The sequence below is a fragment of the Rana temporaria genome, chromosome 12, assembly GCF_905171775.1.
Source record: "Rana temporaria chromosome 12, aRanTem1.1, whole genome shotgun sequence".
Taxonomy (NCBI): Eukaryota; Metazoa; Chordata; class Amphibia; order Anura; family Ranidae; genus Rana; species Rana temporaria.
The window spans coordinates 145113012-145185100 of record NC_053500.1 but is presented as its reverse complement, the minus strand read 5'-3'; the positions used below and the strand labels follow the sequence as shown (position 1 = coordinate 145185100).

General features: G+C 49.9%; 1 protein-coding gene across 6 annotated transcripts; it reads left to right on the top strand.

Annotated features, from left to right (window-relative positions):
• The first annotated feature begins 34132 nt into the window (after nt 1–34132).
• On the top strand, nt 34133–61544 carry TEKT3 (tektin 3). Of its 6 annotated transcripts, none has more exons than XM_040331098.1 (9): nt 34133–34256; nt 34754–34832; nt 41572–42186; nt 49456–49539; nt 52239–52309; nt 53050–53193; nt 55249–55471; nt 57193–57347; nt 61119–61544. In XM_040331098.1, the coding sequence occupies exons 3-9, from the start codon at nt 41608–41610 to the stop codon at nt 61333–61335; spliced, it is 1473 nt and encodes a 490-aa protein (XP_040187032.1). In that variant the 5' UTR covers nt 34133–34256; nt 34754–34832; nt 41572–41607; the 3' UTR covers nt 61336–61544. The 6 variants fall into 6 exon arrangements, with proteins under 6 accessions (XP_040187032.1, XP_040187033.1, XP_040187030.1 ...); XM_040331099.1 differs by having other exon boundaries at nt 34751–34832; XM_040331096.1 differs by lacking the exon at nt 34754–34832.
• The last annotated feature ends 10545 nt before the right edge of the window (nt 61545–72089 follow it).

The following is a 72089-nucleotide window of genomic DNA, read 5'->3' as shown; positions in this document are numbered from 1 at the left end:
ACACCCTTTGATGGAGCCACACCCTGTGATGGAGCCACACCCTGTGATGAAGCCACACCCTGTGATGGAGCCACGCCCTGTGATGAAGCCACACCCTGTTATGGAGCCACGCCCTGTGATTGAGCCGCACTCTATGATTGAACCACACCCTGTGATGATGCCACGCCCTGTGATGGGGCCACGACTTGTGATGGAGCCACACCCTGTGACGGCGTCACGCCCTGTGATGGAGCCACGGCCTGTGATGGAGCCACGCCCTGTGACGGCGTCACGCCCTGTGATGGAGCCAAGCCATGCGATGGAGCCACGCCCTGCGATTGAGCCACGCCCTGTGATGGAGTCACGTCCTGTGATGGAGTCACGTCCTGTGATGGTCACTGTGCCCTCTGAGGAGCAGGGAGACGGCGCGTAAGTTAAAGGGCCGGAGCTGTCAGATTTGGGGTGACCTCTGACCCCTGACACTCAAAAAGTAAGAAAAGTAAAACTTTATTATTGGGGAACTTTAGGACTAAATATTGGGGCCGTGCGACTGCGCATTTCCCGCCGCGATTCTTTATCGTCCATCAGAATAAACGCTTTGAGACCCCCAGGAACGGAAACGGCGCTCGTGTTCACATTCTCGCAGTAGCGCTCGGATCCTCGTTCATTCCCACGTGACGGCTGCTTTGCAATTTTCGCTCGGCGTGAAAATGAAGCCGCGGTTTGATCGCCGGCCGTCACCCCAATCAGGAAACGTCTGTCATCTTCAAGGCTTTATAATTAAGGTCGCCCCCCCCCCCCCCCCCGGGCCGGCTCTCCGCCGCACGTGAATAAACACATCTAGTGATTGCGCCTGATTATAAACAGAAATCAGGGACCTCCCAGGGGGCAGCGCAGGGACCCCCCCCTCCCCCTTCCCTTCCCGCGTCCGACCGCTTTAATGTCTGACCTCTGTGACCGCAGCCAAATGCAACACTGCGCATGCGCTGTCTGAGGAGAGGATAACTACAGTACATAGAAAGATAGATAGATATTGTCAAAAGTATTGGGACGCCGGCCTTTACACTGTATTACCAAAAGTATCGGGACGCTCGCCTTTACACTGTATTACCAAAAGTATTGGGACGCCGGCCTTTACACTGTATTACCAAAAGTATCGGGACGCCGGCCTTTACACTATATTACCAAAAGTATCGGGACGCTCGCCTTTACACTATATTACCAAAAGTATTGGGACGCTCGCCTTTACACTGTGTTACCAAAAGTATTGGGACGCTCGCCTTTACACTGTATTACCAAAAGTATTGGGACGCTCGCCTTTACACTGTATTACCAAAAGTATTGGGACGCTCGCCTTTACACTATATTACCAAAAGTATTGGGACGCTCGCCTTTACACTATATTACCAAAAGTATTGGGACGCTCGCCTTTACACTGTATTACCAAAAGTATTGGGACGCCGGCCTTTACACTATATTACCAAAAGTATTGGGACGCTCGCCTTTACACTATATTACCAAAAGTATTGGGACACCGGCCTTTACACGCACATGAACTATAATGGCATCCCAGTCTTAGTCCGGAGGGTTCAATATTGAGTTGGCCCCGCCCCTTTGCAGCTATAACAGCTTCACCTCTTCTGGGAAGGCCGTCCACAAGGTTTAGGGGTGTGTCTATGGGAAGGCCGCCCACAAGGTTTAGGAGGGTGTCTATGGGAATGTTTGACCATTCTTCCAGAAGAGCATTTGTGAGGTCAGGCACTGATGTTGGATGAGAAGGCCTGGCTCACACTCTCCACTCTAATTCATCCCAATGGTGTTCTATCAGGTTGAGGTCAGGACTCTGTGCAGGCCAGTCAAGTGAGATGTTGATAATTCAGTGACAGGTCCCCTTTAATGTTACATGATGACTGGAGGGGGGAGGGGGGGTGGGAAGCACACTGGGCTCTCTGGATGTGGTCTGTGATCGCTGAGAGCCGCGGCGACATCTGCGGCCCATCCGCCTGGCTGTGCGTCCTCCTGGGCGGGGCTCCTCATCCATCAGGGGATCTGCTTCTCCTAATGCGCTCGCTGAGCCTCTGCCAAACCTTCGCTCTCTCCCGGCCTGAAGCTTATTAGCAACGATTTATGCCGTCCAACGTCTCGCACTAAAGCGGCTCCGAGAACATCTTCTGCTTCTGGGAACAGAAAATAGACGTGACGCCGGGGAAATTTAAAGGGGACCTGTCATTGCAGCCATTATCTGTCCTATCCTGCGGCTGACTATCGGCAGCATGTTCTCTGAGCCCCTCCCCCATTTCCCCCCACAAAACCTGATGGGAACCAGCAGCTGCCGCCTATGACAGGTCCTCTTTAATGTGAGGGCTTCTCTATGCAATGCAGGCAGACCGTGGCTGGTGACTCCACCCATAAGGGGCCCCATGCTGGCACTGGGAGTGATAGGTACACAGGGGGGGCAGTCTGCCGCCTACCTACTTGATGTCTGTTTACCTGCACTGGCCCAGATTCAAGAAGGAATTGCGCCTGTGTAACCATAGGTTACACAGCGCAATTGCTTACTTGCCCCGGCGTAGCGAATGCTCCTGATTCAGGAACATCGCTACGCCGACTGCAGCCTAAAATCTGCGCGGCGTAAGGCTCTTATGCCCGCATATTTAGGCTGCATTCTAGCGATGACCGCTAGGGGGCGCTCCCATTGTGATCTGTGTATAGTATGCAAATTGCATACTAACACCGATTCACAACGTTGCGCGAGCCCTGCGTACGCAAATTACGTATTTTGCGTACGTCGGGTTTCGCGTAACGTTACACATCCTAATAGCAGGCGCAGCCAATGCTATAGGATACCCACGTTCCCGCGACGCGAGATTTAAAATCTACGTCGTTTGCGTAAGTGATTCGTGAATGGCGCTGGACACCATTCACGTTGACTCTGAAGCAAATGACGTCCTTGCGACGTCATTTGCCGCAATGCACGTCGGGAAAGTTTCCCGACGGAGCATGCGCTCTACGCTCGGCGCGGGAGCGCGCCTAATTTAAATGATTCTCGCCCCCAGGCGGGATCATTTACATTGCGCGCGCTTACGCCGGGCAATTTTGCCGGCGCGCCCTCGCAATTTACGGAGCTGCTGCTCCGTGAATCGAGGGCAGCGCAAAATATTTGCGTGGGCGCAGGGCAAAATCGTAATAAAGCGCAATTGTACCTGAATCTGGGCCAATGTCATCATTGTAGGGGCCCCAGATCATTACTTTGCCCAGGGGCCCATGATGCTATTAAGACGGCCCTGCTCTGGTTAACTATTTGGAAGCCGATTAGAGCCAACAGGCTGGAATCAGGAAGCCTATGAGAGCAGCCGGCTCTGATAGACACTTCCACAGCCAACCAGCTGCCGTTATTCAAATCGGGGGGCCGGCCATCTGAATAGTGGGCGGTGACAATACATAGATTCACGCAATGCACGAATCTATCTATTGTTGACTTGAGTGACAGGTGCAGTAGAGAGGGGGCGGCGCTCCTGCGCCCCCTATGGAGGCACCGCCACTGCCTGTATCCATTCTCTGTCCCCTTGCTCTGCTGTGCCCAGGGCAGCTTCCCCTCCTGCCCCCCCCCCCCCTCTTGTCCCAGCCCTGGTTTGGAGTTCCACTTTACTGGTGGACTAAGTGAGAAACAATTATGACGATGGGACTATGTCATGGAAGAAATTCTGTAACCATTTCCATCCTTCTGAAGGATTTCCTCGGATGATTATCCGGATGAGTCCGGTCATGAGAGTCGCAGGAAGTGTGTCACCCAATCCCGGGGATTACTCCGAGATTACTGAAGAAAATCAAACTCGTTAGGTCATAAAGTAATTGTTCTTATCGCTCCTCGGGCGTTAGGGCCGGTCAGAGTACAAGAGACTAATGATGGCTCAGCCAATGGCAGCGCTCGTTACCTGCGACCGCGCCTTCCTCCGCCAAGGACGCGGGGATCCCCTCCTAACCGCCCGAGTGCCGGGATTACACCTCTCGTTATCCGCCCAGGATCAGCGATCTGATAGGGCGGCCATTATTATCTCCTCCTTATCTTCCTGTGTGTCATATAAGGACATCATCATCGATAAGAGACTTCTCCACCCAGACCTGAGATCTGGAATTATGGGGCCCCTGAGATCTGGAATTATGGGCCCCCTGGAGCAGAGAACCGGGGGGGGGGATGGAATTGAGAAGCGGGGGGGCTGCCGCGAATTGAAAAAGAAAGAAGAAGAAATAAAAATATATATATATATAATATAATAAAAAAAGAAATAAAAAAATATACAGTATATATATTTTTTTTTTTTTTAAATGGGGGGTTGCCATCTGGGGCCCTGGGGACCTTTAATAATAATAAAAAAAAAACCTCTGGGCTCTTTAAAAAAATAAACATTTATTAAAAAAAAAAAATGGCCCTTTAATAAAAATATATTAAAAATATATATATTTTTTATAAAAAATTAATAAAAAAAAGGGGGGTTGCCATCCGTAGTTTTTGGCAGGCAGTCTTTAGTGGGTGGAGCTTGCGAGGGGACCTCTGATGTGATGGGGGGGACCTCTGATGTGATGGGGGGACCTCTGATGTGATGGGGGGACCTCTGATGTGATGGAGGACCTCTGATGTGATGGGGGGGTCCTCTGATGTGATGGGGGGGACCTCTGATGTGATGGGGGGGACCTCTGATGTGATGGGGGGACCTCTGATGTGATGGGGGGACCTCTGATGTGATGGAGGGACCTCTGATGTGACCTCTGATGTGATGGGGGGACCTCTGATGTGATGGAGAACCTCTGATGTGATGGGGGGGTCCTCTGATGTGATGGGGGGGACCTCTGATGTGATGGGGGGGTCCTCTGATGTGATGGGGGGACCTCTGATGTGATGGGGGGGCCTCTGGTGGGATGGGAGACCTCTGATGTGATGGAGGACCTCTGATGTGATGGAGGACCTCTGATGTGATGGGGGACCTCTGATGTGATGGGGGGACCTCTGATGTGATGGGGGGACCTCTGATGTGATGGGGGGACCTCTGATGTGATGGGGGGGCCTCTGATGTGATGGGGGGGGACATCTGATGTGATGGGGGACCTCTGATGTGATGGGGGGCCTCTGATGTGATGGGGGGACCTCTGATGTGATGGGGGGGACCTCTGATGTGATGGGAGGACCTCTGATGTGATGGGAGGACCTCTGATGTGATGGAGGATCTCTGATGTGATGGGGACCTTTGATGTAATGGGGGGGACCTCTGATGTAATGGGGGGACCTCTGATGTGGGGGGACCTCTGATGTGATGGGGGGCCTCTGATGTGATGGGGACCTTTGATGTGATGGGGGGACCTCTGATGTGATGGAGGGACCTCTGATGTGATGGGAGGACCTCTGATGTGATGGGGGGACCTCTGATGTGATGGGGGACCTCTGATGTGATGGGGGGACCTCTGATGTGATGGGAGGACCTCTGATGTAATGGGGGGACCTCTGATGTGATGGGGGGACCTCTGATGTGATGGGAGGACCTTTTATGTGATGGGGGACCTCTAATGTGATGGGGGGACCTCTGATGTGATGGGGGGACCTCTGATGTGATGGGAGGACCTCTGATGTGATGGGGGGACCTCTGATGTGATGGGGGGACCTCTGATGCAATGGGGGGACCTCTGATGCGATGGGGGGACCTCTGATGTGATGGGGGGACCTCTGATGTGATGGGAGGACCTCTGATGTGATGGGAGGACCTCTGATGTGATGGGAGGACCTCTGATGTGATGGGAGGACCTCTGATGTGATGGGAGGACCTCTGATGTGATGGGGGGACCTCTGATGTGATGGGAGGGCCTCTGATGTGATGGGAGGACCTCTGATGTGATGGGGGGACCTCTGATGTGATGGGAGGACCTCTGATGTGATGGGAGGACCTCTGATGTGATGGGAGGACCTCTGATGTGATGGGGGGACCTCTGATGTGATGGGGGACCTCTGATGTGATGGAGGACCTCTGATGTGATGGGAGGGCCTCTGATGTGATGGGAGGGCCTCTGATGTGATGGGGGACCTCTGATGTGATGGAGGACCTCTGATGTGATGGGGGGACCTCTGATGTGATGGGGGGCCTCTGATGTGATGGGAGGACCTTTTATGTGATGGGGGGACCTCTGATGTGATGGGGGGACCTCTGATGTGATGGGGGTCCTCTGATGTGATGGGAGGACCTCTGATGTGATGGGAGGACCTCTGATGTGATGGGAGGACCTCTGATGTGATGGGAGGACCTCTGATGTGATGGGAGGACCTCTGATGTGATGGGGGACCTCTGATGTGATGGGAGGACCTCTGATGTGATGGGGGGACCTCTGATGTGATGGAGGGACCTCTGATGTGATGGGGGGAGGACCTCTGATGTGATGGGAGGACCTCTGATGTGATGGAGGACCTCTGATGTGATGGGGGGACCTCTGATGTGATGGGGGGGACCTCTGATGTGATGGAGGCTCCCAGAGCCTACTGTACACCGCTATGGTATGTGTCGGCTGCTCGTTGCTTTCATCTCCCGCGTTTGTTTGAAGAGCTCTGATAGTGTGAAGTGTTTGCCCAGCAGATAAAGCCGCACATTCCACAGATACAGGCCGTCATGTCAGCGCGGCGCGGTATGGACGGCGGCACAAATCGCAGCTGTCCCCGCCCCCCCACCTCGGGTGACATTCCGTATCCACAGACATAAAATTCACACACAAGGGGGACTCCGTGCCGGAACCATCTAATGAAGGGAGAGCTGGTTGTGCCTTCCTGTCCCTGTGACAACACTCCCCTCATTTCCTGTCCTGGTGTCACAGGTACATTAAAGTGAACTAAAATCTCACCAATCGGGTCACAGACAACGTAACATAAATCCAGAATCAGAGAGAATGATCTTCCTGCAAGGCGAGGCGGAGCCACCTACACAGGGAGGTACTAGAGCCAGGCCAGGTAGGAGAGAGTTGCACACTGTACATAGCGCACCCCTATACCCTACACTCTATACACAGCACACCCCAAAACTCTGCGCTTTGTATGTAACGCACTCCTGAACCCTGCACTCTGTACTTAGTGCACCCCTGAACTCTACACTTTGTGCATAGGGAACCCCTGTCACTGCACTCTGTATATAGCGCACCCCTACCCTGCAATCTGTACGTATTGCACTCCTAGACTCTGCACTCTGTATGTAGCACACTCCTAAACTCTGCACTCTGTACATAACACACTCCTAAACGTGACACTCTGTCCATAACGCTTTCATGGACTCTGCATTCTGTACGTAGCGCACTTCTAAACTCTACACTCTGTATGTAGCACACTCCTGAACCCTGTACTCTGTATGTTGCACACTCCTAAACTCTGCACACTGTACAAATCACACTCCTGAACCTTGCAATCTGTACGTAGCACACTCCTGAACCTTGCAATCTGTACATAGCACACTCTTGAACCCTGCACTCTGTACGTAGCACACTCCTAAACTCTACACTCTGTACGTAGCGCATTCCTGAACTCTGCACTCTGTAGCGCACTCCTGGACTCTGTATGTAACACACTCCTTAACCTTGCAATCTGTACCAAGCACACCCCTAAACTCTGCACTTTGTGCATATGGTACCCCTGTCACTGCACTCTGTATACAGTGCACCTCTTACCCTGCACTCTGTACACAGCACACCCCTGAGCTCTGCACTCTGTACGTAGCACATCCCTGAGCTCTGCACTCTGTACACAGCACACCCCTGAGCTCTGCACTCTGTACGTAGCACACCCCTGAGCTCTGCACTCTGTACGTAGCACACCCCTGAGCTTTGCACTCTGTACGTAGCACACCCCTGAGCTCTGCACTCTGTACGTAGCACACCCCTGAGCTCTGCACTCTGTACGTAGCACACCCCTGAGCTCTGCACTCTGTACGTAGCACACCCCTGATACAACCGGCATTTGAGGGCAACCATACTGCTGATGCGGCCCGCAACAAAATTGAGTTTGCCATCCCTGCTACAGAAAGAACTGACTGTTCTCTCCGAGCCCAACACAGAGCAACAGGTCCGATGTCTCGTCTTCTGTATTTGGACTTTGGACTTGTATAATTTTTAGCCGCTCTTGAACTTTTCGCCTCAGTTCTCCTTCATCGGGAAATCCCTTGACGCGCACACTTGTACCTTTTTATGGTTACGGCACTCCTTGGTGACCCAAAGCCTCCTTATATTTTCCAGTGACTCATTCTGAATTTGTAGACCGGCGAAGTCCCCCCTCCCATCCCCCGAATCAGAGGCCCTTTAGACTCGTCCAGCGACAACGAACCTCCCGACACGTTGCGATCCTGTGAGACGTCACCGAAATGGACAAAACTATTAATAGGACCTGGCAGAAGATTCTAAAGGAAGGAAGTTCTCATTTCCTGCTGTGAGAAAGACGTTTCTATGTGTGCGCCTTCCCCACCGTCTTTTTTTACTTTATTTCTGGAAAGAGTCTAAAAATAACGACTATCAAGGTAACGTGTTTGCGTCATCGGTGAGGGAGCGAGAGGGTGTGGCTGGACTTTGACTTTGTCCACAACCATCCCGCTATTATGTTCCCTCCGAGGGGGCCGGACGTCACAGACTCCTCCCACCAAGCCTCATTCCTCCATGGGGAGCTCCTCTTGTGCTTCACCTGGTCTGCCGGAGCTTCCTTCCAAAATGTAAGGGACATTCTTCTCACTGATCACCAATGTAAGGGACATTCTTCCCACTGATCACCAATGTAAGGGACATTCTTCTCACTGATCACCAATGTAAGGGACATTCTTCCCACTGATCACCAATGTAAGGGACATTCTTCTCACTGATCACCAATGTAAGGAACATTCTTCCCACTGATCACCAATGTAAGGAACATTCTTCTCACTGATCACCAATGTAAGGAACATTCTTCTCACTGATCACCAATGTAAGGGACATTCTTCCCACTGATCACCAATGTAAGGGACATTCTTCTCACTGATCACCAATGTAAGGGACATTCTTCTCACTGATCACCAATGTAAGGGACATTCTTCCCACTGATCACCAATGTAAGGGACATTCTTCTCACTGATCACCAATGTAAGGAACATTCTTCTCACTGATCACCAATGTAAGGGACATTCTTCCCACTGATCACCAATGTAAGGGACATTCTTCTCACTGATCACCAATGTAAGGGACATTCTTCTCACTGATCACCAATGTAAGGGACATTCTTCTCACTGACCACCAATGTAAGGAACATTCTTCCCACTGATCACCAATGTAAGGGACATTCTTCTCACTGATCACCAATGTAAGGGACATTCTTCCCACTGATCACCAATGTAAGGAACATTCTTCTCACTGATCACCAATGTAAGGAACATTCTTCTCACTGATCACCAATGTAAGGGACATTCTTCTCACTGATCACCAATGTAAGGGACATTCTTCTCACTGATCACCAATGTAAGGGACATTCTTCTCACTGATCACCAATGTAAGGGACATTCTTCTCACTGACCACCAATGTAAGGAACATTCTTCCCACTGATCACCAATGTAAGGGACATTCTTCCCACTGATCACCAATGTAAGGAACATTCTTCCCACTGATCACCAATGTAAGGGACATTCTTCCCAATTTTGTTTATTAAAAGTCTTGCAAACAAAAAGCATAAAATCACTATAAGATATACATAAATATACACATATTTACATAAATGAAAATAAATATAGCAAATCTGCTCTCAAACAAAAGACTTTACAGCAAAGCAAAAATCATGTAATCACCAGGAAAGTAAATCTTAATACAACTCACACCACTACACCAGACAAACCTGCAAGGTCAAGAAACAAACCCGCACCCATTATGCATGCAGCCCTTCTAAGAAACGTCCAACACCATGCATCCACCTATTTCTACCTCAATTACCCGCCGGCGCGTTACCATATCGGTTTCAAAAAGTACCGCAACTCCGCTGCAGGGCTCAGCCGCAAGAGACCAAAAGGAGGGACCGCCTCTCCACTCCCTTTTTGCCAGGTGGACATCGGCCAAAGTATGGAGCCAGGTCTCTTGCAAAAATAAAATCTCGGCATCAAACTCGCTGAGCAAAAATAAGGCCATATCACGAGCTCTTGCAGATTTAATGCTGGCGACATTAATGGTCGCCACCTTTATCGGAGGGGGAACTGCCATCAGGATGATTGGGGTAGTCGTTTCTTGACCTTCACCACACTCTCATCACCAGAAACCGCTCTCTTCAAACAACGTGACTCATCCATAGATGAAAAAGAAGAAGACAAAGACATCTTTTCACCTGACAACACATTAAAGGTGTTACCAAGGGGAACCCCTCCTGGATCCGACTCTGAGGAAGAGACGACCGGTTTTCTTGTCTTTCTCTTCATTTTTTTCCTCCTCCTAATCTTCTCCCACCCCTCCTCATCCGAATCCCCATCAATGGAATGTGAAACATGGGGTACGGACACCCTTCCATCAGCCCCACCCTCATCCAGCACCCCCACATTCCCCTGACCACGCTTGCGCTGCCGAGGGGCAGGGACTGGAGGCTGAGTGGGAAGATCCGCTAAACCTGCCCCCCCAGCAGCCTCCGCCAGTCTGGAGGATCTACGAATAGATGGATTAGGGACAGGAGGGACAGATTTAGGGACCACATCTCTAGGGGGAACAGAAACAGATGTCACAGACACAGAAGGGACAGACTCAGGGACCACATCACTAAGGGGAACAGAAACAGATGTCACAGACACAGGAGGGACAATCTCAGGGACCACATCACTAGGGGGAACAGAAACAGATGTCACAGACACAGGAGGGACAACAAGAGTTTCAGTGGCCTCATCCTCCTTATCCAGCCTCTGCAGCTCAGCCACCAACCCTGGCAGGTTATGTAATGCCTCCGGGCATTGACTGTACGGGTGACCAAGTTTTTGGCACAAATTGCACCGAATGTCAGTACAGTCTTTAGCCAAATGGCCAAGCTCCTGGCACAAAGAACATTTCTTGCGGGTGCAGGTGGAGGCAAAATGGCCCTTGTCACCACATTTATTGCACACCTTAGGCTGACCCTGGTAAAAAATGGTCAGCCTATCCCTCCCCAGAAAGGCTGAACAGGGCAGATGTTGAACAACATTTCCCTGCACCCCCAATTTTAGTGACACTGTCCAGGCCCCTGTCCATATCCCATGCTGATCAAGGACCTTCCGCAGTGGAGCGAGGACTTCACCATAGCGGCGTAACCATACTACCAAATCAGCCTCTGGGATGGATTCGTTACGCACAAGGATCGTCACTGATTTTATTAGAGGCTGCCTGGAAACCACCTTTGGCATCCAACCATTCCACTGCGGAAGGTCCCTGCGCCCCCTAAAACGTTCCCAAAATAAATCCAGACCCTCAGGCTTTACAAAGGACAAATCAAATTCCCAACTCCCAACGGGACAAATCAAAGCAAAAATGTCTGCGACTTTGAACCCCATTTCCAGGATCAACTCTGCCACCCTCCCCCTTACTGGTGGGGTCCCCTCCCCCTCCCACTTCAACTGGACCACATTTCTCCGCTTATACCCACCAACCATCCCACCACTAAACCCCCCCAAATTGTGACCACCAACATTTGCACCATTCCCCCCACCCTCCCTGGTGCGATTCCCCAAAACCGACGCGTAACTCCCAGCAGATAAACCATTGGTTTGTTTTGAACCATCTGACACATTTGCAGCAGATATCGATTGCACAGATTTGGTCTGAACAATCGGTGAGTCTTTTCTCTGCTGAGCAGGGGGAGGAATGTCATTTTGATTTTTCTCAGCAGTATTAACCCCTTCACCACCCACCACATCCATTGTTTTATCATTACTGTCATTCTTAGTACTTGCTGGAATATTCACAGTTCCTGCAGTCTTCCCAGCAGTGTCAGTTCCCACTGCTGTGCTTGTAGAAGCTTCAGCTGGCCGGTTCTCTTCTGTCAGGACAGGGTTGTCATCAGAGGATAGTGCAGGCTGGTCTGACACTGCAACAGGTGAAACCTCCATTGCTTCTTCCACTGCACATGGTGCAATATGCTGATCCCCTCCCCCACCACAGGGAGGCTCAGGTGAGGCAATCTCATTGCTAGTAACAGGCATACCTTGTACAGAGGAACTACAGGTCCCAGCAGAAACTCCAGGCAGCGCTTTGCACAAGGCCTTCCCTTTCTGCTCCTTAGTCAGGACACCGTCCACCACAGCAGGTTGGGCAGACATGTTGGAAGGCAGTGAGGTGTGCTGACATTTCTCCACCTGTACTGGCTTGGCTTCAGGGACTTCTGTATTAGCAGGCTTGTTTGCTCTCAGGGGTGACTCCATCTCCTGGATACATTTCAGGGTGCCATGCCCACTCTCAACCCCCTGGCTGGTTGCCGTTGGCGATTCCAAGCCCTGACATGGAGGGAGAGGTGCAGAGGCAGATGGACCCGCGTCATCCATTATCTGAGGCTGGTCCCTGGAACTTGCTGTCTGGCTGGCAAATCTCCTCTCATTATCAAACTTTTCTCCACTTTTATCTTTCAGCTTTTCCAATAATAAAGATTGTTCCTTTACCTTTTCCTCCAATTCCTGCAACTCAGGCTTCATGGCCAAACGATTTTTACTCCAGGCCTGGAAGTACTTGATTTTGAAGGATTTGTGTTCAGCCTTCAAAATTTTAAGTTTTTCTTCAGCTCTTCCAATCGCCCTAAAACGATCAATGCTCTTCTGACTGAAGACATTCGCATCCACAGCAGGGCCTGGATCTACAGACAGATCCTCCACCTCCTCCTCACTAGGCCCCGTGTCATCAGGGGGATCCGTCCCGGGGCCTCCCCCAGGATCAGGCATTATTCCTGGGCCAAGCTAGCAGGCAAGGCCCAGGCTTGAAAAGGGTTGGTTCTCTCAGAGAGCTCCTAGGGTGTGTCCTCCTCCTTCTTCCCACTGACCACCAATGTAAGGGACATTCTTCTCACTGATCACCAATGTAAGGGACATTCTTCTCACTGATCACCAATGTAAGGGACATTCTTCTCACTGATCACCAATGTAAGGAACATTCTTCTCACTGATCACCAATGTAAGGGACATTCTTCTCACTGATCACCAATGTAAGGGACATTCTTCTCACTGATCACCAATGTAAGGAACATTCTTCTCACTGATCACCAATGTAAGGGTCATTCTTCTCACTGATCACCAATGTAAGGGACATTCTTCTCACTGATCACCAATGTAAGGGACATTCTTCTCACTGATCACCAATGTAAGGAACATTCTTCCCACTGATCACCAATGTAAGGGACATTCTTCCCACTGATCACCAATGTAAGGGACATTCTTCTCACTGATCACCAATGTAAGGGACATTCTTCCCACTAATCACCAATGTAAGGGACATTCTTCTCACTGATCACCAATGTAAGGGACATTCTTCTCACTGATCACCAATGTAAGGGACATTCTTCCCACTGATCACCAATGTAAGGGACATTCTTCTCACTGATCACCAATGTAAGGAACATTCTTTCCACTGATCACCAATGTAAGGAACATTCTTCTCACTGATCACCAATGTAAGGAACATTCTTCTCACTGATCACCAATGTAAGGAACATTCTTCTCACTGATCACCAATGTAAGGGACATTCTTCTCACTGATCACCAATGTAAGGGACATTCTTCCCACTGATCACCAATGTAAGGGACATTCTTCCCACTGATCACCAATGTAAGGAACATTCTTCCCACTGATCACCAATGTAAGGGACATTCTTCTCACTGATCACCAATGTAAGGAACATTCTTCTCACTGATCACCAATGTAAGGGACATTCTTCTCACTGATCACCAATGTAAGCAACATTCTTCTCACTGATCACCAATGTAAGGAACATTCTTCTCACTGATCACCAATGTAAGGAACATTCTTCCCACTGATCACCAATGTAAGGGACATTCTTCCCACTGATCACCAATGTAAGGGACATTCTTCTCACTGATCACCAATGTAAGGGACATTCTTCTCACTGATCACCAATGTAAGGGACATTCTTCTCACTGATCACCAATGTAAGGAACATTCTTCCCACTGATCACCAATGTAAGGGACATTCTTCCCACTGATCACCAATGTAAGGGACATTCTTCTCACTGATCACCAATGTAAGGGACATTCTTCTCACTGATCACCAATGTAAGGGACATTCTTCCCACTGATCACCAATGTAAGGGACATTTTTCTCACTGATCACCAATGTAAGGAACATTCTTCCCACTGATCACCAATGTAAGGGACATTCTTCTCACTGATCACCAATGTAAGGAACATTCTTCCCACTGATCACCAATGTAAGGGACATTCTTCTCACTGATCACCAATGTAAGGGACATTCTTCCCACTGATCACCAATGTAAGGGACATTCTTCTCACTGATCACCAATGTAAGGGACATTCTTCCCACTGATCACCAATGTAAGGGACATTCTTCCCACTGATCACCAATGTAAGGAACATTCTTCCCACTGATCACCAATGTAAGGGACATTCTTCTCACTGATCACCAATGTAAGGGACATTCTTCCCACTGATCACCAATGTAAGGGACATTCTTCTCACTGATCACCAATGTAAGGGACATTCTTCCCACTGATCACCAATGTAAGGGACATTCTTCTCACTGATCACCAATGTAAGGGACATTCTTCCCACTGATCACCAATGTAAGGAACATTCTTCTCACTGATCACCAATGTAAGGGACATTCTTCCCACTAATCACCAATGTAAGGGACATTCTTCTCACTGATCACCAATGTAAGGGACATTCTTCCCACTGATCACCAATGTAAGGGACATTCTTCCCACTGATCACCAATGTAAGGGACATTCTTCTCACTGATCACCAATGTAAGGGACATTCTTCCCACTGATCACCAATGTAAGGGACATTCTTCCCACTGATCACCAATGTAAGGAACATTCTTCCCACTGATCACCAATGTAAGGGACATTCTTCTCACTGATCACCAATGTAAGGGACATTCTTCCCACTGATCACCAATGTAAGGGACATTCTTCCCACTGATCACCAATGTAAGGAACATTCTTCTCACTGATCACCAATGTAAGGGACATTCTTCCCACTGATCACCAATGTAAGGGACATTCTTCCCACTGATCACCAATGTAAGGAACATTCTTCTCACTGATCACCAATGTAAGGGACATTCTTCCCACTGATCACCAATGTAAGGGACATTCTTCTCACTGATCACCAATGTAAGGAACATTCTTCTCACTGATCACCAATGTAAGGAACATTCTTCCCACTGATCACCAATGTAAGGGACATTCTTCCCACTGATCACCAATGTAAGGAACATTCTTCCCACTGATCACCAATGTAAGGGACATTCTTCTCACTGATCACCAATGTAAGGGACATTCTTCCCACTGATCACCAATGTAAGGGACATTCTTCCCACTGATCACCAATGTAAGGAACATTCTTCTCACTGATCACCAATGTAAGGGACATTCTTCCCACTGATCACCAATGTAAGGGACATTCTTCCCACTGATCACCAATGTAAGGAACATTCTTCTCACTGATCACCAATGTAAGGGACATTCTTCCCACTGATCACCAATGTAAGGGACATTCTTCTCACTGATCACCAATGTAAGGAACATTCTTCTCACTGATCACCAATGTAAGGAACATTCTTCCCACTGATCACCAATGTAAGGGACATTCTTCTCACTGATCACCAATGTAAGGAACATTCTTCTCACTGATCACCAATGTAAGGGACATTCTTCTCACTGATCACCAATGTAAGGGACATTCTTCTCACTGATCACCAATGTAAGGGACATTCTTCTCACTGATCACCAATGTAAGGAACATTCTTCTCACTGATCACCAATGTAAGGGACATTCTTCCCACTGATCACCAATGTAAGGGACATTCTTCTCACTGATCACCAATGTAAGGGACATTCTTCCCACTGATCACCAATGTAAGGGACATTCTTCCCACTGATCACCAATGTAAGGGACATTCTTCTCACTGATCACCAATGTAAGGAACATTCTTCTCACTGATCACCAATGTAAGGAACATTCTTCTCACTGATCACCAATGTAAGGAACATTCTTCCCACTGATCACCAATGTAAGGGACATTCTTCTCACTGATCACCAATGTAAGGAACATTCTTCTCACTGATCACCAATGTAAGGGACATTCTTCTCACTGATCACCAATGTAAGGGACATTCTTCTCACTGATCACCAATGTAAGGAACATTCTTCTCACTGATCACCAATGTAAGGGACATTCTTCCCACTGATCACCAATGTAAGGGACATTCTTCTCACTGATCACCAATGTAAGGGACATTCTTCTCACTGATCACCAATGTAAGGAACATTCTTCTCACTGATCACCAATGTAAGGGACATTCTTCCCACTGATCACCAATGTAAGGGACATTCTTCTCACTGATCACCAATGTAAGGGACATTCTTCCCACTGATCACCAATGTAAGGGACATTCTTCTCACTGATCACCAATGTAAGGGACATTCTTCTCACTGATCACCAATGGTGCTTAGACTGAATCTCTGTGTAGTAAGTCACAAGGTGAGAGGCTGTAGAAAGCACTGCCAGGACAGGCTACTCTGGGAAATTTGAGGCACACTGTCACTTGTAAACACGGAAACCGGACCAGAATGTCGGCTTCTATGTTTACAACAAGGGACATCAGGGAGCTCAGGGCTAGTGCTCCAGACAAAAAAAAACCCTCTGCTGACAGGAGTGACACTGCAGTCCCTCCTAACAGTAAGAGGCATGGAGACTGTCAGGAGTCTCCCCCTTTACATACAGCCACTGCGCCCGGGGCACGCGTCCCTTCTGCCCCCCTCCTTGTCCCGGCCCTGGCATCAGGGTCTGATCTGTGTCAGACATTTGTGAACGTGGCCGAGGACTGCCTGGATGGACAGGATCAGGTCACCTTTCATTTACTTTGACATGTTCCCAGGAAATATTCTTTGAGGCGCAAAAAAAAAAATCAATGGCGCAGCTGAATCTCTCGCACTCTTCCGGGCGCCTCGCGAAATCTTCAAACGCTCGACTCAGCAATACGAATTCTGCTCACCGATCTCCTGTCAGGTTCCAAAGTATTCCTTCCATTAGAACAAAGCCGTGTGAGATTTAATTGGCCGCCTCGCCCTGCACTTTGGCTCGGTGTAACGGGAGCCTGCCGGCCGGGAAGGGGTTAAGCCATGCTTGGCCTGCGGGCGTCACACGTCACCGTCACCGGCTGCCATGGCGACGCCTGTCAACAAGAGGAGATTTTTAATGTTTAATTGATGAAGGTGACTGATCTGCAGACAGGTTGCTATTATCCCACACAGAGTAACCCGGGACACATGACAGTACACACTGGGCTGGCCGCTTGCGGTTCCACTGTCACGCGGTCACTCCTCCCATCTGCAATACAGGAGGCCTCCCCTCCCCCTCAGCCTTTTAGTCAAGGGTTCTCGGTGACACCTGTATCAGACCACCTATATATCATTAGATCCCCCTGTGACATCTGACAACCCTTGTATCATTAGACCACCCTTGTACCATCAGACCACCTATATATCATTAGATCCCCCCTGTGACATCTGACAACCCTTGTATCATTAGACCACCCTTGTACCATCAGGTCCCCCTGTATCATCAGACCACCCTCCTATAATAAGACCACCCTCCTATCATAAGACCACCCTTCTTCCATCAGACCACCCTCCTACCACTAGACCACCCTCCTACCATCAGACCACCCTCCTACCATCAGACCACCCTCCTATCATAAGACCACCCTCCTATCATAAGACCACCCTCCTACCATCAGACCACCCCCTATCATAAGACCACCCTCCTACCATCAGACCACTCTCCTACCATCAGACCACCCTCCTACCATCAGACCACCCTCCTACCATCAGACCACCCTCCTATCATCAGACCACCCTCCTATCATAAGACCACCCTCCTACCACTAGACCACCCTCCTACCATCAGACCACCCTCCTATAATAAGACCACCCTCCTATCATAAGACCCCCCTCCTACCATCAGACCACCCCCCTACCATCAGACCCCCCTCCTACCATCAGACCACCCTCCTATCATAAGACCACCCTCCTACCATCAGACCACCCCCCTACCATCAGACCCCCCTCCTACCATCAGACCACCCCCCTACCATCAGACCCCCCTCCTACCATCAGACCACCCTCCTATCATAAGACCACCCTCCTATCATAAGACCACCCTCCTACCATCAGACCACCCTCCTATCATAAGACCACCCTCCTATCATAAGACCCCCCTCCTACCATCAGACCACCCTCCTATCATAAGACCACCCTCCTACCATCAGACCATCCTCCAACCATCAGACCATCCTCCAACCATCAGACCACCCTCCTATCATAAGACCACCCTCCTATCATAAGACCACCCTCCTACCATCAGACCACCCTCCTATCATAAGACCACCCTCCTATCATAAGACCACCCTCCTATCATAAGACCCCCCCTCCTACCATCAGACCACCCCCCTACCATCAGACCCCCCTCCTACCATCAGACCACCCTCCTATCATAAGACCACCCTCCTACCATCAGACCACCCCCCTACCATCAGACCCCCCTCCTACCATCAGACCATCCTCCAACCATCAGACCACCCTCCTATCATAAGACCACCCTCCTATCATAAGACCACCCTCCTACCATCAGACCACCCTCCTATCATAAGACCACCCTCCTATCATAAGACCACCCTCCTATCATAAGACCACCCTCCTATCATAAGACCCCCCTCCTACCATCAGACCACCCCCCCTACCATCAGACCCCCCTCCTACCATCAGACCCCCCTCCTACCATCAGACCATCCTCCAACCATCAGACCACCCTCCTATCATAAGACCACCCTCCTATCATAAGACCACCCTCCTACCATCAGACCACCCTCCTATCATAAGACCACCCTCCTATCATAAGACCCCCCTCCTACCATCAGACCACCCCCCTACCATCAGACCCCCCTCCTACCATCAGACCACCCTCCTATCATAAGACCACCCTCCTACCATCAGACCACCCCCCTACCATCAGACCACCCTCCTACCATCAGACCCCCCTCCTACCATCAGACCACCCTCCTATCATAAGACCACCCTCCTATCATAAGACCACCCTCCTACCATCAGACCATCCTCCTACCATCAGACCACCCTTATACCATCAGACCACCCTCCTACCATCAGACCACCCTCCTACCATCAGACCACCATCCTACCATCAGACCACCCTCCTACCATCAGACCACCCTCCTACCATCAGACCACCCTCCTACCATCAGACCACCCTCCTATCATAAGACCACCCTCCTACCATCAGACCACCCTCCTATCATCAGACCACCCTCCTACCATCAGACCACCCTCCTACCATCAGACCACCCTCCTATCATCAGACCACCCTCCTATCATAAGACCACCCTCCTACCATCAGACCACCATCCTACCATCAGACCACCCTCCTACCATCAGACCACCCTTCTACCATCAGACCACCCTCCTACCATCAGACCACCCTCCTACCATCAGACCACCCTCCTACCATCAGACCACCCTCCTATCATCAGACCACCCTCCTACCATCAGACCACCCTCCTACCATCAGACCACCCTCCTATCATCAGACCACCCTCCTATCATAAGACCACCCTCCTACCATCAGACCACCATCCTACCATCAGACCACCCTCCTACCATCAGACCACCCTTCTACCATCAGACCACCCTCCTACCATCAGACCACCCTCCTACCATCAGACCACCCTCCTATCATCAGACCACCCTCCTACCATCAGAACACCCTCCTACCATCAGACCACCCTCCTACCATCAGACCACCCTTATACCATCAGACCACCCTCTTACCATCAGACCACCCTCCTACCATCAGACCACCCTCCTATCATCAGACCACCCTCCTACCATCAGACCACCCTCCTACCATCAGACCACCCTCCTATCATCAGACCACCCTCCTATCATAAGACCACCCTCCTACCATCAGACCACCATCCTACCATCAGACCACCCTCCTACCATCAGACCACCCTTCTACCATCAGACCACCCTCCTACCATCAGACCACCCTCCTACCATCAGACCACCCTCCTATCATCAGACCACCCTCCTATCATAAGACCACCCTCCTACCATCAGACCACCATCCTACCATCAGACCACCCTCCTACCATCAGACCACCCTCCTACCATCAGACCACCCTTCTACCATCAGACCACCCTCCTACCATCAGACCACCCTCCTACCATCAGACCACCCTCCTACCATCAGACCACCATCCTACCATCAGACCACCCTCCTACCATCAGACCACCCTTCTACCATCAGACCACCCTCCTACCATCAGACCACCCTCCTACCATCAGACCACCATCCTACCATCAGACCACCCTCCTACCATCAGACCACCCTTCTTCTTATTATCATTCTCCTCCTATAATATGTTGGGAATGAAATCTCATAAATCTTCAGATTTTAGTAAAATGTTCCAATTTTGGTGAAAAGCCAGCACAGGAGACGGCAGAATCATGTGGTGGGGGAGGGGCAAAGCCTCTAAGTACCAATTATCTCACATCAGGCCGCGGGCGCGGGTGACAAATTATCCCGAGTGCCGCCTGATTGGATAACGAAAAAAACGTTACAATCAGAGAAATCTTATCTATTTATTTCCTGTACCATAAATATGGCGATTTTCTCCGTCACTTCAGTCTCTGCACCACAGGAGCTAACACTCTAATGCACCAACTCAGTCACCCCCCCCCCCGCCCCCATTATTAAACATGTATATAGCTCTGACATATACCGCAGCGCTGTACAGAAACCTCTGAGCCAATCACATCAGTCTCTGTACAATTCCATATATATGTTAAGGGCGTGTCCGTCCCCTAAAGCCTCTGTCCCTGTCAGGTGACCCCGTTTCCCATCTCAGACATTTGGGGGTACGGGGGACACTCCTCTGTCATGTATTTCATTGGAGTTCGAAGCGCCCGTGTTTTTGGCTGCGTGTTTATAAGAAGAATACGACGTAACTCATGAATTGTTTATAATGTGGAAAGCAGTGAGCAGTGTTTATCTGCAAACCCGGGACGGGTCATACGAGGCCAACAAGACCCCAGGAGGGCTCTGATCACACCTGGCCCAGCATCGTCTGCCCGCCCACAGGAGAGACAAATCAGGTGCTCCTTCCATCTGCTGCACATATACTCTGCTCCTTCCTCCAGAACTCTCCTGAAATACTCTGCACTGCTGGAGGACTCTGCTCCTTCCTCCAGAACTCTCCTCTCCTGATATACTCTGCTGGAGGACTCTGCTCCTTCCTCTATAACTCTCCTCTCCTGAAATACTCTGCTGGGGGACTCTGCTCCTTCCTCTATAACTCTCCTCTCCTGATATACTCTGCTGGAGGACTCTGCTCCTTCCTCTATAACTCTCCTCTCCTGATATACTCTGCTGGAGGACTCTGCTCCTTCCTCTATAACTCTCCTCTCCTGATATACTCTGCTGGAGGACTCTGCTCCTTCCTCTATAACTCTCCTCTCCTGATATACTCTGCTGGAGGACTCTGCTCCTTCCACTATAACTCTCCTCTCCTGATATACTCTGCTGGAGGACTCTGCTCCTTCCTCTATAACTCTCCTCTCCTGATATACTCTGCTGGAGGACTCTGCTCCTTCCTCTATAACTCTCCTCTCCTGATATACTCTGCTGGAGGACTCTGCTCCTTCCTCTATAACTCTCCTCTCCTGATATACTCTGCTGGAGGACTCTGCTCCTTCCTCTATAACTCTCCTCTCCTGATGTACTCTGCTGGAGGAGTCTGCTCCTTCCTCTATAACTCTCCTCTCCTGATGTACTCTGCTGGAGGAGTCTGCTCCTTCCTCTATAACTCTCCTCTCCTGATATACTCTGCTGGAGGACTCTGCTCCTTCCTCTATAACTCTCCTCTCCTGAGATACTCTGCTGGAGGACTCTGCTCCTTCCTCTATAACTCTCCTCTCCTGATATACTCTGCTGGAGGACTCTGCTCCTTCCTCTATAACTCTCCTCTCCTGATAGACTCTGCTGGAGGACTCTGTTCCTTCCTCTATAACTCTCCTCTCCTGATAGACTCTGCTGGAGGACTCTGCTCCTTCCTCTATAACTCTCCTCTCCTGATAGACTCTGCTGGAGGACTCTGCTCCTTCCTGTATAACTCTCCTCTCCTGATATACTCTGCTGGAGGACTCTGCTCCTTCCTCTATAACTCTCCTCTCCTGATAGACTCTGCTGGAGGACTCTGCTTCTTCCTCTATAACTCTCCTCTCCTGATATACTCTGCTGGGGGACTCTGCTCCTTCCTCTATAACTCTCCTCTCCTGATATACTCTGCTGGAGGACTCTGCTCCTTCCTCTAACTCTCCTCTCCTGATATACTCTGCTGGAGGACTCTGCTCCTTCCTCTATAACTCTCCTCTCCTGAAATACTCTGCAGGAGGACTCTGCTCCTTCCTCTATAACTCTCCTCTCCTGATATACTCTGCTGGAGGACTCTGCCCCTTCCTCTATAACTCTCCTCTCCTGATATACTCTGCTGGAGGACTCTGCTCCTTCCTCTATAACTCTCCTCTCCTGATATACTCTGCTGGAGGACTCTGCTCCTTCCTCTATAACTCTCCTCTCCTGATATACTCTGCTGGAGGACTCTGCTCCTTCCTCTATAACTCTCCTCTCCTGAGATACTCTGCTGGAGGACTCTGCTCCTTCCTCTATAACTCTCCTCTCCTGATATACTCTGCTGGAGGTCTCTGCTCCTTCCTCTATAACTCTCCTCTCCTGATACACTCTGCTGGAGGACTCTGCTCCTTCCTCTATAACTCTCCTCTCCTGATATACTCTGCTGGAGGACTCTGCTCCTTCCTCTATAACTCTCCTCTCCTGAGATACTCTGCTGGAGGACTCTGCTCCTTCCTCTATAACTCTCCTCTCCTGATATACTCTGCTGGAGGACTCTGCCCCTTCCTCTATAACTCTCCTCTCCTGATATACTCTGCTGGAGGACTCTGCTCCTTCCTCTATAACTCTCCTCTCCTGAAATACTCTGCTGGAGGACTCTGCTCCTTCCTCTATAACTCTCCTCTCCTGATATACTCTGCTGGAGGACTCTGCTCCTTCCTCTATAACTCTCCTCTCCTGATATACTCTGCTGGAGGACTCTGCTCCTTCCTCTATAACTCTCCTCTCCTGAAATACTCTGCTGGAGGACTCTGCTCCTTCCTCTATAACTCTCCTCTCCTGATATACTCTGCTGGAGGACTCTGCTCCTTCCTCTATAACTCTCCTCTCCTGATATACTCTGCTGGAGGACTCTGCTCCTTCTTCTATAACTCTCCTCTCCTGATATACTCTGCACTGCTGGAGGACTCTGCTCCTTCCTCTATAACTCTCCTCTCCTGATATACTCTGCTGGAGGACTCTGCTCCTTCCTCTATAACTCTCCTCTCCTGATATACTCTGCTCCTTCCTCCAGAACGCTCCTCTCCTGATATCCTCTGCTGGAGGACTCTGCTCCTTCCTCTATAACTCTCTTCTCCTGAAATACTCTGCTCTGCTGGAGGACTCTGTTCCTTCCTCTATAACTCTCCTCTCCTGATATACTCTTCTATGCTGGAGGACTCTGCTCCTTCCTCTATAACTCTCCTCTCCTGATATACTCTGCTGGAGGACTCTGCTCCTTCCTCTATAACTCTCCTCTCCTGATATACTCTGCTGGAGGACTCTGCTCCTTCCTCTATAACTCTCCTCTCCTGATATACTCTGCTGGAGGACTCTGCTCCTTCCTCTATAACTCTCCTCTCCTGATATACTCTGCTGGAGGACTCTGCTCCTTCCTCTATAACTCTCCTCTCCTGATTTCCTCTGCTGTCCTCCTGTGTAGAGGAGTTGGAATGGAGAAGCGGATCTTCTCTGGAATGTGATGAATGGAGGACGTTGAGGTTTCTTGTGTTTGTATTGAAGTCGGAGAGGCTTAGCATGAGAAGGATGTGCAGAGACCTGATCACCGCTTGTCTGGTATGAACCTGGATCCGGGAATTCCTGGAAAGACGCGGCCCCGGCCCCTCACATCCAGATTCCTCAAAACTCCGCCCCTCTCCTGTTACTGGACGATCTGCCGCTGTCTGTCTACAAACCACAAGAACCACAATACCCAGCAGTTTTTAAAGCTGGACTCTGTGCTCCATGTCATATGTACACTACATTACCAAAAGTATTGGGACGCCGGCCTTTACACACACATGAACTTCAATGACCCCCAGTCTTAGTCCGGAGGGTTCAATATTGAGTTGGCCCCGCCCTTTGCAGCTATAACAGCTTCACCTCTTCTGGGAAGGCCGTCCACAAGGTTTAGGAGGGTGTCTATGGGAATGTTTGACCATTCTTCCAGAAGAGCATTTGTGAGGTCAGGCACTGATGTTGAACGAGAAGGCCTGGCTCGCAGTCTCGGCTCTAATTCATCCCAAAGGTGTTCTATGGGGGTTGAGGTCAGGACTCTGTGCAGGCCAGTCACGTTCCTCCACCACAAACTCGCTCATCCATGTCTTTATGGACCTTACTTTGTGCACTGGTGCGCAGTCATGTTGAAACAGGGAGGGGCCGTCCCCAAACTCCTCCCACAAAGTTGGGAGCATGAAATTGGCCAAAATGTCTTGGTATGCCGACGCCTTAAGAGTTCCCTTCACTGGTGCTGAATGTGGGAGATGTGGGGGGTGCAGAATGTGGGGTAGTGGGGGATGCAGAATGTGAGGTAGTGGGGGGTGCAGAATGTGGGGTAGTGGGGGATGCAGAATGTGGGGATGCAGAATGCGGGGTAGTGGGGGGTGCAGGGGGTGCAGAATGTGGGGTAGTGGGGGCTGCAGTAGTGGGGGCTGCAGGGGATGCAGAATGCGGGGTAGTGGGGGTTGCAGAATGCGGGGTAGTGGGGGGTGCAGAATGCGGGGTAGTGGGGGGTGCAGAATGTGGGGTAGTGGAGGGTGCAGTAGTGGGGGCTGCAGGGGATGCAGAATAAGGGGTAGTGGGGGGTACAGAATGTGGGGTAGTGGGGGTGCAGAATGTGGGGTAGTGGGGGCTGCAGGGGGTGCAGAATAAGGGGTAGTGGGGGGTACAGAATAAGGGGTAGTGGGGGGTACAGAATGTGGGGTAGTGGGGGTGCAGAATGTGGTGTAGTGGGGGATGTGGGCTGGAAGAAGTATGGAGAGACAATAAGGGGGGGGGGGGGGTAGGCTGCACAGGACCCTATGATTTCTAACAGTGGCCCTGATATGACATTATAGATATTTGTGACTTTGTTGTGACATTTCCGAACATCATGTTCTCACTCTGTGGCCCCCGTAGTGCCATGGATCCTGTATGTGGCCCCCATAGTACCGTAGTGCCGTGGATCCTGTATGTGGCCCCCGTAGTGCCATAGTGCCCGTAGTGCCGTGGATCCTGTATGTGGCCCCCATAGTGCCCGTAGTGCCGTGGATCCTGTATGTGGCCCCCGTAGTGCCGTGGATCCTGTATGTGGCCCCCATAGTGCCCGTAGTGCCGCGGATCCTGTATGTGGCCTTGGCAGGTGTGGCTCTGACACGTTGGCCAAATATCCCATCACCCAATCAGAACCTCGGCCCGCGGACGCAGCAAGTTGCCAGCGACGTCACGGAGGTGAAATTCTGCACTGATGCAGAGACTTCTGTCTGCGGGATTTTGTGGAAGTGACCTGAGCTATAGGGGCCCCCGGGGGTGTCTGGCGATAAAAGCGCCCATTGTCTCCCAAAGTACACAGAGCGGGAAGATGGAGCCCCTCTCCGGGCCCCTCCGGCCCTCCCTGCGCTGATTCCAAGCAGATGTGGATAATATTGGGAGAGCGGAGAGATTCCGTCCAGGAAGGGAAATGGGGGGGAAGGAGAGAGCGCTGTGCATAATATCAGCAGCACCACGTGAAGGGCCCTCTGCATCCCGCTCCATGGGGCCCCTTTATCCAAAGATTGGCAAAACTCCGTCTGGGGCGACCAATGAGCTCCCTGTTTTCAATTTTTAATTTGGAGTAAACAATGTGGTTCAAGCTCGATTCGATTTTGATGCAACTTTGGATGGGTGCGACTCGGATGTGACTTCTTCTCCCTCTGCAAAGGCCGCTGTTCCCTGACCTGTCTGGGGTGTTCCTCGGCCTTCATGATGCTGTTTTGTTCACTAAGGTTCTCTAACAGACCTCTGAGGGCTTCACAGAACAGCTGCGTTTATACTGAGATTAAATGACACACAGGTGGACTCTATTTACTAATTAGGTGACTTCTGAAGGCAATTGGTTTCCTCTAGATTTTAGTTAGGGGTATCAGAGCAAAGGGGGGGCCGAATACAAATGCCCCCCCCCCCCACACTTTTCACACATTTATTTGTACCATTTATCATTTTCCTTCCACTTGACAATTATGTGACACTTTGGGGTAGATTCAGGCAGCTATTACGGTGGCGTATCTCCAGATACGCCACCGTAATTTGAATTATGCGCCCGCGTAGCGTTACGCCGATTCTGAAAGGCAGATACGCTAAAAAAATAGGCTTCCTCCGCCGACGTAACTTGAATGCGGCGGCGTAGAATTGTGTGCAATATTACGTTGGCCGCAAGGGGCGCTTCCGTTTTTTTCGGCGTAGAATATGCAAATTTCCTAGATACGCCGATTCACAAACGTACGTACGGCCGGCGGTAGTTTTTTATGTCGTTTGCGTAAGGCTTTTTCTGCTTAAGGTTGTTCCTGCTATTAGGAGGCGCAGCCAATGTTAGGTGTGGACGTTGTTCCCGCTTCGAAATTTGAATTACGTCGTTTGCGTAAGTCGTTCACGAATAGGGCTGGACGTAATTTACGTTCACGTCGAAACCAATACGTCGTTGCGCCGTACTTGGAAGCAATGCACACTGGGATATGTACACGGACGGCGCATGCGCCGTCCGTACAAAACGTCAATCACGTCGGGTCATCATACATTTACATAAAACACGCCCCCCCCTTCCACATTTGAATTACATGGGCTTACGCCGGCCCCATTTACGCTACGCCGCCGCAACTTACGGAGCAAGTGCTTTGTGAATACTGCACTTGCTCCTGTAAGTTACGGCGGCGTAGCGTAAATACGAAATGCCATAAGAAGAAGCGCTGGTACCTGAATCCACCCCTTTGTGTTGGTCTATCACATAAAATCCCAATAAAAATACTTTTACGTTTTTTGGTTGTAACCTGAGAAAATGTGGGGAATTTCAAGGGGTATGAATACTTTTTCAAGGCACTGTAATAAAGTGTCCGGCGAGTCATTACTGAGCATGCTCGTTAGTTGAGTCATTACTGAGCATGCTCGTTAGTTGAGTATTTGGGAACCCAAGGAGCTGACAATGGAGTTCCTTGAAGGATAAGAGAACTGATAATTAGTATCTATCACGGTACAGTAACTATGGAGGAGGGGGAGGGGGAGGGATCCCAAACAAGACTCTCTTTTTTAATAGTGACCCTCCGTGTAATGTCAGGGGCCCGGCCCCCCCCCCCCCCCCCACGGCCATGTTCTGCATAATGACGTTATCTGTCATTATAGGAATGATAAAAGAGAAGAGGAGAATTTCCGAGCTTTGCGTGACCACTTCAAACAGCGAGGGGGCCGCACTCAGAGGACATGCGCGGCACGCGCGCCCATCATCAAAGTCCCGCATTTTGGCCGATTGTCCTGATATTTGAGTCCCAGTAGACAGGGAGGGGCTTATAGAAAGTGAGTGTGACAAAAAAAAGGGGGGGAGAAAAAAAGGCTAGATGGGCCCAATTTGGAGATTTTCACTTAGGGGTGTCCTCACTTTTGTTGCCAGTGGTTTAGACAATAATGGCTGTGTGTTGAGTGATTTGTTATACAAGCTGTACACTCCCCCCCCCCCCCCCCCGTGTACACCTCTCCCCCTTCCCCTGTACACTCACTACACAACATTGTAGATACAAAGTGTCGTTTCTCCAGTGTTGTCACATGAAAAGATACAAGAAATGTGAGTGAGGGGGGTGTACTTACTTTTGTCACACACTGTATATAATAGATAGATGTTATCAGGGAGTCTCAGGGAGGACATGTCGTCTTCTATATATAATCTATAGAGAGGACAATGCTGGGAAATCCTTATTAGATAAACTCATCTCCTGAGTGACCCCAACAAGTTTGTTTTTCCTGGCGAGCGTGCGAGCGTGCACGTGCCACCGACCGCAGGGGCCTTCATACTAGACAAGGCAACCAATCAGAAATGAACGTCCCAAATTGCTAAAAATATTTACGTATATATAGTATATACTGTATGTACAATTTTTAAAGTCACATTCCATTGAAACTTTATTTTATACCATGAAGTCTTCCCAGTGAATGACTACAATTTGTATCCTGTCATCAGCTACTGCAGCTTTCCGACTACATTCGTGGCGCAGCCCCCCCCCCCCTTTCCTTTTCTATTTCCTTTTCTTTTCTCTTCTTCCGGTCGCAGTGTGACAATGTGTTCCCTCGCTCCGGATCCTCTGCTTCATTTTAGTTGATTATAGCGTTCAATTTTTTCTCCTACCGGTATTTCTCTCTCTCTCTCTCTTTCATTCTCACTTTCTTTTTTCTTCCTTCCTCCCCATTTCCTTCCTTCCTTCCTTCCTTCCTTCCTTCCTTCCTTCCTTCCTTCCTTCCTTCCTTCCTTCCATCCTTCCTTACTACATCGACTTCTCTCTCCTTTCCTTCCCTTCTTCCTCCCTTCCTTCATTTCTCCTTCCCTCCCTCCATCCCTCCCTTTCTTTCTTCCTGCTCCATTTTCTCTCTCCCTTCTTTCTTTCTTTCCTTCCTTTTTCCCTTCCTTCCTCCCCCCTCCCTTCCTTCCTTCCTCCCTCCCTCTTTTCTTCCTTCCTTCCTGCTTCCCTTTCTCTCTCCCTCCCTCCCTTTCTTTCTTCCTGCTCCATTTTCTCTCTCCCTTCTTTCTTTCCTTCCTTTTTCCCTTCCTTCCTCCCTCCCTTCCTTTTTCCCTTCCTTCCTTCATCCCCCCTCCCTTCCTTCCTTCCTTCCTTCCTTCCTCCCTCCCTCCTTTCTTTCCTTCCTTTCTTCCTTCCTCCCTCCCTTCTTTCCTTTCTCCCTCTTTTCTTTTCTTTATTTCTCTCTTATTTCTTTTCTTTCTTTCTTTCTTTCTTTTCTCTTTCTTTCTTTCTTTCTTTCTTTCTTTCTTTCTTTCCTTCCTCCCTCCCTCCCTTCCTTCTTCCCTTCCTTCCTCCCTTTCTTCTTTTCTTCCTTCTGTTTTCCCTTTTCTTTCTTTCTCTTTCTTTCTTTCTTTCTTTCTTTCTCCCTTCCATCTTTTTTTTCTCCCTTCTTCCTTTCTCCCTACCTGCTGCTCTTCCTTCCCTCCCTCTGTCATTCTTCTTTTCTATCTTCCCTTCTCCCTCCCTCTCTTCCTTCCTCCATTTTCTCTCCTTTCTTTCCTTCCTTGCTTCCTCACATCCTTTTTTTCACCCCTCCCTCTCCCTAACTTTCTTCCTTCCTATCTTCCCCCTCCCTCCTGTCCATTCATTCTTTTTTTCTTTCTTTCTGTTCTTTCCTTCCTTCCTTCCTCACATTCTTTTTTTCTCCCTTCCTCTCTGCCCCCCTCTTTCTTCCATCCTCACTCCCATTACTTCTTCCCTTCCTTCTCTTTTCCTTCCTTCTCTTTTTCCTTCCTTCTCTCTTTCCTTCCTTCCTTCCTTCCTCCCTTCCTTCTCTCTTTCCTTCCTTCCTGCCTTCCTTCTCTCTTTCCTTCCTTCCTTCTCTTTTTCGTCCCTTCCTTCCTCTCTTCCTTCCCTCTTTCCTTCCTTCCTTCTTTCCTTCTCTCCTTCCTTCCTTCCTTCTTTCCTTCCTTCCTTCTCTCCTTCCTTCCTTCCTTCTTTCCTTCTCTCCTTCCTTCCTTCCTTCTTTCCTTCCTTCCTTCTCTCCTTCCTTCCTTCTTTCCTTCTCTCCTTCCTTCCTTCCTTCTTTCCTTCCTTCCTTCTCTCCTTCCTTCCTTCTCTCCTTCCTTCCCTCCTTCCTTCTCTCCTTCCTTCCTTCTCTCCTTCCTTCTCTCTTTCCTTCCCTCCTTCCTTCTCTCCTTCCTTCCTTCCTTCTCTCCTTCCTTCCTTCCTTCTCTCCTTCCTTCCTTCTCTCTTTCCTTCTCTCTTTCCTTCCCTCCTTCCTTCTCTCCTTCCTTCCTTCTCTCCTTCCTTCTCTCTTTCCTTCCCTCCTTCCTTCTCTCTTTCCTTCCTTCCTCCTCAGAGTGTCTTTATCATTTTATCTTCCAGTTACAAGTCAGACAATTTTCCTGTGGGAGATCTAATCAGCAAATGACTGCAGAGAAGATCGGATTACGGATCGGCTATGAATGAAATAAACACTTCAGTTCCATGTTGTGTGACACCGAGAATCCCATTACATGGCGGACACCGCGGAGATGACGGCACGCGAGAAGACCCGCCCCCAGCAACCAATCAGAGCCAGATTCCAGAGACGATCGGTGTATAGAGATCGATATAGAAGAGCGGAGGTTCATCTATACAAAGTGACAATAATGATACAAACATGAGGGGAATGTCATTCAATTGTCGCGGGTGATCGTGTGTTGTGTTAGCGCCGCCCATTCATTATCACGTCACATGACCCTTATATCGGAATGTGGAGCTAGAGCGCTCCAATCAGGCTGGAGTAGTTTGGGCCCTCCAATTAGAATTGGAGCCAGAACCCTTCAATAGGATTCATAGCTTGAGCCCTCCAATCAGGTGTACGTAATGCCGCCATGATTCTTCACAGCGCCGCTGCCATGATTTTACGCAGCGCCGCCGCCACGATTCTTCACAGCCCCGCCCCCATGATTCTTCACAGCGCCAGTGCCATGATTTTACGCAGCGCCGCCGCCACGATTCTTCACAGCCCCGCCCCCATGATTCTTCACAGCCCCGCTGCCATGATTTTACGCAGCCCCGCCCCCATGATTCTTCACAGCCCTGCCCCCATGATTCTACACAGCGTCGCTGCCATGATTTTACGCAGCACCGTCGCCATGATTTTTCACAGCCTCTCCGCCATGATTCTTCACAGCCTCTCCGCCATGATTCTTCACAGCCCCGGCCTCATGATTCTTCACAGCCTCTCCGCCATGATTCTTCACAGCCCCCGCCGCCATGATATTATGCAGTGCTGCCGCCACGATTCTTCACAGCGCCGACGCCATGATTCTTCACAGCCCCGCCTCCATGATTCTTCACAGCGCCGCTGCCATGATTCTTCACAGCCTCTCCGCCATGATTCTTCACAGCCCCTGCCGCCATGATATTACGCAGCGCTGCCGCCACGATTCTTCACAGCCCCGCCCCCATGATTCTTCACAGCCCCGCTGCCATGATTTTACGCAGCCCCGCCCCCATGATTCTTCACAGCCCTGCCCCCATGATTCTACACAGCGTCGCTGCCATGATTTTACGCAGCACCGTCGCCATGATTTTTCACAGCCTCTCCGCCATGATTCTTCACAGCCTCTCCGCCATGATTCTTCACAGCCCCCGCCGCCATGATATTATGCAGTGCTGCCGCCACGATTCTTCACAGCGCCGACGCCATGATTCTTCACAGCCCCGCCTCCATGATTCTTCACAGCGCCGCTGCCATGATTCTTCACAGCCTCTCCGCCATGATTCTTCACAGCCCCTGCCGCCATGATATTACGCAGTGCTGCCGCCACGATTCTTCACAGCCCCGCCTCCATGATTCTTCACAACCCCACCGCCATGATTCTTCACAGCCTCTCCGCCATGATTCTTCACAGCCCACGCCGCCATGATATTACGCAGTGCTGCAGCTACGATTCTTCACAGCTCTTCCACCATGATTTTGCGCAGTGCTGCCGCCATGATTTTTCACAGCCCCGCCTCCATGGTTCTTCACAGCGCCGCTGCCATGATTTTACGCAGCGCCACTGCCATGATTTTTCACAGCCTCTCCGCCATGATTCTTCACAGCCCCGCCCCCATGATTCTTCACAGCCCCGCCCCCATGATTCTTCACAGCGCTGCCGGCCATGATTTTACACAGTGCCGCCGCCATGATTCTTCACAGCCCCGCCTCCACGATTCTTCACAGCCCCGCCGCCATGCCCCGCCTCCATGATTCTTCACAGCCCCACCTCCATGATTCTTCACAGCCCCGCCTCCACGATTCTTTCGCACACCTACCAATACGATCATTCCATATGACCCATGGTGGCCACACTTCTAATTCACTATCCGATCGATTGGATCCGAATAGATCGGCAAACAATTGAATTTCCAAAACTTCTCTTCTGATCTATTAAGACTCGATTGATCAATCAACCTGATTAGATCGGCCAAGGTGGAAAATTATTGATACCATCTTTCCTAATAAATACCATCAAATTTCGATCCATCAGATCGCTTGACCTGATGTGTGATCGATAACTTTCGATCGTATCTTCCAGCTGTCGATCGAATTCCTGGGGGGGGGGTGATATTGATAGATTGGATTGTGGATTATAGATCGATTATTGGAAGAGATCAATTGGAAAATAAATTAATTATTTATGGAGGTGTGTATGCTGGGCCACCATCAGGGGGGTACAGGCAGTACACCTGTTAGAGGCCGGAGGTCCCCAGGGGCACCCCCCCCCCTTTTTTTTTTTTTTGTAAGGGGTCCGGAGGCCCCCGGATGGCAACCCCCCTTTTTTTATATATATAATTTATTTTTAGTTTTTAAAGGGCCCAGAGGTCCCCAGGGCCCCGGGTGGTGGAACCCCCCCCCTCCTCCTTTTTTTATATAATTTTTTTATTTTTATTAAAGGGCCCCCTTTTTTTATATATTTTTTATACCCCCCACCCCCCTTCTCTAATTTCTGATGGCGGCCCTGGGGTAGATTCAGGAAGCTTGTAATTTCAAATCTGCGCCGGCGTATAGTTACGCCGATTCTCAAAGGCAGATACGCTAAAAAAAATAGGCTTCCTCCGCCGACGTAACTTGAATGCGGCGGCGTAGAATTGTGTGCAATATTACGTTGGCCGGTAGGGGCGCTTCCGTTGTTTTTCGGCGTAGAGTATGCAAATTACCTAGATACTCCGATTCACAAACGTACGTACGGCCGGCGCAATTTATTTACGTCGTTGACGTTAGGCTTTTTCGGCGTAAGGTTGCTCCTGCTATTAGGTGGCGCAGCCAATGTTAAGTATGGACGTCGTTCCCGCTTTCGAAATTTGAATTTATTACGTCGTTTGCGTAAGTCGTTCGCGAATAGGGCTGGACGTCATTTACGTTCACGTCGAAAGCAATGACGATTTGCGTCGGAATTTCGAGCATGCGCACTGGGATTTTTTCACGAACGGCGCATGCGGGGTCAACCTAATTTAAGTAAAACACACCCCCCTCAACATCATTTGAATGATGCGTGCTTACGCCGGCCCCATTTACGCTACGCCGCCGTAAGTTAGGAGGCAAGTGCTTTGTGAATACAGCACTTGCCTCTCAAACTTACGGCGGCGCAGCGTAAAATACGATACACTGCGCCGGCCTAAGCAGGGGCGCAGCTACCTGAATCCAGCCCCCTGTGTGTATGGCCGCTATATTGGTCCATGGAATGAGATTGGTGGGTGTGTGGCCCCCATAGGAGATATCACACAGTATATATACTCAGTGATGGTATATATAATACAGGGGAGCTGGGATTGGATGCTTGTTATGATCAGTCCCCCCCCCGGGGCCCCTCCATGTGTTCTCTAACTCTGGTCGCTAGGGACATGTGCGTCCATGGCAACCCAACTCAGATGCGCTCTCGACCCCGCCCAGCCTCGGCCATCACTGGCTGGCTGTCAGTCACGACCCGCCCTCGTCTGGAAGGGCTGCCCGCTGATTGGTTGGGAGGAATGTCAGTCTCCGGGACTGAGAGAAGCCGCGGGAGGGCTGATGGCTGCAGACCGGGGAGATGATCAGAGCTGCTGAGAGCAGAAGGAGCATAGAGAGCGGCTCCAGATCCTGACTACCTACCTGCAGGTGAGTCCCACCTACCTGTCCTGACTACCTACCTGCAGGTGAGTCACCTACCTGTCCTGACTACGTACCAGCAGATGAGTCACCTACCTGTCCTGACTACCTCCCTGCAGATGAGTCCTACCTACCTGTCCTGACTACCTACTTGCAGATGAGTCCCACCTACATGTCCTGACTACCTACCTGCAATTGAGTCCTACCTACCTGTCCTGACTACCTACCTGCAAGTGAGTCCCATCTACCTGCAGGTGAGTCCCACCTCCCTCTCTTGAATATCTACCTGCAGATGAGTTCCATCTACCTGTCCTGACTACCTATCTGAGGGTGAGTCCCACTTACCTGTTCTGACTATCTACCTGCAGGAGAGCCCCCGTCCACCAGTTCTTACTATCTACAGTACCTGCAGAAGAACCCCACTTAACTGTCCTGACTACCTACCTGCATGTGAACCTCAACCTACCTGTCCTGACTACCTACCTTTCTTAATTACTTACCAGCAGATGAGCCTCACTTACCCGCCCTGCCAGCCTACCTGCAAGTGAGCCCCAACCCGCACCTGTCCTGACTACCTTCCTGCAGGTGAGCCCCAGCCCACCTGTTCTACTTACTTGAGGATCTCAAGTCCTAGCCTGCACCTACCTTTCCTGACTATTACCTGCAGGTGAGTCCTAGCCTCCACCTACCTGTCCTAGTTACATACCTGAGAGTGAGTCCTAGCCTTTCCTACTTGTCTTGGCTATCTACCCACAGCTGAGCCCCAACCGACCTGCCCTGGCTATCTACCTAAAGGGGGGTCCCAGCCTACCTATCCTAACTACCTACCTGTAGGTAAGTCTCACCCTACCTGTATTGACTACCTCCCTGCAGATGAGTCCCAGCCTGCACCTACCTAACCGAGGGTCAATCCCTCCTTTTCTGTCCTGACTACCTGGCAGGGGAGAGGTCCCATCCAACCTAACATTCCTCACTACCTACCTGCAGATGAGCCCCTTGTCCTGACTACCTACCTGCAGGTGAGCCCCTTGTCCTGAATACCTACCTGCAGGTGAGCCCCTTGTCCTGACTACCTACCTGCAGGTGAGCCCCTTGTCCTGACTACCTACCTGCAGGTGAGCCCCTTGTCCTGAATACCTACCTGCAGGTGAGCCCCTTGTCCTGACTACCTACCTGCAGGTGAGCCCCTTGTCCTGACTACCTACCTGCAGGTGAGCCCCTTGTCCTGACTACCTACCTGCATGTATATCCCCGCCTGCACCTACCTGTGCTGTCCGCCTATGTCTCCCTGCCACTGATACAGACCCGGGACCCAGAGAGGGCCAATCTGCAGACACAACCCATCTGTAATAGGCACAGGCAGGAGAGCGTCACCCAGAACATGCAACATGTCACGACCAATCATCAGGAGCCTCATGTCTGGAATATAGTGGCCCTGGAAATGTATAAATGGCCCCTGTGTGCGTCCCTCTGAGTCCCAGAGTGTCCTACAGAGAATATTTCTATAGGATGGTTCATAAAGTAACAAAACTTTTTATCCTTACATCCATCCATCGACCGATCTATAGAGATGAGCAAAACTGAGAGTCTTCACTAAATAGCCCCAAAAAAATGGGCCCCCCTCTTCAACCTCATAAATGTTAATATTTTCTGCAGAACAGTCAATAGAAAGCAAAAAAACTAAACAAAAAAGTAAAATGTATACAAATAATCTGATTAGGACACAAAAATACAAAACATCACTACAATAAAAACCAATATTCTCTCTCCCCCCCCTCTCTCTCTCTCTCCCCCTCTATCTCTATCTCTCCCCTCTCTCTTTCTCTCTCTCTCTCCCCCCCCCTCTCTCTTTCTCTCTCTCTCTCTCTCCTCTCTCTCTCCCCCCTCTCTCTATTTCCTTCCTTCATCTCCCCCTCTCTCTCACCCCCCTTCATCTCCCCCCTCTCTCTCTCCCCCTTCATCCCCCCCTCTCTCTCTCTCTCTCTCTCTCTCTCTCTCTCTCTCTCTCTCTCTCTTTCCACTTCATCTTTCTCTTTCCCCTCCCCCTCTCTCTCCCACCTCTTCCTCTCTCTCCCTCCCCCCTCTCTCATCTCCCCCTCCTCCCTCTCATCTCCCCCTTCCTCTCTCTCCCCCCTCTCTCCCCTCTCTCTCCCCCCTCTCTCCCCTCTCTCTCTCTCTCTCTCTCTCCCCCTTCCTCTCTCTCCCCCCCTCTCTCTCTCTCTGCCCTCTCTCTCTCTCTCTCTCTCTCTCTCTCTCTCTCTATCTCTCTCTCTCTCTCTCCCCCCTTCCTCTCTCTCCCCCCTTCCTCTCTCTCTCCCCTCTCTCTCTCCCCTCTCTCTCTCCCCCCCTTCATCTCCTCTCTCTCTCTCTCTCTCTCTCTCTCTCTCTCTCTCTCTCTCTCCCCCTTCATCTTCTCTCTCTCTCTCTCTCTCCCCCTTCATCTCCTCTCTCTCTCTCTCTCTCTCTCCCCTCCCCCTCTCTCTCTCCCCTTCATCTCTCTCTCCCCCCTCTCTCTCTTTCCCCTCCCCCTCTCTCTCTCTCCTTCATCTCTCTCTCCCCCCTCTCTCTCTCTTTACCTCCCCTTCTCTCTCTCTCTCCTTCATCTCTCTCTCCCCCCTCTCTCTCTCTCTCTTTACCTCCCCTTCTCTCTCTCTCCCCTTCATCTCTCTCTCCCCCCTCTCTCTCTTCCCCCCCCCTCACTCTCTCCCCTCTCTCTCTCTCTTTACCTCCCCCTCTCTCTCTCCCCTTCATCTCTCTCTCCCCCCTCTCTCTCTTTCTCCTCCCCCTCTCTCTCCCCCACCTCTTCCCCCCTCTCTCTCTCTCTCTCTCTCTCCCTCTCTCCATCCCCCCTCTCATCTCCCCCCTCTCTCTCTCCATCCCCCTCTCATCTCCCCCTCCCCTTTCTCTCTCCCCCCCTCTCTCTCTCTCTCCCCTCTCTCTTCTTCATTTCTCTCTCTCTCTCCTTTTAATATTGTTTCAATAGAGTGTAAGCTCTTCTGGCAATTTGGTTTCTTGGGTGCATGCATGCTTTATCATAGAAATGATTGGCTGACCAACGTCCAACCCCCAGGTCTATGGGTCAGGTCGCTTTGCCTACCTACACACCGCACACTGTAATACCTCAGGTGCCATGGTAACCAATCAGACAACTGCTTTGATCCTCCTGTCAGCCATAGAAAAGCCTGATTGGTTGGTATGGGCTGCAAACTTAAAACATAAACATGTCATGTCTGGGAGGTTAAGAATGACTTAAAGGGTTAATCCTTCCAAACCTGAAACTTCAGATTATGGGGGATCAGGGTTCCTCCAGAGGTTGTTGGGGGTTCCTCCAGAGGTTGTTGGGGGTTCCTCCAGAGGTTGTTGGGGGTTCCTCCAGGGGTTGTTGGGGGTTCCTCCAGAGGTTGTTGGGGTTCCTCCAGAGGTTGTTGGGGGTTCCTCGAGCAATGATAAGTTCCCACTGACACCATTGCTCTTTTAAGCGATCTGTAAGGGGTAATTCTTCTTGGATGGCTTTTAGGGGGTGCAACTGAGATCTGCAGCACCCCACTAGCCCTAGCAATGAGCCTGTCACGGGGCCCCCGTGTAAAAAAGCACCACAAAATGCATATTAATGTGCATGTGGAACTGCAGAATTCAGGGCACGTGATGCAGTGGCATCACTATGAGGGTGCGGGGGGTGCAGAATGCACCCGGTTGACACCCGCCAGTGGGGGTGACATCAGGGGCGGACTGACCATTTGGGCACTGCCCGAGGGCTTGCAGCCAGTAGGGGACCCCATGACAGGCTCATTGCTGGAGCTAGTGGGGTGCTGCAGATCTCAGTTGTGCCCCCTAAAAGCCATACACACCCCCCTTCCGCCTCCATTAAGGATATAGGTAAAAGGAACATGGTGGTGGCAGCATCATGTGGTGGGGATGCTTTTCTTCAGCAGGGACAGGGAAGCTGGTCAGAGTTGATGGGAAGATGGATGGAGACAAATACAGGACAATCTTAGAAGAAAACCTGTTAAGGGGTACTACAAAGTATTGACTGCGGGGGGCGCCATACAAATGCCCCCCCCCCTTCACATATTTTTATCATTTACCATTTTCCTTCCACTTCACAATTATGTGACACTTTGTGTCTCTCATATAAAATCCCAATAAAATACATTTACGTTTTTGGTTGTAACATGAGAAAATGTGGGGAATTTCAAGGGGTATGAATACTTTTTCAAGGCACTGTATATAGAGGGGTATGAATACTTTTTCAAGGCGCTGTATATAGAGGGGTATGAATACTTTTTCAAGGCGCTGTATATAGAGGGGTATGAATACTTTTTCAAGGCACTGTATATAGAGGGGTATGAATACTTTTTCAAGGCACTGTATATAGCGGCATATAAGTGTATAGCGTGCCAAAAAATAAATGCACAGATGTCTTCCAAGTCGCACCTGAAGTCGCACGATTTCAAAGCCGCAGTCAATGAGAACGAGGGCCAAGACTTGGATCGCTTGCCCCGTTCCCGGCTTCGTATTTGTTAGTGTAGCAAATAAACATCTACAGAGAAAAACAAACAAAAAACAAACAAACGGCGTCTATATTTGTGCGCAGGGAGCGCGCAGATCCCCGTGGGTGGCCGCTGAATCTGGAGGGAGAAGGTAACCCGATAGGAGGAATGCGATCTCCTATTATTTCACAGCCGCGCACAATTAATAAGCGCTGACACTGGATTTATCGGCGGGTAATTGCAGCTATCGCTTTCCGGCGGGGACGTCGCTCTTCCAGCCTATTATGGGCTGAGAAACCCGTCAGCTCACAAGGCGATTCGCCTCTGTCGCAGTAGAAGCGCTCGCTGTATCCGCCGGGTTTTGTTTCACGTCCTTTTCTAATCACTTGAACCCATTCATGGCCGCCCCAGATCACCCGGACATTGCTAGGCTGGAAGATGATTGGTTGGCCCAACCCAAATTCATTCATAGTGGAGAAAAACAAAATGAAAACTTTAAATGGATACATTTTATCACCTTCACACTCCGCTTGAAAATACGCCCCTTTTACAGGCGTTTGGCGTAGCACCTCCATGTTAGCCTATGTGTCCTATGCACATAGGCCCAGATTCACAAAGCACTTACGCCGACGTATAACACGTTACGTCCGACGTAAGTGCGTATGTGTGCGCCAGACCCACAAACTAATATGCGCCTAAAAACAGGCTACACCCCGCCGACGTAGCTTGCGCACGCCGGCGTAGGGCGGGCGCACATTTAGGCTGGGTGCATGGTGGCGCTCCCATTGATTAGCCATTCAAACATGCAAATGAGGGAAATACGGCGATTCACGAACGTGCGTGTGCCCAGCACATGCTACGCGAGATGCGCGTAAGTTGTACGTCCGGCGTAAAGTTATTCCCCATAAAGGAGGTGCAACCCAGTAACCGACACGCACAGGTCTGCACCAGGGAACACAAGCCGGCGTATTGTGCATTGGACGTGTGTCTGGCTGGGCGTAGGCGTACGCAGTGATCCGGCGTAGCTTAGGCAGTTGTGCCGGCGTGGTTGTGAGCATGCACATGGGGGTGCTGTGCTTGCGTCCACGTCACGGCGCATGCGCAGCTTGTGATACGTACCTGTCTGGCGCTCGGCCCATCATTTGCATGGGTTCACGCCCACTTCCACCTACGCCGACGTGCGCCTTCAAAACCCACGCCACGCTGGCGCAGCATTGGGAGCACTGGCTTGCTGAATGCCATGCTTGCCTCTCCGCGCTACGTTGGCGTAGCGTACGGTGTTTGCCCTACGGCGGCGTAATGTGCGCCTTGCTCTCTGTGAATCTGGGCCTTTGTATTTTTATTATTATTATTATTATTAATAAATTATAGGTTTTGGAATTTCCTTTGAAATTTGGCGGTTTGTGAATGTAAGGAATAGGAATTGAAGAAAGAAGGTCTATGGCAATGGGCGGGGCTTAGCTTAGTGTGAAGGCACTTGAAGCAGTTGGAGAGAACAATTCATGTACAATTGGAGGTTTTTATTGCTTGCACAGTCATTGGCTCATAAGCCGGCCATACATGGATCAAAGTTCGACTGGTTCTGCAGGGAGAGGCCGAATCTCAAACCATCTATAGGCAGGTTGGTTGCAGAGGCGTTGCTAGGGGGGTGTGTTCCGCACCCGGGTGACACCCGCTAGAGGGGTCACACCATCCCGTTTTTTTTTTTTTAGCTGACATGCCCTGTGCAATCCCAGCCTGCCCTGTACCACCCCAGCCTGCCCTGTATCACCCAGCCTGCCCTGTACCACCCCAAACAGCCTTATACCACCCCAGCCTGCCCTGTACCACCCCAGCCTGCCCTGTACCACCCCAGCCTGCTCTGTGCCACCCTAGCCTGCCCTGTACCACCCCAGCCTGCCCTGTACCACCCAAGCCTGCCCTGTACCACCCCAAACAGCCTTATACCACCCCAGCTTGCCCTGTACCCCCCAAACAGCTCTGTACCACCCCAGCCTGCCCTGTACCACCCAGGCTGCCCTGTGCCACCACAGCCTGCCCTGTACCACCCCAGCCTGCCCTGTACCACCCCAAACTTTCCCGTGCCCTCCTAACTTGCCCTGTACCACCCCAATCTGCCCTATGCCACCATAACTTGCCCTATACCACCCCAACCTGCCCAATGCCACCCTAACTTGCCCTGTACCACCCCAACCTTTTCCATGCTATCCCAACTTGCCCTATGCCACCCTAACTTGCACTATACCACCCCAACCTGCCCTATGCAACCCTAACTTGCCCTATACCACCCCAAACTACCCTATATCACCCCAACATGCCCTATACCACCTTAACCTGTCCTATACCACCCCACTACACCAACCTGCCACTATACCACTCTATACTACCCTAACCTGCCACTATACTGCCCTATACTATCATTTACAGGGGCTGGTTTGGGGTGCGCCCCGTGCCCGTGCGCTGCTTGGTGCTGGGCAGCCTAGACAGAGAGGGGGTGACACCATGTTTTACCGCACCGGGTGACACCAACCCTAGTGATGCCACTGGTTGGTTGTACAGAAGTCAAAGTCTCAATTGACTTCTGTACAACCAGCCTGATTTTTTTTACTCGATCATTACCTAGTGGTCCATTCATCCCATTGACTACCATCACTGCTTGTCCTTGGCCACTTACACATTCTTAGACACCCTTTCATTGTTTTTTTATTTTTTAGGTTTGTACCTCCATATAGTTGGTTCAGTGTATCTACAGCTTATAGGGTATCTGGTGTTACTACCATTTATGATAACTCAGCATAATGTTTAAGCAGCCCTGTTTTCTCTTCTACCTTCAGACTACAGACAACGGTGGTGACTCCACTCCATCCACCATGGAGATCCTGGGCTCAACGCTGACGTCTACCTATGCCCGACCTCGGCCAATTCCTACCAACTTTCTGCCAGCCATATCCACAATGGCGTCAAGCTACAAGAACCGCTTTCCCCACTATACCCTAAGCCATAGTTTGAGTCTACCATGGAGGCCCAGCACCTACTACAAAGTTGCCTCAACCACCCCGACATTGTCTCCCCTGTCCAAGAGCGCTCCTGGACTCAGTCCAGCTCATATTCTACCCTACGCCTCCAACAGGACTGCGCTTTTCACTAGGTACTCCCCCGACGACTGGTACAAGTCCAACGAGAGCAATTACAGGGATTCGGAGTCTTCCAGGCGCAGTGCTGAGAGGCTTCGGGTGGACACCAGCCGCCTCATTCAAGAGAAAGATCAGAAGACCAGAAGGATTCAGACCGACACCAGCAAAGATTTGGGAGAGCGGGTCAATGATATTGCCTTCTGGAAGTCCGAGATCGTTCACGAAATCGACGAGATGATCGGTGAGACGAATGCTCTGTCAGATGTCAAGAGGCGCTTGGAGAGGGCACTTGCAGAAACAGAAGGACCTCTACAGGTAAGAAAATGTGTTGGGTTCTCAGGCAATGTATACAGTGGACTGATGTTCGTTTATGAAAATTTTGGATGGTTAGAACGTTTCTATCAACTTCTAATGAAATACTGTTTACTTCACTTAGTTAACGAGCTGTATATTGGTAATGACAGATTTCCATGTACTATTCAAATTGTACCATAGTGCTTCAATGATTGATAGGCGTGGCAGTGGCGTCGCTAGGGGGTGGCTATTGGGGCTATAGCCCAGAGTGTCTTACCAGGTGGGTACAGTATGTCACGGTCAGGAATGCAGGGGACAGGGGTGGACTGAGCCATGGTAGCAGTGGCTCCACTCCCGCCTCCACCTGACTCTACTCTTGGGCACTGGTTTCTAGAGCCCTCTAGTGTCTAGCAACCAGTGACATCACGGCCACAACTCACTTTCTGCCTAGCATTTGAAGAGGAGGAGGATTCCCCTTCCTCCTTTCTGCACTAGGGGAAGGCTCTCTGGGGACCCTGATGTAAGGGGGAGGCTCTCTGGGTACCCTGATGTAAGGGGGAGGCTTTCTGGGGACCCTGATGTATGGGGAGGTCCTCTGGGGGCCCTGATGTAAGGGGAGGCTCTCTGGGGACCCTGATTTAAGGGGAGGCTCTCTGGGGACCCTGATGTAAGGGGAGGCTCTCTGGGGACTGTGATGTAAAGGGAGGCTCTCTGGGGACCCTGATGTAAGGGGAGGCTCTCTGGGGACTCTGATGTAAGGGGAGGCTCTCTGGGGACTCTGATGTAAGGGGAGGCTCTCTGGGGACTCTGATGTAAGGGGAGGCTCTCTGGGGACTCTGATGTAAGGGGAGGCTCTCTGGGGACCCTTATGCAAGATGACATCAGCGCCGAGTGGTAGGTGGAAGAAGAAAACCGCACAGGCACATGACCCCATTCGCCCAATCACATGGGCAGCCGGAGGCTAAAAATGGCGGCTGGAGCGCTGGCCACGGGGACACAGGAAATAAAAAGTATGTGGGACAGAGCCAGGATTTCGCCCCCTAAAATGTTGCGCCCGGGGCCACGGCCCCCTTGCACCCCCCCACGCTACGCCACTGCCCAGCCCCATCCAGAGCCTTCCAACATTTCAATACATATTTTGCATTCCCGCCCTTTCATTGTGTGAGTATAAACTTTTTTATTTTTCACTGTTGGGGAATGGAGGTGTGGGAAGAATTTCCTGGGTCTTGGTCTCAATAAGGTTGAGAAACCCGAATCTAACCCAAGAGCAATCTTTGCCTATATCGAGCTGTCTGTGACCTTCCTTGACCTGATCTTCTGAGGTCCTGGAGGAGAAACGATTTTGTCTGAGATTATTATCAGTGTCCAAGTGTTTTCCTTGTATCTGAGTGTCCCGTGAGAGCTTTTGAAGTGCCATTGTCACCTAATCCATTGGCAAACACGGCTCGGGCTGGAATATTAGGTGGATCTCGTGAACAGTCGGCAGGACTCAGACAAACACCGAGCGCAGTCAATTGTTGACACAGCGGTAATCCCCGGGTAGTTGCTGAGGGACCGGCAGTACAACAGAGACACAATGACCTACTAATTGTCTTTATGAAGTCACACAGGTGTGTTTAGGTTCATCGCTCTTCACCGGAGGAGGTTGTCGTGGAGGAGGTTGTCGTGGAGGAATGCTGCCGGTAGACATGAGGTGCTATCTGGCCAGGTGATGGCCTTGTGTCAATGACTGACCCCTTTACTTGAGATAAGGACGGCAGTGTCCCCTCATTTTCTCCTCCCATCTCTATTCACATGAACGTCATCACAAGTCTTGGATATTACTTGTGGGGCCGGTGCTACCACTAGGCAAACTAGGCAGCCGCCTAGGGCACCCAGCCACTGGTGTTCCTACTCTCTTCTCTCTGCAGCAAGCAACTAAGTCTCAGCATCAGCAGGCAGCCGCCACTCTGTTCGCACATAGAGTCAGAGGCGCAGCGGTGACAGAGTAATGCATGAATGGAGTTGCAAACACACAGGGCCACCATCAGGGGGGTACAGGCATTACATCTATAGGGGCCTGATGGTCCCCAGGGGCCCGGCTGGCCCCCCTCCTGTTTTTTTTTTATTTATTTTTCTTTTGCATTACACCTGTAAGGGGCCCGATGGTCCCCAGGGCCCCATACAGGCCTGGCTGGCCCCCTCCTGTTTTTGTTTTTTGCATTACACCTGTAAGGGGCCCGATGGTCCCCAGGGCCCCTTACAGGCCTGGCTGCCCCCCCTCCTGTTTTTGTTTTTTGCATTACACCTGTAAGGGGCCCAATGGTCCCCAGGGCCCCTTACAGGCCCAGCTGGCCCCCTTCCCATTTATTTTTATTTTTTTTTATTATTATTTTTTGCATTACACCTGTAAGGGGCCCAATGGTCCCCAGGGCCCCTTACAGGCCCGGCCGGCCCCCTCCCGTTTTTTTTTTTTATTTACTTATTTTTTGCATTACACCTCCAGGGGGGCCCTGTCTAAATCTGTGTAAGGGGCCCCAACATTTGTGATGGCTGCCCTGCAAACACACCTCAAGGCACCCCCCGTGTTTCATAATAGCACAACGGGAACTCTCGGTGTAAAAGAAGTCCGTTTTCTAAATGAACACTCTTCCCGTAATGCAACGCACATTAACTTTGTGACTTGCTACAGTCCGATCATTGGAAAAAGAGAAGAGACTGGGAAAATGCTCCCTCCTGCCTGCAGCAGACTGGTGGCAAAGTCCCTGCACGTGCACCGTACAGAAAGTGAAAGCGTAAACAGAGTGTTATAATAAAAAATGATGCAGTCCTATTTTACACACATTATTATTATTTTTAGTTCTGCATAGAAAAGAAATATAGAAGATCGCAGAAAAAAAAAAAAGTTAAGAATTTTCCTTCTTTTGCTTCTGTGTAAAAAAAAAAAATTCAGCAGCATCCGAATTCTTCCAAACCTCAACGAGGGGCCCCGGGCCCCGTATGACCCCAGAGACAGACCCCTGTCAGGGATTACAGACGGGGAACAGATGGTGCAACCTGTCGGTTCTCACCACATTCCCACCATCTAGGGTGAAGGTTCCCCCCCCCCCGCAGCTGTTCAGGGACCACCAGTCCCAGCATGCTTTGCTGGACACGCTACATAGTTGGCATCACTAACATAGCAGGTTTTTCTTTCCCTGACTCCCCTTTTTATGACTTGTTGAGTCTACCAGCAGATCAGCGACTTTCTATTTCCCGTCTTTTATTTGTTGATTTATACCTTCTCCCCCCCCCCCCCCCAAAGAATATATAACCTGTCGCTTCCAGCCTCATGCCACCCACGTAATGCCTATGTGTGGGGCGGCACAGAGGTTGGGCTTTAACACCAACGTTCCCCGTGCTGAGGGCGCCCTCGCTGCTTGGGACGGCGTTGTCATAGACCACTCTCAGCCTGTCGTTTTTAACGGGAGACTCCCGATCATGTGACCATATGACAGCCTATCACAGTGGTCGTGTGTTTGAGAAGTCCGTCCTGCCCCCCCCCCCCCCCCGGGCATTAAGACCCACTTAGAGATACATCGTTGTTGGGTGGGGAGATTTAAAAAGTGTTAGCTGGAGTTGGGCTTTAATTTGTTCATCTCTTATAGCAGCTCCCATTGATTAGCCATTCAAACATGCAAATGAGGGAAATACGGCGATTCACGAACGTGCGTGTGCCCGGCGCATGCTACGCGAGATGCGCGTAAGTTGTACGTCCGGCGTAAAGTTATTCCCCATAAAGGAGGTGCAACCCGGCAACAGACATGCTCAGGTCTGCACCAGGGAACACAAGCCGGGGTATTGTGCGTTGGACGTGTGTCTGGCTGGGCGTACGTTACGTTCACGGCGTACGCAGTGATCCGGCGTAGCTCAGGCAGTTGTGCTGGCGTGGTTGTGAGCAGGCGCATGGGGGGGGGTGCTGTCGTCACGGAGCATGCGCAGTTCGTGATACGTATCTGTCTGGCGCTCGGCCCATCATTTGCATGGGGTCACGCCTCATTTGCATGGGTTCACGCCCACTTCCACCTACGCCGATGTACGCCTTCAAAACCCGCACCGTTGGGAGCACTGGCTTGCTAATTGCAGTGCTTGCCTCTCTGCGCTGCGTTGGCGTAGCGTACATTGTTTGCCCTACGGCGGCGTAATGTGCGCCCTACTCTCTGTGAATCTGGGCCCATGTGTCATTTCTTCAGTGTTGTCACATGAAAAGATTTACACAAATGTGCCTGAGGGGTGTACTTACTTTTGTGAGGTGCTGTGTGTGTGTATATAAGTGAGTTTGGGGACACACTCTGTACCTCAGACCCCCCGGGAGTCTTTGTAGCAAACAAGGTATCCAGGACCTTCTATAGAACGCACGGCGGGCCCTGCGCAGAACAATGGACGGGGACGTATAGACGGCCGTTGCTACAAACATTGTGACAATGTCCTCCTGAGGAATGGCCGGCTATAGAATAAAACACTGGCCCCGGGCGGGACAACGATACTTTGTATCACACAAAACATTAGCTGGCCCTTCGCAGGCGAGGGGGGTGTGCGCCAAACACTGAACATTCCATAAACCGCAGAGAGAACATTCCATCACAGACAATGGAACATTCCCAACCAGCCTCTTATAGGAGGACGAAGAGGAGTCAAGTGACCTGATAACGCCGAGGTGAGAGCCGCCACCTATGAAGAGCGTTCCAGAGCGCTCTTCATCCAAAGGGGACCTGTCATTACCACACGGGGCAAACCATGAATACAGTTCATTAGCAGCCAGAAACATCATGACGGCGTGATTGATTTTAGAGCATGGATAAAGATTGATGATTAGATTGGAAGCTCTTGGGGCAGATTCCTTTCCTCCATATTGACTCGTATGTGTTCTACTGAAATGGCCAATCCGCTTAGATCTAGTGGTGGATGTTGGAGAGTTAAACCTACTGACAGTCTCTTCCAGTTCCCACCATCCCTGTGCCGAGTTCCCGGGTCTGTACACCCGCTGTGCCCATTATGAGGGGTTCCCACCGTTCCCTGTGCTGAGTTCCCGGGTCTGTACACCCGCTGTGCCCCATTATGAGGGGTTCCCACCATCCCTGTGCTGAGTTCCCGGGTCTGTACACCCGCTGTGCCCATTATGAGGGGTTCCCACCATCCCTGTGCTGAGTTCCTGGGTCTGTACACCTGCTGTGCCCATTATGAGGGGTTCCCCCCATCCCTGTGCTGAGTTCCCAGGTCTGTACACCCACTGTGCCCATTATGAGGGGTTCCCACCATCCCTGTGCTGAGTTCCCGAGTCTGTACACCCGTTGTGCCCATTATGAGGGGTTCCCACCATCCCTGTGCTGAGTTCCCGGGTCTGTACACCCCCTGTGCCCATTATGAGGGGTTCTCACCATCCCTGTGCTGAGTTCCCGGGTCTGTACACCCGCTGTGCCCATTATGAGGGGTTCTCACCATCCCTGTGCTGAGTTCCCGGGTCTGTACACCCGCTGTGCCCCATTATGAGGGGTTCCCACCATCCCTGTGCTGAGTTCCCGGGTCTGTACACCCGCTGTGCCCATTATGAGGGGTTCCCACCATCCCTGTGCTGAGTTCCCGGGTCTGTACACCCGCTGTGCCCATTATGAGGGGCTCCCACCATCCCTGTACTGAGTTCCCGGGTCTGTACACCCGCTGTGCCCATTATGAGGGGTTCCCACCATCCCTGTGCTGAGTTCCCGGGTCTGTACCCCCCGCTGTGCCCATTATGAGGGGTTCCCACCATCCCTGTGCTGAGTTCCCGGGTCTGTACCCCCCGCTGTGCCCATTATGAGGGGTTCCCACCATCCCTGTGCCGAGTTCCCGGGTCTGTACACCCGCTGTGCCCATTATGAGGGGTTCCCACCATCCCTGTGCTGAGTTCCCGGGTCTGTACCCCCCGCTGTGCCCATTATGAGGGGTTCCCACCATCCCTGTGCTGAGTTCCCGGGTCTGTACACCCGCTGTGCCCATTATGAGGGGTTCCCACCGTTCCCTGTGCTGAGTTCCCGGGTCTGTACACCCGCTGTGCCCATTATGAGGGGTTCCCACCATCCCTGTGCTGAGTTCCCGGGTCTGTGCCCATTATGAGGGGTTCCCACCATCCCTGTGCTGAGTTCCCGGGTCTGTACACCCGCTGTGCCCCATTATGAGGGGTTCCCACCAACCCTGTGCTGAGTTCCCAGGTCTGTACACCCGCTGTGCCCATTATGAGGGGTTCCCACCATCCCTGTGCTGAGTTCCTGGGTCTGTACACCTGCTGTGCCCATTATGAGGGGTTCCCCCCATCCCTGTGCTGAGTTCCCAGGTCTGTACACCCACTGTGCCCATTATGAGGGGTTCCCACCATCCCTGTGCTGAGTTCCCGGGTCTGTACACCCCCTGTGCCCATTATGAGGGGTTCTCACCATCCCTGTGCTGAGTTCCCGGGTCTGTACACCCGCTGTGCCCATTATGAGGGGTTCTCACCATCCCTGTGCTGAGTTCCCGGGTCTGTACACCCGCTGTGCCCATTATGAGGGGTTCCCACCATCCCTGTGCTGAGTTCCCGGGTCTGTACACCCGCTGTGCCCATTATGAGGGGTTCCCACCATCCCTGTGCTGAGTTCCCGGGTCTGTACCCCCCGCTGTGCCCATTATGAGGGGTCCCCACCATCCCTGTGCTGAGTTCCCGGGTCTGTACACCCGCTGTGCCCATTATGAGGGGTTCCCACCATCCCTGTGCTGAGTTCCCGGGTCTGTACACCCGCTGTGCCCATTATGAGGGGTTCCCACCATCCCTGTGCTGAGTTCCCGGGTCTGTACACCCGCTGTGCCCCATTATGAGGGGTTCCCACCATCCCTGTGCTGAGTTCCCGGGTCTGTACACCCGCTGTGCCCCATTATGAGGGGTTCCCACCATCCCTGTGCTGAGTTCCCGGGTCTGTACACCCACTGTGCCCCATTATGAGGGGTTCCCACCATCCCTGTGCTGAGTTCCCGGGTCTGTACACCCGCTGTGCCCATTATGAGGGGTTCCCACCATCCCTGCTGGGCTTTTATTTATTTCATGTAATAGAGAATATAACAGGAGGAGCCGGAACAGAGTTGGGAATCATAGTGGGGGGTCTCCGTACCGGAGTATCAAAAATGTATAACAATTGACTATCTATCTCTCTATCTACCTATCTATTATTTATAATCACGTCCATCTTTGTATTTGTCTGGTTTTGCGCTGTGCTGTGTTTTGTCTCATAATTGGTCTACTAATTCTTGTGCTTTGCCTGGCAGGTGGCTCAGGAGTGTCTGTATCACCGGGAGAAGAGGATGTCCATAGATCTGGTGCACGACGATGTGGAGAAGCAGCTCCTGCAGGTGAGATGAGGGTTCTCCTACAGAAAAGAGTGCAAGCTCCCCGAATCAGTAAGGGACACGGGATGAAAAAAAAAAAAAACTTGGCACATAATGGAGGAACAAGCAAGTTAGATTAGATTAGGTGCTGTTGACAATGAAATATTTCCCATACAGGTTTATGCATTTTGCGGCCAAAAGTTGATGGCCATCCGACCATGACACCTATAGGAGATTGTTATCCGACCATGACACCTATAGGAGATTGTTATCCGACCATGACCCCTATAGGAGATTGTTATCTGACCATGACACCTATAGGAGATTGTTATCCGACCATGACCCCTATAGGAGATTGTTATCCGACCATGACCCCTATAGGAGATTGTTATCCGACCATGACACCTATAGGAGATTGTTATCCGACCATGACACCTATAGGAGATTGTTATCCGACCATGACACCTATAGGAGATTGTTATCCGACCATGACACCTATAGGAGATTGTTATCCGACCATGACCCCTATAGGAGATTGTTATCCGACCATGACACCTATAGGAGATTGTTATCCGACCATGACACCTATAGGAGATTGTTATCCGACCATGACACCTATAGGAGATTGTTATCCAACCATGACCCCTATAGGAGATTGTTATCTGACCATGACACCTATAGGAGATTGTTATCCGACCATGACCCCTATAGGAGATTGTTATCCGACCATGACACCTATAGGAGATTGTTATCTGACCATGACACCTATAGGAGATTGTTATCCGACCATGACACCTATAGGAGATTGTTATCTGACCATGACCCCTATAGGAGATTGTTATCCAACCATGACCCCTATAGGAGATTGTTATCTGACCATGACACCTATAGGAGATTGTTATCTGACCATGACCCCTATAGGAGATTGTTATCCGACCATGACACCTATAGGAGATTGTTATCTGACCATGACACCTATAGGAGATTGTTATCCGACCATGACCCCTATAGGAGATTGTTATCTGACCATGACACCTATAGGAGATTGTTATCCGACCATGACACCTATAGGAGATCGTTATCCGACCATGACACCTATAGGAGATTGTTATCCGACCATGACACCTATAGGAGATTGTTATCCGACCATGACACCTATAGGAGATTGTTATCTGACCATGACACCTATAGGAGATTGTTATCCGACCATGACACCTATAGGAGATTGTTATCCGACCATGACACCTATAGGAGATTGTTATCTGACCATGACACCTATAGGAGATTGTTATCCGACCATGACCCCTATAGGAGATTGTTATCTGACCATGACACCTATAGGAGATTGTTATCCGACCATGACACCTATAGGAGATTGTTATCCGACCATGACCCCTATAGGAGATTGTTATCTGACCATGACACCTATAGGAGATTGTTATCCGACCATGACACCTATAGGAGATTGTTATCCGACCATGACACCTATAGGAGATTGTTGGACATCCTGTTCCAAAACCATGGCTGATATATACAGGAGATGGTCAGAGACTGCGGACAAAGTACATATACATTTCACCCCCATACACCCAGATACATTACACCCCCATACACCCAGATACATTACACCCCCATACACCCAGATACATTACACCCCCATACACCCAGATACATTACACCCCCATACACCCAGATACATTACACCCCCCATACACCCTGATACATTACACCCCCATACACCCAGATACATTACACCCCCATACACCCAGATACATTACACCCCCATACACCCAGATACATTACACCCCCCATACACCCTGATACATTACACCCCCATACACCCAGATACATTACACCCCCATACACCCAGATACATTACACCCCCATACACCCAGATACATTACACCCCCCATAGACCCAGATACATTACACCCCCCATACACCCATACACACATATTACACCCAGATACATTACACCCCCCATACACACACAATCATTAGTATGGAGAACTCCCCTCCAATCAATTGCAAGCTTCAGGTGACATTAGAGAGAATTAAATGGATTACTAACCCCAGAAAAGGCTCCAACAACTGCTGCACATGCCAAGCAGCTCAGATGAGGCTGGGGCCCCATGCAGTGGGTGTTCTTGGGGCCCCTATCTAGATGGGAGCGCTGGGCCTCTCACACATGCCTAGGCAGAGCACACACAGCCGAGGAGAGAAGATAAATCATTGACTCCCAGCCCTGGGACATGCAGTGCGGCACCCCCGATTGATATGCACACTTGCCTATAGGTAGCATCAGTCCTTCCAGGGGGGGGCACTTGACCCCCCTTGCCCCTACCTGCAGACGCCAATGCTTCAGTCCTAATATTCTAAGCCCATCATGGACTTTTGAGGTGCCCCAGAAGAAAGTCACATAGATACAAAATCGAAATAATAATACCATTCTATTAATATAAATGTTAAAATCTAGACATAAAACCAACAACAAATACATAAAGAAGACAAAAATGCTTGAATGGCAACTCCACTCCATGCAGTCCTGTCAATGAGTAGGAAACAACATGGTGGTCAGAATCTACCATCTCGGGTCATTCTAATAAAAGTATATGAGAAAAATGGCTCAGTGGTGTCACCAGAGAATTTCGTTTTTTTTTTTTTTTTTTTGCCTTCTTGAGGTCATCAGCGTCATTTATTATGTTGGTATTTGTATTAAATAGGAAGGTGATTGCATCAAGTCTTGCCAGGAGAGAATGAGGAGACACCTGGACAGGACTGCGGCACAGCTTGCGTAAGACCCGTAACCTCTACAACCCTTGCATGTGTGTATATGTGTATTGGGGGTGGGCAGAGTCAGGATTATCTACAAGGCAACCTATTTAGGAGCTTGGAGCCCATTGGCTGTCCAAGGGCCCCGGGTACAACCTTCATTATCCTGCAGTAAATGAGGGGGATAGTCAATTGGTCAATGCTGTCCACCTCTCCTTTTAGGCAGTTGGTATCTGATGGTGCCACGCTGGTACCGGCAATGAATGGCCCGGGTTCTTTGGCCCCTTTGTGATTTTTATTCATCTAATTTAAAGGGATGAGGGGGTCCAAAGCTGATCCCATGCTGAAGGCTCTAGAGTTCAGATTGGAATCATCCAAGTAATGCTTTTACATTTCTTTCTGTATGTCGGTCATTCCCCAACCTAACCACTCTTATCATAAAGTAGTTCCTATGCTTGGCAATAATAATCAATTTCTTCCCTCTATCTACATCAAGCTTCATTTCTTCTGAGATTCCTGACTTCTGGGCCCAGAAGTTCTGATATGGTCTGTAGTAAACATTGCTATGCACTGTAAAAGTCTAACAACAGACATAAAATGTTCAGTTAGGCAGATCTCTGGTTTTTCAGGTACTGTACACTGATGTGACCTCTGCATGCACATTTCCCATCACTCACCCATCAAATTGTATTTATCCCACCTATGAGTACTTGGAGTTTTGGAACTTGATCTACGATCTTAAGATCTCATCTGTGTCTACAGTTCGAATAGGGCAGCTCAACACGAACTGGAGAGGGACATCAGTGACAAGCAATCGGCCTTCCGCATCGATGACAAATGTCAGAATCTACGGAATACCTCTGACGGCATTGGATACTACCGAGGCGTGGAACGGATCGATGCAACGTATGTGAAAATCCTCTGTCTGTGGACTGTTTAGGGGTGTCTGCAAGTTCTTCAACATCTCCAGTCTTTGTGTCCCCCAACATCTCCTCCAGTCTTTGTGTCCCCCAACATCTCCTTGTCTTTGTGTCCCTCAACATCTCCAGTCTTTGTGTCCCCCAACATCTCCTTGTCTTTGTGTCCCTCAACATCTCCAGTCTTTGTGTCCCCCAACATCTCCAGTCTTTGTGTCCCCCAACATCTCCAGTCTTTGTGTCCCTCAACATCTCCAGTCTTTGTGTCCCTCAACATCTCCTCCAGTCTTTGTGTCCCTCAACATCTCCTTGTCTTTGTGTCCCTCAACATCTCCAGTCTTTGTGTCCCTCAACATCTCCTTGTCTTTGTGTCCCTCAACATCTCCAGTCTTTGTGTCCCCCAACATCTCCAGTCTTTGTGTCCCTCAACATCTCCAGTCTTTGTGTCCCTCAACATCTCCAGTCTTTGTGTCCCTCAACATCTCCAGTCTTTGTGTCCCCCAACATCTCCAGTCTTTGTGTTCCTCAACATCTCCAGTCTTTGTGTCCCCCAACATCTCCAGTCGTTGTGTCCCCCAACATCTCCAGTCGTTGTGTCCCCCAACATCTCCAGTCGTTGTGTCCCCCAACATCTCCAGTCGTTGTGTCCCCCAACATCTCCAGTCGTTGTGTCCCCCAACATCTCCAGTCGTTGTGTCCCCCAACATCTCCAGTCGTTGTGTCCCCCAACATCTCAAGTCGTTGTGTCCCCCAACATCTCCAGTCGTTGTGTCCCCCAACATCTCCAGTCTTTGTGTCCCTCAACATCTCCAGTCGTTGTGTCCCCCAACATCTCCAGTCGTTGTGTCCCCCAACATCTTCAGTCTTTGTGTCCCTCAACATCTCCAGTCTTTGTGTCCCCCAACATCTCCAGTCTTTGTGTCCCCCAACATCTCCAGTCTTTGTGTCCCCCAACATCTCCAGTCTTTGTGTCCCCCAACATCTCCAGTCTTTGTGTCCCCCAACATCTCCTCCAGTATTTGTGTCCCCCAACATCTCCAGTCTTTGTGTCCCCCAACATCTTCAGTCTTTGTGTCCCTCAACATCTCCAGTCTTTGTGTCCCTCAACATCTCTTTGTCTTTGTGTCCCCCAACATCTCCTTGTCTTAGTGTTACTCAGCATCTCCTTGTCTTGGTGTCCCTCAACATCTCCTTGTCTTTGTGTCCCCCAACATCTCCTTGTCTTGGTGTTCTCAGCATCTCCTTGTCTTGGTGTTCTCAGCATCTCCTTGTCTTGGTGTTCTCAGCATCCCCTTGTCTTGGTGTTCTCAGCATCTCCTTGTCTTGGTGTTCTCAGCATCTCCTTGTCTTGGTGTTCTCAGCATCTCCTTGTCTTGGTGTTACTCAGCATCTCCTTGTCTTGGTGTTCTCAGCATCTCCTTGTCTTAGTGTTACTCAGCATCTCCTTGTCTTGGTGTCCCCCAACATCTCCTTGTCATGGTGTTCTCAGCATCTCCTTGTCATGGTGTTCTCAGCATCTCCTTGTCTTGGTGTCCCTCAGCATCTCCTTGTCTTGGTGTTCTCAGCATCTCCTTGTCTTTGTGTCCCCCAACATCTCCTTGTCATGGTGTTCTCAGCATCTCCTTGTCATGGTGTTCTCAGCATCTTCTTGTCTTGGTGTTCTCAGCATCTCCTTGTCTTGGTGTTCTCAGCATCTCCTTGTCTTGGTGTTCTCAGCATCTCCTTGTCTTGGTGTTCTCAGCATCTCCTTGTCTTGGTGTTCTCAGCATCTCCTTGTCTTGGTGTTCTCAGCATCTCCTTGTCTTTGTGTTCTCAGCATCCCCTTGTCTTGGTGTTCTCGGCATCTCCTTGTCTTGGTGTTCTCAGCATCTCCTTGTCTTGGTGTTCTCGGCATCTCCTTGTCTTGGTGTTCTCAGCATCTCCTTGTCTTTGTGTTCTCAGCATTTACTTGTTTTCATGTTCTCAGCATCTCCTTGATTTTGTGCATCTCGGGATCTCTTTGTTTTTCTGTCCCTCAGCATCTCCTGTCTTTTATATCTTTCAGCATTTCTGTTCCTGAAACTTGGGCCAAATTCTCAGATGACAACATCTTGAGGTCCCAGAGCGAGAGAGCCGCCTCTGCCAAGCTCCGAGAGGATGTCGAGACTTTACTAAATGTCACTTCCAATGAGATGTGGAACCAGTTCAACCGCGTGAACGTCATGTTCACCAACCGGATCTCTGAGTCTGCGGATGCCAAGAACAAGCTCCAGAGTCACCTGGCAAAGGTACAGAGTTGGGCTCGTGTTGGGTTATGAAGTGCTTGGAGGCAGATTATCTACAGACATTGATGGCCAAGAGACAGCCCAATATTCACAAGCAATGCTCCCCATGTTAGAAAATCTCCCTTTGAGAAAAGGTCAAACCTTTCTTTTTTATGGAAAGACTGAAGGATCGAAAGCCTTGCATGTTTAGTTGTTTTAAAATGCAGACCGTGGGGTGTGCAAGGGCTTGAGAAAGTCTGGGAAACGTCTTCCTGCCCATTGCTTTCAGGAAGATCTCTGTCTTTGATCACACCACATAGAATGTTGTGACAGGAGTGTACATGTCTGGTGGGGGGGGGGGGTGCATTTGCCTGTTCATTCCTAGGAAGCACAATGATGAGAAGAGGGTAATGGAGAGTAGTAGGAAGATAGACCAAGATCCTTCTGTAGCACAGAGTATTTCAGGAGAGGAGAGTTCTAGAGGAAGGAGCAGAGTCCTCCAGCAGAGTATATCAGTAGAGGAGAGTTATAGAGGAAGGAGCAGAGTCCTCCAGCAGAGTATTTCAAGAGAGGAGAGTTATAGAGGAAGGAGCAGAGTCCTCCAGCAGAGTATATCAGGAGATGAGAGTTATAGAGGAAGGAGCAGAGTCCTCCAGCAGAGTATATCAGGAGAGGAGAGTTATAGAGGAAGGAGCAGAGTCCTCCAGCAGAGTATATCAGGAGAGGAGAGTTATAGAGGAAGGAGCAGAGTCCTCCAGCAGAGTATATCAGGAGAGGAGAGTTATAGATGGAGGAGCAGAGTCCTCCAGCAATGCAGAGTATATCAGGAGAGGAGAGTTATAGAGGAAGGAGCAGAGTCCTCCAGCAGAGTATATCAGGAGAGGAGAGTTATAGAGGAAGGAGCAGAGTCCTCCAGCAGAGTATTTCAGGAGAGGAGAGTTATAGAGGAAGGAGCAGAGTCCTCCAGCAGAGTATATCAGGAGAGGAGAGTTCTGGAGGAAGGAGCAGAGTCCTCCAGAAGAGCAGAGTAGTGGGGGATGGTTTTACGGAACGATTCCATTTTGATGAACTGTACATAATGTACCTTTTTATTGTTTGTATTACTGAGAGTTCTGTTTATTTAGGTGGAGGTGTTTCTTCGTATTACCATGGGATTTGATACAGGATGTTACTGTATCTATAGAGGAGGATTGTAAAATAAAATCCAAAGAACAGCAAAAAAGTGGAAAAGTAAAAATGTACATAAAACCTCCTTGGGGTTTGAAAGTAAATTCATACAGAGGTGGGAGCCTCCTTTAGATGACGTCCTCCTCTATAGAATAGTGTCATTTATACAAGAGAGCAGCAGACATAAAAGTTCTGGGGCCGCGGCCAGGCCGACGAGGAAATGGAATCTTCGGAACGTCCGCTCAGAATCTGAGTTCGTGCCGCACGGCAATCCACAATGTTTCTCGGTTACTCCACGCGAATATTAATGCATTTGTACGCCTTGACAAGCCGCCACTTTAGAGCCGGAGCTGAAAGAATAGACGCGATTCTTCCTAAACCATAGAGAAGCGCCTTCTATCACATGGGCACCGTGGCCAACTGGGAAAAAATGGGACTTATGTAAGAAATTCTCGCATTCCTCAACTGCCATTGGCCGGTATTTGTAGCTTGAATCTTGGAATTCTTCATTCCCTCAATTTTCATAACTTTCAAGACAAATATTTACAAGTTTTTATGACTCTTTTTTCTTTTTTTAGACTCTCCAGGAGATCTTTCAGACAGAGATGACGATTGAAGCCATCAAAAGGGCCATCAGGGACAAAATGGCTCCGATGAGAGTGGCCCAAACACGTCTGGATGAACGCACACGGCGCCCCAACGTGGAGCTGTGCCGAGACACTGCGCAGAGACGGTAACTGCTACCAACACAATTAGCCCAACTTAACCACTTCCATACCAGGCACTTACGCACCTTCCCGCCCAAGCCAATTTTCAGCTTTCAGCACTGTCGCACTTTGAATGGCAATTGCGCGGTCGTGCGATGTGGCTCCCAAACAAAATTGGCGTCCTTTTTTCCCCACAAATAGAGCTTTCTTTTGGTGGTATTTGATCACCTCTGCGATTTTTTTTTTTTTTTTTTTTTTTTGCGCAACAACTAAAAAAAGACAGAAAATGTTGAAAAAAAAATATGTTTTAAACAATCAGCGCGAACCCCCCCTGTCAGGAGAGCCGCCGATCGGCTCTCCTCTACTCGCGTCTATCAGACGCGAGTGAGAAAGAGCCATCAACGGCTCTTCCTGTTTACATCGTGATCAGCAGTGATTGGACACGGCTGATCACGTGGTAAAGAGCCTCAGCCGGAGGCTCTTTACCGAGATCGGAGATGCAGGGTGTCAGACTGACACCCCGCCTCACCGATCGCTGCGCGCCCCGAAATCCTGCAGGACGTCCATGGACGTCCAGTCAGGATTTCAAAACCACTTCCCGGACGTAAATCGGCTATAGGCCGGGCGGGAAGTGGTTAAAGGGGTTGTAAAGGAATTTTTTTTTTTTTTCTAAATATCTTCCTTTACCTTAGTGCCGTCCTCCTTCACTTACCTCATCCTTCCATTTTGCTTTTAAATGTCCTTATTTCTTCTGAGAAATTCTCACTTCCTGTTCTTCTGTCTGTAACTCCACACAGTAATGCGAGGCTTTCTCCCTGGGGTGGAGTGTCGTGCTCGCCCCCTCCCTTGGACTACAGGAGAGTCAGGACGCCCACTAACACACATCTCCTTTCTCCATCTGCAACGTAGAGAGAGTCCTGACTCTCCCGTAGTCCAAGGGAGGGGGCGAGCACGACACTCCACACCAGGGAGAAAGCCTTGCATTACTGTGTGGAGTTACAGACAGAAGAACAGGAAGTGAGGATTTCTCAGAAGAAATAAGGACATTTAAAAGCAAAATGGAAGGATGAGGTAAGTGAAGGAGGACTGCACTAAGGGAAAGGAAGATATTTAGGGGGAAAAAAAATTACCTTTACAACCCCTTTAAGCTAAATCATTTTTTTTAGATAGGAGAAAATTTGTTTACTCAACATCTATAAATGTCAGCGCCACATCCCCACTTAATATATAGCAATACGAAAGAAGTAGGAATTGTGATTTTAAAGGCATGAGATCACAACAATAAGATATATGAAGATATTTATTTAGAAAAAGTTTAAAATGACAGAATATATAAAAAAAAATCCATCCAGTAATACAATACAGTTTCATGAGTGTGCAATCTGAGAAATTCTCTCTACATGTTTCGCCAGGGTTAGTGGCTTCCTCAGGAGAATTTAATGTTGTCAGGCACTAACTACTGAAATAGAAAAGACAAAACAGAAATATAATTAAACAATACACAGGATACACAATTTTTGAAATTATACAAATTCATATATTTATTCATATAGTTAGCTGAGACCCGAATGACGGACTATGAAAGGATGAAAGATTACCGGTATCATAGGATTGATCTAAACACGGAGGAGAAATCATAAGGAGATCCCTATGTGATGGATCATCCGCTTAGATAGAGCGAGGGAAAGATTAGACCTTTTCTGAATTTTTATTGCCGTCTATGTTCTCTACTGAGACGATTTACCCTCATTCCCTGTAAAGATATTATTCCGAGGGGGGCACAGACAGGAACACATTGTGAGAAGAGAAGTTAGGAACTCTGACAATGATTTAAGACATATGTAAGGTCAGGGCCGGCCCTATGATGGGACCGGGTGGTACCATGGGTACCAGTCAGCACTTTTAGGGGGGCAGCATACTGATCCTGATCCATAGAGCCATGGCAGGTCCTCTTTATATTCCTTTTACATGTAAAGAGTCTCAACAGGTCCTCTATATACATATATAGAGTCATAACAGGTCCTCTTTATACTCCTATACATGTATAGAGCCATGACAGTTCCTCTTGATATTCCTTTACATGTAAAGAGTAATGACATGTCCTCTATATACATGTATAGAGCAATGACAGGTCCTCTTTATACTCCTTTATACATGTATAGAGCCAAGAACTCTTTATAGTCCTATATACATTTATAGAGCCACGACAGGTCCTCTTGATATTCCTTTACATGTAAAGAGTAATGACAGGTCCTCTATATACTCCTATATACATGTATAGAGCAATGACAGGTCCTCTTAATACTCCTTTATACATGTATAGAGCCATGACAGGTCCCCTTTATACTCCTATATACATGTATAGAGCAATGACAGGTCCTCTTTATATTCCTTTATACATGTATAGAGCCATGACAGGTCCTCTTTATACTTATATACATGTATAGAGCAATGACAGGTCCTCTTTATACTTATATACATGTATAGAGCAATGACAGGTCCTCTTTATACTCCTTTATACATGTATAGAGCCATGACAGGTCCCCTTTAGTTATCATGATATACAATAATGAATGTGGGGGCCTTTTGGTTGGCTTGATTTTTTTTCTGGGGGGGGGGGGCAGCATTTCATTCTTGGTCCCAGGCAGCACAATGTCTTGGGCCGGCACTGTGTAAGGTCAAAACTGTTATTTCTCTTATCGTCCATGGACGGACACAGCTCCTTAAATCTTGACAAGTGGGTTATGTTCCCTGTTTACAGGAGAGGACTTCCTCTCCTGTAAACAGGGAACATAACCCACTTGTCAAGATTTAAGGAGCTGTGTCCGTCCATGGACTCAGAGAAAAGGGTTTTACGGTGAGTACAAAAAATCCTATTTTTATTAGTTTTGGATAGAGTGGAGAATGGTCATTCTTCTCTAATTGGTAATCATTCATACATTGTAACAGGTCTACATTATTATTGCCTTTCTGCCAGTGAGTTGGTATTCTTGAGACCCCAATGTCTAGACCGGCCTTTCTCAACCTTTTCAACATTGGAAGACACTTGAAATAACTTTCCTGGCCGAAGGAACCCCTGCTAATAATTACCGTATTTATCGGCGTATAACGCGCACTTTTTTCCCCATAAAATCAGTGGGAAATCGTGGGTGTTTTTGGTGCGTCGGAATTGCATACAGGCGATCGGAATTTCCTCCAAGAACTTTTCTTGTCGGAAAATTTGAGAAACAGCTTTAAAAAATTCCTATTTAGCCTACACAAGATTGGAACTTCCGACCAAAAGCTCACATCGGACTTTTCTTGACGGAATTTCCGATCGTGTGTACGCGGCATTACATTTGTGGCCATTGGGAAGAATCCCACCCCACGGATCTCCAAAAGATCATTGGCTTCAGTGGTTTTGCATCTAAAAAAGCAGAAGTTGCTCTTTGCCCAAGGAACCCCTAGCGACCTCTGGAGGAACCCTAGGGTTCCACAGAGCTCTGGTTGAGAGAGACTGGTCTAGACCCATGATTATGCAGGCCACATATTACCAACCACTCATGCCTACCTTCCACACAGGCAGACAGGGAAGTTTCACCACAAAGGCAGGTCCGAGACTGGGGGGGGGGGGCAGGGCGTTATATTGAGAGGGGCGCCATTGCTGACAATAAGAGCAACATTACTACTCCCTGTAGATCCGGGAGAAGGTGTATTGGCATCCCCCTCCAAGGAACTGCCCAATCTTGCACCATCTAGTAAAGTGTTCCATGTTCCCGATCTTTTGCCCCATAACCTTTCTTTGATCCCCTTTGCAGTCTTGTTCACGAGGTCCAAGAAATCGACGACACCATTCAGGTGTTGCAGCAACGCCTCCGAGATGCTGAAGACACCCTACAGATGCTGGTTCATACCAAGGCCAACCTTGAACATAACCTATCCATCAAAGCCAACTCCCTCTTCATCGATCAGGAGAAATGTATGGGAATGAGGAAGAGCTTCCCCAGCACCCCTCGCCTGGTCGGGTACACATAGGTGCCCACCAATCCGCCATGCGCTGGTTTGTTTTGCGATATGTGGTGGCGTGCACAGGAGAGGTGATCGGAAATCCTAGATTTTTTTGCTAATCCCTCACGTGGTTTGTTGGTTTAGCATTGTCTGGTTTGATGCACATGACAATTCAGAATGCTTTATGCCTATAAGATCCTTATGAATAAATAAATTGTACTTTTTACAAAAGTAAATGGATACATTTTACTGATTATGTTACATCAAAAAAAAAACTACATGCATACAAGGTGCTGTGTATGTGATTGTTACGTTGTGTAAAGCTTTTGTATGGTATTGCGGTGGGCACAACAGCCAAGCGCACTGGAGGGGCTGGTCTGGTGCCCATTAAGGCTCCACGAAAGGCAGCCAGAAACAGGTGGTGCAAGGTCACCACTAAAGCCCAATTTTACCCAATGTTTTAAAGGGTGCCCATGCAATCTTAGAAAATAAGAAAACAGCCGTGGCTCACCACCCTCTGGTGTAGTCCCGTGCAGATGCACCCACTTCATGATTCACTTACCTTGAGTGCTGGTGTTGTGGCTCTTCCCCCTGTGGGCTCATGGAAGCATCACCCCTGCAGAGAGCTGTCCACCTCCAACAGTAACCAATCATATCTGAAAAAAATAATTGTTTTATTAGTAACCCCCAGTATTAGTGCCCACATTATTCCCCCCTTCATTGGTGGTCAGTGTTAGTAATGTTAAACCACCCAGTATTGGTGGTCAGTGGCAGGCAGTAACAACTCCAACATTACTGCCCAGTGGCAGGCAGCAAAAACTCCAACATTACTGCCCAGTGGCAGGCAGCATAAACTCCAACATTACTGCCCAGTGGCAGGCAGTAACAACTCCAACATTACTGCCCAGTGGCAGGCAGCAATAACTCCAACATTACTGCCCAGTGGCAGGCAGCAAAAACTCCAAAATTACTGCCCAGTGGCAGGCAGCAATAACTCCAACATTACTGCCCAGTGGCAGGCAGCAATAACTCCAACATTACTGCCCAGTGGCAGGCCCAGGCTGTAATAACATCCTTTCCCAGGATAAGTGGTCAGCTACAGGCTCATTATGTAATAAAGCCCATCGCCACCCTCAGTGACAGGCTTGAATATCCCTTTCCCCACCAGCATTGTAAGTGGGTGTCCTGTAATAAACTATCCCCTCCCCCTGCCCAGCATTGTTGGTCAGTGGTAGGCCCAGGCTGTTATACCTTCTATCCCCCAGCATTAGTGGTCAGTTGCAGGCTCATGCTGTAATAAACCCCACCACCATCCTCAGTCATCAGTGGCAGGATCAGGCCACAAACCCCCCCCCCCCCCACCATTGGTGGTGGTCAGTGGGGGGCCAGTAATAACCCCCCAGCGTTGTTGGTCAGTGGCAGACTCAGGCTGTAGTCACCGATCATTAGTGGTCAGTGGGGGGCCAGTAATAACCTCCCAGCGTTGTTGGTCAGTGGCAGACTCAGGCTGTAGTCACTTCCTCACCGATCATTAGTGGTCAGTTGCAGGCTTATACTGTACTAAACCCTGTTACCATGATGAGTGGTAGGCTCAGGCTGCAATAACCCCCCAGCATTGGTGGTCAGTAGGGAGCCTGCAAACCCCCCCCCCCCGCATTTGTGGTCAGTGGGGAGCCTGTAATAACCCCCCCCCCCTCATTGGTGGTCAGTGGCATGCTCAGGCTGCAATAACTTCCATGCCTCAGCATTAGTGGCCAGTGGCAGGCTCAAGCTGTAACAATACCCATCCCCATCCTTCACCCCTAGCATTGGTGGTAAGTGGGAGACTTATAATCCCCCTCCCCCACCCCCAGAGAGTGTTCAAGCACCTTCTAACGAATGGTACCTGGTGTGAATCACCACAACCCCCCCCCCCCCAGGGACACCACTACCCAGGTGTCACAGGGACAGGAAGTAAAAAAATCCTCTCCAGTGGGGTCACTAGCAGTTCTAAAAACCTTTACAGAGGGTCTAATTCTTCTCCACTCTAAAACAAATCGTTTTTCGGGGGCTAGAAACGAGAAAGTATTAACTTTAATGAAGATGAATAGTAACCCGTCACTGGGGAGGGGGGAGAACACAGAGGATTTCACAAGAAGTTGGTGAGCGAGCAGACGGGATTATTACCCCCCAGAGATCACATTACATTGTGTATCTCATCCTGCAGGCTGGGAAGGGGAAAGGCTGAGGTCTGATTCTGGCCATTTTTTTATATTTTTGTATAATATCAAAAGATGATGTTACACCGAGTAAATAGATACCTAACGTGTCACGCTGTAAAATTGCGCAGATCTGTAGAATGGCGCCAAATTCAGTACTTAAAAATCTTCATAGGCGACGCTTTAAACTTTTTTTACAGGTTAGATGTTTAGAGTTACAGAGGAGGTCTAGTGCTAGAATTATTGCTCTCGCTCTGACGTTCATGGCGATACCTCACATGTGTGGTTTTCTGGCTCTGATACTAGCCACTGACCTCACCGCGTCCCTACACCTGATCAATGATAGTCCCGCCTTCCCAATACACATCCCTACACCTGATCAATGAGAGTCCTGCCTTCCCTATACACATCCCTACACCTGATCAATGATAGTCCCGCCTTCCCAATACACATCCCTACACCTGATCAATGAGAGTCCTGCCTTCCCTATACACATCCCTACACCTGATCAATGATAGTCCCGCCTTCCCTATACACATCCCTACACCTGATCAATGATAGTCCTGCCTTCCCAATACACATCCCTACACCTGATCAATGATAGTCCTGCCTTCCCAATACACATCCCTACACCTGATCAATGATAGTCCTGCCTTCCCTATACACATCCCTACACCTGATCAATGATAGTCCTGCCTTCCCAATACACATCCCTACACCTGATCAATGATAGTCCTGCCTTCCCAATACACATCCCTACACCTGATCAATGATAGTCCTGCCTTCCCAATACACATCCCTACACCTGATCAATGAGAGTCCTGCCTTCCCTATACACGTCCCTACACCTGATCAATGATAGTCCTGCCTTCCCTATACACGTCCCTACACCTGATCAATGATAGTCCTGCCTTCCCAATACACGTCCCTACACCTGATCAATGATAGTCCTGCCTTCCCAATACACATCCCTACACCTGATCAATGATAATCCTGCCTGCCCTATCCACATCCCTACACCTGATCAATGATAGTCCTGCCTTCCCAATACACATCCCTACACCTGATCAATGATAGTCCTGCCTTCCCTATACACGTCCCTACACCTGATCAATGATAGTCCTGCCTTCCCTATACACGTCCCTACACCTGATCAATGATAGTCCTGCCTTCCCAATACACATCCCTACACCTGATCAATGATAGTCCTGCCTTCCCAATACACATCCCTACACCTGATCAATGATAGTCCCGCCTTCCCTATACACATCCCTACACCTGATTAATGATAGTTCTGCCTTCCCAATACACATCCCTACACCTGATCAATGATAGTCCCGCCTTCCCTATACACATCCCTACACCTGATCAATGATAGTCCTGCCTTCCCAATACACATCCCTACACCTGATCAATGATAGTCCTGCCTTCCCTATATACATCCCTACACCTGATCAATGATAGTCCTGCCTTCCCAATACACATCCCTACACCTGATCAATGATAGTCCTGCCTTCCCAATACACATCCCTACACCTGATCAATGAGAGTCCTGCCTTCCCTATACACGTCCCTACACCTGATCAATGATAGTCCTGCCTTCCCTATACACGTCCCTACACCTGATCAATGATAGTCCTGCCTTCCCAATACACATCCCTACACCTGATCAATGATAGTCCTGCCTTCCCAATACACATCCCTACACCTGATCAATGATAGTCCTGCCTTCCCTATACACATCCCTACACCTGATCAATGATAGTCCTGCCTTCCCTATACACATCCCTACACCTGATCAATGAGAGTCCTGCCTTCCCAATACACATCCCTACACCTGATCAATGATAATCCTGCCTGCCCTATCCACATCCCTACACCTGATCAATGATAGTCCTGCCTTCCCAATACACATCCCTACACCTGATCAATGATAGTCCCGCCTTCCCTATACACATCCCTACACCTGATCAATGATAGTCCTGCCTTCCCAATACACATCCCTACACCTGATCAATGATAGTCCTGCCTTCCCTATACACATCCCTACACCTGATCAATCATAGTCCTGCCTTCCCTATACACATCCCTACACCTGATCAATCATAGTCCTGCCTTCCCTATACACATCCCTACACCTGATCAATGATAGTCCTGCCTTCCCTATACACATCCCTACACCTGATCAATGATAGTCCTGCCTTCCATATACACATCCCTACACCTGATCAATGATAGTCCTGCCTTCCCTATACACATCCCTACACCTGATCAATGATAGTCCTGCCTTCCCAATACACATCCCTACACCTGATCAATGATAGTCCTGCCTTCCCTACACACATCCCTACACCTGATCAATGATAGTCCTGCCTTCCCAATACACATCCCTACACCTGATCAATGATAGTCCTGCCTTCCCTATACACATCCCTACACCTGATCAATGATAGTCCTGCCTTCCCTACACACATCCCTACACCTGATCAATGATAGTCCTGCCTTCCCTATACACATCCCTACACCTGATCAATGATAGTCCTGCCTTCCCTACACACATCCCTACACCTGATCAATGATAGTCCTGCCTTCCCAATACACATCCCTACACCTGATCAATGATAGTCCTGCCTTCCCAATACACATCCCTACACCTGATCAATGATAGTCCTGCCTTCCCAATACACATCCCTACACCTGATCAATGATAGTCCTGCCTGCCCTATACACATCCCTACACCTGATCAATGATAGTCCTGCCTTCCCTATACACATCCCTACACCTGATCAGTGATAGTCCTGCCTTCCCTATACACATCCCTACACCTGATCAATGATAGTCCTGCCTTCCCTACACACATCCCTACACCTGATCAATGATAGTCCTGCCTTCCCAATACACATCCCTACACCTGATCAGTGTCGCCCCCCTCCTGCCAGTAACAGAACTGTTCTGATGTGTGGCCCCCCCGGGACAGACATACTTAGACTTTGCGCCGCCTCCCGCGTTTATGGAAAATAAAAACACGAAATAACTCAGTGGGGGGGACAAAGATTACAAGAGGGATTTTGTGCAGCCAATAATAGGGTGTCTGGCCTATTAGAGGAGCGGCGTGCTCATTGCGTTATTTTGGTGCGTGGAAAGTATGTGTCACTCAGTCTGCTTAAAGAGCCGGTACCGCCGCTGTGCTGCATTACAGGAAACCTTCTCCTGGAGAAATACCAGGACTGCCGCTGCTGACCTCTCCTTTCAGAAAATGCCAGCTGACTGGCTGTCATGGTAATCCAACGGCTTCAATGCCTTCTGAGTGGCTGATCTGGAACAAGTATACCTGGATGTGGAATCAGTACCCCCTGATCTGCATGGAGTATTGAAACCAGAGGACTGACATGACAGGCACATTCAGAGCCTATCACAGAGCAGATGGAGAATGACTGACAGATCAAACAAATCGCTGACTGCGCTTTAATCCAATAATAGGCGGAGTCTGGAAAGTCACATGACTGCACTCTCCCATTTGTCACACTTCAGTTTGGGCACTCTCCCGGTTATCACACTTCAGTTTGGGCACTCTCCCGATTGTCACACTTCAGTTTGGGCACTCTCCCGGTTATCACACTTCAGTTTGGGCACTCTCCCGGTTGTCACACTTCAGTTTGGGCACTCTCCCGGTTGTCACACTTCAGTTTGGGCACTCTCCCGGTGGTCACACTTCAGTTTGGGCACTCTCCCCGTTGTCACACTTCCGTTTGGGCACTCTCCCGGTTGTCACACTTCAGTTTGGGCACTCTCCCGGTTGTCACACTTCCGTTTGGGCACTCTCCCGGTTGTCACACTTCAGTTTGGGCACTCTCCCGGTTGTCACACTTCAGTTTGGGCACTCTCCCGGTTGTCACACTTCAGTTTGGGCACTCTCCCGGTTGTCACACTTTAGTTTGGGCACTCTCCAGGTTGTCACACTTTAGTTTGGGCACTCTCCCATTTGTCACACTTCAGTTTGGGCACTCTCCCGGTTGTCACACTTCAGATTGGGCACTCTCCCGGTTGTCACACTTCAGTTTGTGCACTCTCCCGGTTGTCACACTTCAGTTTGGGCACTCTCCAGGTTGTCACACTTTAGTTTGGGCACTCTCCCATTTGTCACACTTCAGTTTGGGCACTCTCCCGGTTGTCACACTTCAGTTTGGGCACTCTCCCATTTGTCACACTTCAGTTTGGGCACTCTCCCAGTTGTCACACTTCAGTTTGGGCCCTCTCCCGGTTGTCACACTTCAGTTTGGGCACTCTCCCGGTTGTCACACTTCAGTTTGGGCACTCTCCCGGTTGTCACACTTCAGTTTGGGAACTCTCCAGGTTATCAGACTTCAGTTTGGGCACTCTCCTGGTTGTCACACTTCAGTTTGGGCACTCTCCCGGTTGTCACACTTCAGTTTGGGCACTCTCCCGGTTGTCACACTTCAGTTTGGGCACTCTCCCGGTTGTCACACTTCAGTTTGGGCACTCTCCAGGTTATCACACTTCAGTTTGGGCACTCTCCCGGTTGTCACACTTCAGTTTGGGCACTCTCCCGGTTGTCACACTTCAGTTTGGACACTCTCCCGGTTATCACACTTCAGTTTGGGCACTCTCCCATTTGTCACACTTCAGTTTGGGCACTCTCCCGGTTATCACACTTCAGTTTGGGCACTCTTCCCGTTGTCACACTTCAGTTTGGGCACTCTCCCGGTTGTCACACTTCAGTTTGGGCACTCTCCCAGTTATCACACTTCAGTTTGGGCACTCTCCCGGTTATCACACTTCAGTTTAGGCACTCTCCAGGTTGTCACACTTCAGTTTGGGCACTCTCCCGGTTGTCACACTTCAGTTTGGGCACTCTCCCGATTGTCACACTTCAGTTTGGGCACTCTCCCGGTTATCACACTTCAGTTTGGGCACTCTCCCGGTTGTCACACTTCAGTTTGGGCACTCTCCCGGTTATCACACTTCAGTTTGGGCACTCTCCAGGTTATCACACTTCAGTTTGGGCACTCTCCCGGTTATCACACTTCAGTTTGGGCACTCTCCCGGTTATCACACTTCAGTTTGGGCACTCTCCAGGTTATCACACTTCAGTTTGGGCACTCTCCCGGTTATCACACTTCAGTTTGGGCACTCTCCCGGTTGTCACACTTCAGTTTGGGCACTCTCCCGGTTGTCACACTTCAGTTTGGGCACTCTCCAGGTTGTCACACTTCAGTTTGGGCACTCTCCCGGTTGTCACACTTCAGTTTGGGCACTCTCCAGGTTGTCACACTTTAGTTTGGGCACTCTCCCGGTTGTCACATTTCCGTTTGGGCACTCTCCAGGTTGTCACACTTTAGTTTGGGCACTCTCCAGGTTGTCACACTTTAGTTTGTGCACTCTCCCATTTGTCACACTTCAGTTTGGGCACTCTCCAGGTTGTCACACTTCAGTTTGGGCACTCTCCCGGTTGTCACACTTCAGTTTGGGCACTCTCCCGGTTGTCACACTTCAGTTTGGGCACTCTCCCGGTTGTCACACTTCCGTTTGGGCACTCTCCCAGTTGTCACACTTCAGTTTGGGCACTCTCCCAGTTGTCACACTTCCGTTTGGGCACTCTCCCATTTGTCACACTTCAGTTTGGGTACTCTCCCGGTTGTCACACTTCAGTTTGGGTACTCTCCCGGTTGTCACACTTCAGTTTGGGCACTCTCCCGGTTGTCACACTTCAGTTTGGGCACTCTCCCGGTTGTCACACTTCAGTTTGGGCACTCTCCCGGTTGTCACACTTCGGTTTGGGCACTCTCCCGGTTGTCACACTTCCGTTTGGGCACTCTCCCAGTTGTCACACTTCCGTTTGGGCACTCTCCCATTTGTCACACTTCAGTTTGGGTACTCTCCCGGTTGTCACACTTCAGTTTGGGTACTCTCCCAGTTGTCACACTTCAGTTTGGGCACTCTCCCGGTTGTCACACTTCAGTTTGGGCACTCTCCCGGTTGTCACACTTCAGTTTGGGCACTCTCCCGGTTGTCACACTTCAGTTTGGGCACTCTCCCGGTTATCACACTTCAGTTTGGGCACTCTCCCGGTTGTCACACTTCAGTTTGGGCACTCTCCCGGTTGTCACACTTCAGTTTGGGCACTCTCCAGGTTGTCACACTTTAGTTTGGGCACTCTCCCATTTGTCACACTTCAGTTTGGGTACTCTCCCGGTTGTCACACTTCAGTTTGGGCACTCTCCCGGTTGTCACACTTCAGTTTGGGCACTCTCCCGGTTGTCACACTTCAGTTTGGGCACTCTCCCGGTTGTCACACTTCGGTTTGGGCACTCTCCCGGTTGTCACACTTCCGTTTGGGCACTCTCCCAGTTGTCACACTTCCGTTTGGGCACTCTCCCATTTGTCACACTTCAGTTTGGGTACTCTCCCGGTTGTCACACTTCAGTTTGGGTACTCTCCCAGTTGTCACACTTCAGTTTGGGCACTCTCCCGGTTGTCACACTTCAGTTTGGGCACTCTCCCGGTTGTCACACTTCAGTTTGGGCACTCTCCCGGTTGTCACACTTCAGTTTGGGCACTCTCCCGGTTATCACACTTCAGTTTGGGCACTCTCCCGGTTGTCACACTTCAGTTTGGGCACTCTCCCGGTTGTCACACTTCAGTTTGGGCACTCTCCAGGTTGTCACACTTTAGTTTGGGCACTCTCCCATTTGTCACACTTCAGTTTGGGTACTCTCCCGGTTGTCACACTTCAGTTTGGGCACTCTCCCGGTTGTCACACTTCAGTTTGGGCACTCTCCAGGTTGTCACACTTTAGTTTGGGCACTCTCCCATTTGTCACACTTCAGTTTGGGCACTCTCCAGGTTGTCACACTTTAGTTTGGGCACTCTCCCATTTGTCACACTTCAGTTTGGGCACTCTCCCGGTTGTCACACTTCAGTTTGGGCACTCTCCCGGTTGTCACACTTCAGTTTGGGCACTCTCCCGGTTGTCACACTTCAGTTTGGGCACTCTCCCGGTTATCACACTTCAGTTTGGGCACTCTCCCGGTTGTCACACTTCAGTTTGGGCACTCTCCCGGTTGTCACACTTCAGTTTGGGCACTCTCCAGGTTGTCACACTTTAGTTTGGGCACTCTCCCATTTGTCACACTTCAGTTTGGGCACTCTCGCGGTTGTCACACTTCAGTTTGGGCCCAGTTCACACATTTGTGATTTTAAGGGCATGTCAGCACAGCTTTGCCATTATTTTCATTTGTGTTGGTCCTTTATCAAATGAAGTACAGGAATGCATGTTTTGGGCCCCAGCGATTTTGAAGGAATCGCATGAAAATGCAGTAGGCAGCCACACCCATAGCAGCCTCAACTTTCCTCAACAGTTCATTGGCTGACAGGACACAACATTGTTGCCGTCTGATCATTGGGGGGAAAGGAGACTGAGGAAGTGCTTCCTTCTGCCTGCAGTGCCTGCAGTTGTCTCCATTTCAACACCCCCCCCCCCCCAAAGGGGGACTTTGATGGGAACTTTGTTGTAAAAGGGGGTTCTGATGGGGACCCTGATGTAAGGGGGACTCAGATAGGGACCCTGATGTAAGGGGGACTCAGATAGGGACCCTGATGTAAGGGGGACTCAGATAGGGACCCTGATGTAAAGGGGACGCTAATAGGGGGGCTCTGGTAGGACCCTGATGTAAGGCAGGAATATTATGGGGACCCTAATGTAAGGTGGGATTCTGATAGGGACCCTTATGTAAGGTGGGACTCTGATGGAATCCTGATGTGTAACGGGGTGGGGGGTGCTCTGATAGGTTCCCTGATGTAAGGGGGGCTGTGATGTGGACCCTGATGGGGACCTTGATTTAAGAGGGACTCTGATGAGAACCCTGATGTAAGAAAGGGGGGTCTGATGGGGATCTTGTCTTAATTTAAGAGGGAATCTGATGAAAAAAAAGGAATTTGATGGGGACCCTGATGTAAGGTGGGACTCTGATGAGAACCCTTATATAACGTGAGAGGGGACTCTGATAACTCTGATAGGTGTTTTGATGTAAGGGGGGCTGTGATGTAGACCCTGATGTAAGGGGGACTCTGATGGGGACCCTCATGTACCGGGGGGGGTGCTCTTATAGGTGTCCTGATGTAAGGGGGGCTGTGATGGGGACCCTGGTGTAAGGTGGGGCTTTGATGTAAGGGGGGCTTGGCTGGAGACTCTGATGGGGACCTTGATCTAAGGGGGACTCTGATGAGGACCCTGATGATGAAAGGGAGGGGGGTCTGATGGGGACCCTGATGTAAGGGTGACTCAGCTGTGGACCCTAGTGTAAGGTGGGGCTCTAATGTAAGGGGGGCTCTGATGGGGAGGACCTTGATCTAAGGGGGGCTCTGATGGGGACCTTGATGTAAAGGAGAAATCTGATGGGGATTTTATTTTGATGTAAGGGGGACTCTGATGGGGACCCTAATGTAAGAAAGGAACTTAATGGGGACACTGTAATGGGGGATTCTGATGGGCACCTCGATGTAAGGGTTACTCTGATGTAAAGGAGGAATCTGATAGAGATCTTGATGTAAGGGGGATACAA

Bases quoted from the DNA above. Each gene is read 5' to 3' on its own strand.
- TEKT3 (XM_040331096.1), top strand. From the start codon at position 41,608: ATGGAGATCCTGGGCTCAACGCTGACGTCTACCTATGCCCGACCTCGG. The intron at 42,187-49,455 runs GTAAGAAAATGT...TTTGCCTGGCAG, and splicing joins AAACAGAAGGACCTCTACAG to GTGGCTCAGGAGTGTCTGTA. The intron at 49,540-52,238 runs GTGAGATGAGGG...TGTATTAAATAG, and splicing joins TGGAGAAGCAGCTCCTGCAG to GAAGGTGATTGCATCAAGTC.